The sequence below is a fragment of the Lissotriton vulgaris genome, chromosome 3_1 (genome assembly GCF_964263255.1).
Source record: "Lissotriton vulgaris chromosome 3_1, aLisVul1.2, whole genome shotgun sequence".
In the NCBI taxonomy this organism is placed as follows: domain Eukaryota; kingdom Metazoa; phylum Chordata; class Amphibia; order Caudata; family Salamandridae; genus Lissotriton; species Lissotriton vulgaris.
Genome location: NC_141689.1, coordinates 1,849,555,357 through 1,849,627,445, shown reverse-complemented (window position 1 = coordinate 1,849,627,445; position 72,089 = coordinate 1,849,555,357).

Below are 72,089 nucleotides of genomic sequence, written 5' to 3'. Positions count from 1 at the left end.
ATGTTAGAAAACCAACTACCTACAGAAGAGAGACCATCTGTTAGTCTCTTCCAGGCACTATCAACCTCCAGTGGTTTGAGTTCCTGTTCCAGATTAGTAATGTTTCTTACATATTTCTTAATTTCAACACTCTTATCAGGAATGTAAGTGCATCAATGTTGCACTTTCAACATCCTGCAGACTCTGCCCTCTTTTGCCAAAAAGGTATCAAGAGCAAGTCGATTTTGTAAAACCATTGATCTGATCGCAACCATTTCAGTATTGACCAGCAGGAATCCAGCAGCAGTGTCAGCTGATAACCGATCCACTACTGTAGACAATTTGCAAATTCGGTGAGTATTCAGAACCACTCCCACTCCAGGTATAGGTGCACTAAATATATCACCTATAATTTCTCCTACACTTTCTCGTCTACTACGTACTAAACCATTAGTATTTTCATTGCTTCCAGCGGCGTTATTCACATGGTATATTTTCGGGAAGACAATGCCAAAATAGCAGCTTCCATACCAGTGATCCGGCAATTTGAAATAAGCCTTGTTTCCACATATATAATAAATTCCGGGAAACACAGGTTCTGACCCATTTTTGAAACCCCAACCTCCAATTACCTTGTAATTGTGTTCGCATTCACTGGAACCGATGAATACATTGTTATAATAACTAGTCTTTTCTCTATGAAGACAGAGTTTCCCTTTCCGTTCGAAGTCCAGCAACAGTGCAGGATTAGCTTCACCATTTGAGGTGCTTTCCATGTTTTCAGCCCATTTAGGGGTTTTCTGTCTCTTATCATCTGCCTTTCTCTGGAAACTCTCCCTTCTCTTTTCTGCCATTTTTAAGAACATTTTCTCTTGTTCATGTAATGAACAAGTCAAATTACATCTGCGTGCTTCATTTAAATCTATGTCACCTATAGTCAGAAAATATTCTCCCATATAACGAGTCACGTCACTTCTAATATGTACAATGTTCAGGTTTCCCCGAATAGGAAGTTCAGAAAAAACTACGTCAGAGTTTGAATAGTAGTACTGTAAGGTGCTTCTATAAAATAAGCTTGCTAATATACTACAGGAAATTCCATAGGTCAGGGGTAGATGGTGATAGGTCAAACCTTCAGCTACGGAAGTAGGTAGCTTCATGCAGACATAACAGTCTTCTATTTACATGGCTTCTACCTAGTGTACTAAAAGATTTGCAAATACATTTAAATGTGTTCTGTTTTTGATTCTGTGATAATGTAGTCCTCCCTCATCTGATGCATCTATGTCCATCTTTGCCAGTCTAAGGCTATGAGTCTTCTCATGTCTTTCTACACTTCGTGGTGTTTCTTCGGTTTGTAGAGCTTCTGTATCGGGTGTCACTTGTTTAGTAGGGTACAGGTTAGTATCTTTACTTATCATAAAAGGTATTAAGACTGTTAGTCCTATCCATAATATTATTACTATGGCTACACTATATAAACATACTTTGCAGCATGTTTTACAACAGTTTTCTCTAAGTCTTCCATTCACATTTGAATCAGACATTTTGGCTCACAAGAAGCTTTCCAACCCCTCTTTGTAACTTTACACAAGAGGCTTACGCAGTTTCACTTTCAGGTTGGGTCTTCTTCTTCGGAACCCTGATCAGTAATTGATTCTTTGTCGCTTTTGTCGCTTATTTCGAGAGATCTACAATTTCTTCCAACACCAAGTAAGTCCATTCAGGACTCCGATAATTTCTGTTTTGTCTTTTTATTCTGGTACTTCCTCTGTTTGGCTGAGCTCCTGTTTTCTGTCTTTCACTGGCAGCCCTTTTTCGGTCTTCTAATTTTTCTTCTACTGTCTTTAATCTTAGTTTCAGTCTTTTTATATATCTGGGTTCACTTTTCTTCTTGAGTCTTTTAGCTGTCACTGTAGTTTGGCTCTCCTCACGAGCCCTTTTATGTTCGTTCAGTTGTGGCACTGTTATTTCGACTGTATCTTTTTCCCTTCCTGTCTGACTAGTCCCAGGTCTTTCTTCAGTTTCTTCCGCCTGGTTTCTAAGCTGGCCTTGTTCAGGTATATTTTGGATTTGTCTTTGACTTTCAACTGTTTCAGACTCTGTCTCCTGAACACGTTTGTCTATCTCTATCTGTTCCTGTTCATGCACTTCGAACCCTTGATTTTCTTCCGCATGAACTTCAGCCCTAATTACTATCTGTCCCTTTTCAGTTTATGGAGTCTTTGGAGGAGTGTCGATGACTTGGTCTGTCCCTCCTTGACCTATTTCCTGATAAGGTCTGATGTGATTCTCGATAACCTGATTTTCTCCGTCTATTCCTGTCTCGTCCTCACTATCCCACTCTCTATCTAGGTTGGAATACTTTCTGGTTCTTATTGGATCAAGAATCAGATCGTCTGCTGGGAACCATTCGTCTTGACTGGTACTCGGTAGTTCGACATCAGCTAGTTCCGGACCCTCATCTGGAGACTCCTCAGCTGCACCACCTTCAGCCTCAGTCGCTTCTTCTCCGGTCACCCGCTTAGTATGACTGGCATGGATCCACTTTGGTACGCCTGCACACTTCACTGCAGTTGTGGTGACAAGAATCACCTGTCTTGGTTTTCCCCACCTCGGTCCCAGGCAACTCTTCCGGGTGTGTTTCTTTAACACAACCCAATCACAAGGTTTCAGTTTATGAACTGGAGTTGTTGGCCGGCGACGGTGTCCTCCCCAATCTGGTGAGAGATAGAACGCCCTTGGTCACCCAGCTGCTTGCAGTATTCTAGTACCAAATCATCAGAAATATTTAGCAGTTTGTGTCCAGGTACCCATGCCTGTCGCATCACTCTTCCCATTAGTATCCCATGGGGACTCAGGCCTGTCTTTCGGTCTGGAATGCTTCTCAATCCCATCAGGACAAGGGGCAAAGTGTCTATCCAGTTCAATCCAGTAGAGTTACACATTTTTGCCAATCTTGACTTTATAGTGCCATTCACCTGTTCGACAACTCCAGAAGCCTCTGGATGATGTGCACAGTGCAGTTTTGGGGTAATTTTGAAGGCTTTATAAAGATCTTCTAATATTTCGTTGGCAAAATGCCCACCTCTGTCTGATTCAATTGTCTCTGGAAAACCGTACCTAGGTATCAGTTCCCTTAGTAATAATTTGGCTACAGTAATGGCATTATTTTTCTTTGCTGGGTAGGCCTCCACCCATCTTGAAAACAGGCAGACTATAACTAGAACGTATCTATATCCTTTGCACATGGGTAATTGAATAAAGTCAGCCTGCAGTCAGACAAAGGGACCTTCTGCCTTTCCAATCGTACTTTGCTCCACTACTGTTCTTTTTCCCGGGTTAAATTGCTGACAAGTCAAACACCTCTGGCAAAGTGCCTCTGCAATGTTCCTGAACTTCGAATTGTACCACACTTCTTGAAAAACACGCCACATCGCATCCCTTCCTATGTGTGAGTCTCCGTGTATTAGTCGGGCATTGGGAGCAACCATACTGTCTGGCAACACAGGCATACCCTTCCCACAAACAATAACACCATCCCTATCCCTAGGTTGACATCCATATTTTTCCCATCTCTCCTTTTCATCTTGTTCTGCTGCTTGTTGCAACTCTTTCAGTTCCCTCCAAGTAGATACATTCTCAAACATCATAAGTTGGCAGATGCTTCCGCCTCCCCATAATTTGATTTTTAGTGACATTTTGTATCGGGCACAATATTGGGCAATTTGGTCAGCATATCGATTTCCGGCTGTCACATCGTCGTTGTCAGATTTGTGAGCAGCACACTTGACCACCGCCAATTCTTTGGGTAACTGGATTGCTTCCAGTAGGTTCTGTACCACTTTTCCATTTCTGATAGGGGTACCTGAGGAAGTCATGAATTCTCTTTGCAACCACAACTGGCAGAAGTCATGCACAACCCCGTAACCATATTGGCTGTCAGTGTATATGGTTACTCTCTTGTTTTTCCCCTGTTTACAAGCTCTTGCTAATGCAATTAATTCAGCTACTTGGGCAGATTTTATTTCACTTAAGTAAGATGCTTCTAGGGTCGTTTCTAGGGTGACTACCGCATAGACAGCACTCAGACCTCCATCCTCATGTCTTAAACAGGAGCCATCCACAAACATCACAAGATCTTCTACAAGTAAGGCTGTTTCTTTTATATCAGGACGTGGTTTAGTGCTAAATTCAGTTAGGTCAATGCAGTTATGTTCCATTTCACCCCCAATTTCTGCACTTTGGGTGTTTGGTAACAAGGTTGCTGGATTTAGTATGCTAGATCGGGAAATTATCACATTTTCTGCACCTATAAGAATTCTCTCATACTTAGTCAGCCGACTGGGTGTGAGATACTGAGTCTTGGTTCTGGTCAGCAGAATTACAACTGAATGTGGAACATATACAGTTACAGAATGTCCCATAACAATGTTTTCACTTTGTTCTAGACTGGTTCAAGTTGCAGCTACTGCTTTCAGGCATCCAGGTAATCCAGCAGCCACCGGATCTAAAGTAGCCGAAAAATAGGCCACCGGACGTCTGGTCAGACCATGTTCTTGTGTTAGGACTGAGAGTGCACAATTGTCTTGTGTATCACAAAACAATTCAAAGTTCTTGGAATAGTCAGGCATTCCCAATGCAGGAGCTGAACACAGACAGTTCCGTAATTTTATTCAGGCGGTAATACTTTCATCATCCCACTCAACTGGATCTTGTACTCCTTTCTTGGTCATTTTTATCAATGGTTTGGCTAGAACAGCAAATCCCACAATCCACTGTCTGCAGTACCCTACAACTCCTAGGAACATTCTGACTTCTTTCTGGGTTCTAGGTAACTCCATATCTCAAAATATTCTAATTCTTTCTGAAGTGACCTTTCGGATACCTTTTTCTATCTGGTGCCCCAGATATTTCACTGAGTTCTTACAGAACTGCAATTTGTCAGGTGATACTTTATGTCCTCCCCTGCCTAGATGATTCAACAAGGAAATGGTATCAGTAACACAGTCGTTCCGACTTTTAGACGCCACTAGAAGGTCGTCTATGTACTGGACCAAAACTGATTCTCTAGGCAGGATTAGTGATTCAAGGCATCTTTTTAAAATCTGATTGAAAATCGAAGGACTTTCTGTGTACATCTGGGGGACATGATTCCAGACATAGACATGACTGTCGAATTCAAATGAGAAAAGAAATTTGCTGTCTGATGTAATGGGATGGAAAAGAATGCGTGACATAAGTCAATAATGGTAAACCATTCCGCATTCCATGGAATTTGGTACAAGATTACTGCAGGGTTCGGCACAATAGGACAGCAAGGTACAACAATCTGGTTTACCTTTCGCAGGTCCTGCACTACCCTGTACTTTCCGCTAGGCTTTTTAATTCCAATTATGGGTGAATTACAAGGACTGCTTATTACTTCCTGTATTATGTTGCCTCTAGCAACCTCTTTACTTCAATAGCAACTCCAGCTTTTACTTCTGCACTCATTTTATACTGTCTGGTTTTTGGGTAAAAAGCATTGGTCTTAATGGCTATTTTAACTGGGTCCACATTGGCCCTTAATCCCACATCTCTCCCAGTGAAATCCCACACATCTGGTATCACTTTTTGTTGGAGCTCTTCAGGTAAGTCCTGTATTGTCAGTGTCTTAATTTCAGTGTCAGGCCTCAGTAACATCAATTTGTACAGTCCATCTTCATCTGGGATCTGAATTTCGACGCCCTTTGGTGTGCAAAAGATGGTACAGTTCATTTTGCACAACAAATCACGTCCCAGTAAATTCACAGGACTAGAGTCACAGACAACAAATCTGTGCATTTCTTTAAAGTTCCCTATAGAAATCTCCATTGGTTCAGTTACTGGAGTACTTATTATTTGATTTGACACACCCACTACTTGGATGGCTTCTCCCGAGAGGGGTAGGTTTGGAACGTCTACTGTTCTCACAGTAGAACGGGTAGCACCAGTGTCCAACAGAAAGGTGACGTCATTTCCTTCAACCTTTCCTTCAATGTATGGCCCTGTCTGGTCTACCGGTAAGGAGGCTCCAAGTACACACTCCTCGTCCTCCCCCCTCAGGCCCCGTCAGTATGGTTCATCACAGAGGAATGTATCATTTAACAGGAATTGCGAAGTTGCTGCATTTCTCTCATCCCCTCCTTCCCATACCTCGACCCCCTCATTCTGCTGAGCTTGGTTCTTATAGTTAGGTCTAGGAGCTCGAGGCAACTGATTCTGTTTTACCTGTTGCTGGTTCTTTCTTGGCCCCTCTTTCTGCACCTGTGGATTTAAACCATTTATGGGGGCATTACCAGCCTGCAAATGTGGACACTCGTCTCTCCAGTGCCCTATCTGCCCGCACCCGTGACAGGGAAACTTTTTATTAGCTTCCTCTCTACTCATTTTTACTCGGGGCTTCCCCCCTCCCCCAGAAGTAGGGTTTTGTGCATTATTATTCCATTTACTTAACTGTTTCTCTTGTTGTTCAGCCAATTTTACTTGTGCCCACATCACTTTCTCCTTCAGGGCTTTTTTCTTGTTCTCCAACTCATCCTCACAGTACTTGAGGACATCATCTATGGGTTTTCCCTGCCAACAGATTTTATTATCCCTGATCCACTGGGATATTTCAGGCATCAACCCCAACACGAATCGGTAAATGAAATGGGTCATATCCTTCATTTCAATATTATCGATTCCACTGTAGGTTTTGAATACCTGTAGTAGTCGTTCATAGTAGGAGTGCACTGTTTCATCACGATTTTGGGTAGTTCTATCTATTCGGGTCCAATCAGTCTCCTTTGCTGGCACTTTCTCTTTTAGGTATTGTATGACTTTATCATACTTTCTCATTACCTCTGTCGAGGGAGCTCTGGTTCTAGAGTCTCTCTCATATTCTTCACTGGGCCAATCAACTGCAATTTTGCATTCTGTCCACAAATCTACAGGAACTACAATGTCAAAGAACCCATCCAGGTCCTTCAGGAGACATTTTTGGACCTTCACGAATCGCTCAACCTGCCGATACCATTCTACAGGTTTCTCTCTTAATTTTGGGAAGTCATTGGTAAATATCCTGTCGGGACCATGGGACATGTACATATTTCCCACCTGGTACTTCTCTCATGGATACAGATTTTCTGCCTTGTCTACATCCTTTAGAACATATTCAGAAGTCTTTGGTTTGGCCTTACTGTCTTCCTTTTTCTTTGCCCACCTGGCTTTCCACTTGTCTAGATCTCCCCATTTCTGCATTATGTTCAGCAATTCTTTTATCTGTATCTTCTTTCCTGACACATTCATATTTTCTAAATCTTTGTCGGAAAATTCTGCTCTGTAGGGTTTCTGTAGTACCTTGGATCGACTAACATCTATTCCCATATTTGCGGTTGTGTCCATTAATTTTTCATGGAACACTCTAGTGTTCCGGGTAGGGCTTTTGCATAGGAACAACAACTCTTCTTCATCAAAGGTATTTAACCTGTCTAATCCCACATTCCTAGCCGTCTGTTCCTCCAGCTCTATTCTTAGTTTGTATATATCTAATGGTTTCGGCTGAGGGGTTTCTTTTTCCATTTCTCGGGACCATCATTCTATTTCTTCCGGAGTCACTACAGTGGCACTCCGGGTACCTGAAGCTGTTTCTATCAGGACTTCCTTTGCCTTAGTCTGGTTTCCTGACCGTGGTACACTGGTTCCTGGTTCCCTTATGGGCAGATCCATCAGGGAGATCACAGACTCACATTCGCTTGCCTGATCATCAACTATGAGCGGCTCTTTTCTAGGTGGTGCTACAATTGGCGTAATAACTGGAGTTCTTGGACTAGCTTGTCTATCTCCATAAAGAGGAACAACTGGACCAATAGTGACTGGAATTGTCAAGGCTTCAGGACTGGGATTTATCTGAGCTATAGTCTGAATAAGTTCATTTCGCTGTTTAAACAATGCTTCCTTTTCTCGTTCATGTAAAACCCTTTCCATAGAGTTGTCATGCAATACTTGGGGTACTAGTGGAGGGTATATACTCGGGGCAGTTGGGATTGCCAAACCTGGTCGCTCATCATCAAAGGGTCGGTAATTTGGGATCGCTGTGCCAGGCCTACAAAATCCATCATTACCCCTGAGTTTACTACCATTACCAGCTACATCTGTCTCACTGGCCCTTCTACTTCTAGGATGTCGGAAAAATTGATTTTTCGAGCTTAGGGGCCCAGACTCTTCAACATAAGGAGGTGGATTTTTCATTAATAAATCCTCCAGGTATTCATCCTCTGAATCCCCCATAGCCATTAAATGTCGGGTTTTCTCTGTCTTTTTTCCTCCCTCTAGTTCCTTTGCTCCAAAAACCGGGAACAGTCCCTCGACCATCATATTCTGTCTCCACTGTTTCATCTTTTTCTCCTTTGTTTCCCGCTGCAATTTTGGATACCATTTGCTCACTCCCTTATCCATTCGGGGTCTGTCTCGCTCTAGAGCCTCAATCTCCCATTCCTCTAAAGCTTCATATTGCGTTAATCTGGGTCGGGGGTGTAGTTCATTTATTCGGGTCCTCAAGTTAAACAGGATTCTACCATTAAAGGTACCATCGAGGGGAAATGCTAAGACTCCGTCATCTTCAGTATACTTTACCCAATTCTCCAACCATACACAGGTATGATACCCTTTGTCAAACATCATAAATGATGCGGCAGTATTAGGTGGTGGAATGATTACACCCTCTCTAGTTCTGATGGGCTTGTCTTTCTTGAAATAGTTCTTAATCTTTTCGGCAAATGACATTTTTCTCTTACTTACGTACATATTGTAAGGTCTACCTCTTAGCATCTGCTCCTTATGAAAACCGAGATTTTTCTGATCAGGTAAGAATTCGGGATACCACATACACCTCTCCAAACTGTCTTCAAGCTCAGATTGATTAATTTTGTTTACTAATGTGCTTCCAATGCTAGCGCGTCTTTCAATTCACAGCAACCAATCAACACAGAGGTTGCAAATACTCTCAATCAATGGGTGCGCGGCCCCTTCGCGAGACACGGTCTCAAGCTTCGGCACTCACCCCTCCCTCACAATTCCAGCTTCGCTATACACCCTCTGGCTCAACCAATACCAGCGCGGCACGGAGTGACGTCAGTGCAGCCTTGCGACCGACTCCCTCCTTCACAAGGTAACGGAAACTTTGAATTTTTCTTAAAGTGCAAGTGCTCAATTTAGTTAACAACGTATAACTTTTGCCACTGTGCTCGAGGGTTTTAAAAAGGAAAAACGTTTTTCTCTCGCTGCAAGTAAACCACTTCTGTCTACTTTTCATTCACTACGGATAGATTTTTCTGCCTATCCTCTCACACGAGCATTAGAGAACCTGCTACTTCTTTGACTCATCCACTCCTTTCCGGGATATATACTAAGTCATAAGCTTCACCAGCGGACTCCTTTGCTATCACTCAAGCTCCGAAGAACCTATTACTCCTTCCGCATGTGACCCTTACTAGGTGATATCACAACGGGAGTTTCAACAATGGACTCGTAGCTATCATTTATTCAATAATTCATTCAGAAAAATCCTAATTAGCGCTTCCAGTTCTGCCTAACCATGCACTAATCTCCCTCCCAGCCAGTGACCTCACAGCCAAGTGGATTCTACTCACCACTTGCTCTATTCTATTTCCCCGGGGATTCCACACAACATAAAACGTTCACTCACAATTTTGTTAATCACATGTAATAATATAGCAGCATTTCATAAAATCTTATTTTAAAACATCTCATAACATTTTTAAAGCAATAATAGAAAAACTTATTTTAGCAGCAATAAAATTTTAGCAGCACATTTTATTTTTCACAGTTCATCAGAAACTATCTTATCTACCTATCTTAACTAGTCCTAACCATCCTCTGCTACCAGAAAATTACTGATAGAGCGCGCAGGTCGCCCGACTCTTTATTTCACCAGATTGCACGCACTTGGGCCCATGACGTGTTTATGACTGTATTTTTGTGAATCGGGCGATTTTACACGACACCATCAGTAATTCTATGTGTTTTTCTTACCACTATTACCAGAGTACCTGACTTACCACCTTGACACAGGTACCTATGTTCCCGACGAATCAGGAGCTAGCAGTGGATAAGAGATAAGACTAACAAAAATACCTTATACATTTGAATAACACTTTATACCTTTTGTAATAACCACAGACACCTGAAGGGTTTTCAAGACTTTATATAGCAAATTTTAAAATCCATACGCCATGAGAATAAAATTGATACAGATTAAAATATCAATAACTAGAATTATAACTATAATATAACTGTGAATGAGAGCAAGCACCATTGAGTGCGAGTGAAAACTACAGGGTAAGGGTGACAGGGAACATGCTATTCAGTTTTCAGGCTTACACTAAGGCAGATAAAAGTGGGCAAAAACATACTATTTAGTAGAGTGCTAGTTTGCTACATATGATTTAAACAGACCTTATTCTGACTATTATTTTAAGCATAAGTTCTAAACGAGAGTAAATTGATCACACTAAGTAAATAAACAGTTCAATAATATCCTACAGGTAAAGGGAAAAATGGGACATAGCTAATAAACAGTTTGCATGTAAGTCTTTTGGAAAAGACAGGGAGAATAACATAGGCAAGGATGCTTTATTAAAAGGAAGAGAAGAAGAGAGAATAGATAGACGGACACCCACAATTATATTTACCTAGGACAGGAATGAGGACTAACCCAGGCCACGGGTCAGTTTGGGAAAGGCGAGGACAAGGACCCTCAAGGACTTAGGATGCCAGTAGGCGAGCAGGTACAGCTCATAGACAGTCAGGACAGGATACCCCTCAGGATTTGGATCAGGACTGGGCTCATCAAAGGGCACGACCAACACCTGCAGCTTCGAATGCAACGCCTGCGCTACTCCCTCTCTGCACGGAATCCGCCAGTAACCCCGATTGGGTTCTCGAATCTCCCAGCAAAGTGCTACGCCAGCACTTAAGACTATTCCACCCCTTGGAGTTTGTGGAAATTACGGACAGAGTGCTCCGCAGCTCTCTGTATCAATCACCTATAGAGTTCGTAGGGTCGGTGACAGGTCAGCTACTCGGACAAGTCGGACAATTTCTCTATCAAAAACTAGACCAGTTATTCTGTTTTCGTGTCCCTGGACCACCCACAAATGTTGCAAGTGACAGGATCCCCAACTTTGGATTGGACAAGAGAGGTGGTTAGGTCATTGTCACCACATAAAATTTAGTGTTCCCTCAATGAATTTTTAATTTTCGTACCCACCCCTTACATTTCAGTTCCCATGGCATACGTGTAGAAGAGAACAATGGGGCACACAAACATTATCACATAATTTGATACATTTCAGGTACATGTCAAAGTCTTCTCCTAGGACAGAGAGCAGGTTCCAAGGAGCATCTCAGTTTCTGCAGCCAGCTGGCTGAGTTCCACTGTTGCAAGACTTCGTTTCTCCTGTCACGTGACGAGTCCCTTTTAGACTTCTAAGATGGAGAGGCTCCCCACTCCCAGGCCCACAGATACGCGGTACATGAAAAGTAAGCAAAAACAAATTAGAACCACCGAAAAAATGAATACACTGTATACCGGGATTAGCTTCACTGCACCCCTTACTTTATAATATCTATAGCATTAGAGGTTTAAGCAGAAATAGACAGCTGAGCAAAAGCGGCAGTAGCAAGCAGAGAGCATGTTAAAAACAAAACGGCCATTTTAGCAGTAATGCGCAAGTGCGAAAAATCCCTCCAGAACTACGAGTGCCTCACATCACATGGGTATGACCGATGCATGCGCAGACTAGATTTCTGCAAAGCAGCGATCCTGTAGTATGCAAGCTTCATTAGGATTAATAGACACATAGGCAAGCATCTCTGGAACACCCGCGTGTTGTGTGAAAGTGCATTATTAATGACAAAACAGGTTGATTAATGACATTATTGATTATGCGAGGTTCTTGAATGTGAGCAAGGCGCTTTAAGTGCGAATCCTTGCTCCATCATTACTACTTCTTGAAATGTATCGATAGCATCATATGAAGTCCTCGGAATAAACTTTGATTTGGCTTTCAATTGGCTATTGCATCCTTTTTGTATAATTCCTGTCTGTTCCAATATTTGGGTTGGATTTATGTCTTGGTTTCTGTGATGATCAGATTCATCAGCCAAGTCATGCAGTGTTAGGATCGCTTTTAGTTGAGCTCCAGGTAATTCATAAAAGTTTTCTGTGTCCTCTGTGGATTTACTGGCTTTGTCCTTTGGATGTAAGATGTATACTTTCATGAGTTTAATTTTGCGAATAAATTTGTATAGGTCTATACACATTTGTGTATAATCAAATGCCGGTGTAGGACAAAACGTGAGACCTAGTTCTAATACTTTCAGTTCAATGTAAGATAGTTCTCTGTTTGACAGATTGGTCACTGTTTTCTTTGATTCAATCTTATTTAGTTCTATAGTGCACCCCGTTTGCTCGGAGTTACCATTGGGGTTTTACGTTGCTTTTCTGCCTTTCTTGTCCTTCTTTGTCATCCTTTTCTTTCCTCTGGAGGGTGTGTGCGTTGGGCAGGTCTTTGTCTCAGGCCTCGCATTATTTCGTACTCCTGAAAAAAGAAGAGGACGTGGATGCGTTTTCTTCTCCACCTTCTTTATCACTATGAGCTTGTTTGTCCTCTGAGATTTCCACTTCTGATTCTGAGGTACTCAGTTGTATTATAGATTTAGATTTCTCAGATTTCAGTACTTTACGGGGAGCATCATATTTTTTGGTAAACGTTAAGATTTGGCCATTTGCATAATCCCACTCATCCCGTAAGAATTTGGTTTGTTTTCTTGCTTTGATTGTTGCCTCATAGTCAATCAGGCGTTTTTTCATCGATTGTAGTTGTTCATCGCTTTTCTTGGTGTCTTTTTCTCCACTTACCTTCTTCTAAATTTCTTTGATTTCCTCCTGGAATTTTATTCTATCACTCCATGCATGTTTGATTAGTCTCTTGAGCATTCCTTTGGTAACATCTGTCATGTATTCTGCCCATTCTTGTAGGAGTGCAGTGTTGGGATTCTCATAGGATGGAACTATGTAGATCGGTAGACCTCGTTGGACACGACCCACATCTAAGTATTTTTGTAGACTGGTAGCCTCCTACCACTTCCTTATCTCTTTCTGATATGTTTCTTCCAGAATCACATATAGACTTTTTAAAGTGGTTGGGGTTGTCTTGTCTTCCTGTTGATTTCTTTTGTTTTGTGGTCTCCCTTTGCTAGTAAACAAACTCTCAGCTGCTTCTTCCCTCTATATATCTGAGAACATGATACACTGCAACTCGCTTAGTCTGTGTCAGGCAAAGGACTTTCGTATTAGCTCTATGCGACGTGGCGATAATATAATAGGCCATATGCACTTACCGCCTCATCGCTTCCCGGGTCCTCAGGACAGACCCAGGTTTTGGTCGGCATCTTCCGCGGTGTATGTGCGTCCGCTTTTGTCCTTGTTTGCCATGCTTCTTCTTAAAGGCTTAAGCAAATATGCAACATCTGTAAAATATGGCGTACAGGTAAGGGGCTTCTTGCTAGGACAAGTAGCATCTCCAGTTAAGTGTCCCAACTTCTTACAGTTGAAACACCAGGTCTTCAGGGGATCAAAGTTTTCCCCTTTGTATCTATTATTGGACTGGGAAGAGTTTTGGGACCCAGGTTTTGGGGTCTCTTTAGAAGACTCTGGCTTTTTTCTTTGGGGTTCTCACCCTCTTTTCCCTGGTGAGGTTTTATATCCCCTTTCTTTTGGTCACCCCCAGTGGCTGCTTTTATTTCCCTAGTCTGGACCCAGTGGTCTGGCTTCTTTCCTAATTCTTGGGGAGAAAATAGGCCCAGGTCTATCAAATGTTGGTGTAATTGTTTATTAGTGCAATTACTCAAAATGTGTTCTTTCATAAAAAGATTGTTATGTTCATTGAAATCATGCACATTATCACCAGTTAACCATCAATCTAGTGTCTGAGTAGTCAACAAAGTCAATCCAGGATTGTTTTGGGGTTTTGTGAGACCCCTGAATCTAATTCTATATTTCTCAGTTGTGAATCTAAAGCCTCCAATCAGAGTATTCATCATGAGGTTATAAGACCCAGCATCTTCCATTTTAGGGTCAGGGGTCTGTCACTGTAGTTACCAGTGAACAGTTACCAAAGGCGTGCCCTCCAGTGTGACTTGTTCACTTTTCTCATTTCACAAGCTCTCTCAAAAGCTGTGAACCATTTGGTGATGTCATCACCTTCCTCATATTTGGGTACCATCCCTTTACAGATTTTGGGGTCATATGATTGCTCTCTGTCTCAATTTGGCATATTACTGCCATTACTGATGGGAGCTAAGTTAAGTCCATCTCTGCTCTCTCTTTTTCTAGGGCCAAGAGTCTGGTCTCTAGGGTGCACAGTCAAAATATCGAGTTTTTTTATTTCTATATACAGAAATACTGAGTTGACAATATCGACAGTGGCAAATATTGATGTTCTGTATATCGATGTAAAACATATCGAATTGATATCTTTAGTGAAATATCGATGTAAGTAATATCGAAAGGAAAAAATATTGACATGTAAAAATATCGTTTTTGTATGTTTTTAGAAATATTTTATAGATTGTGTTTAAAATGTGTATACTAATGTTTTTTTTAAATATTGTTTTAGGAGCGGAATGTTGGGTTTATAGGGGATAAGGGTGGGGAAGGTTTAAAAACATTTAAATAACATTTTTTAAATTTAATTATGAAATTAATTTTTTGAATTTCGATTTTCAAATTACATTGTAGGAGCGGGATGTTGGGTTTATAGGGGATAAGTGTGGGAAGTGTTTTTATATTTCGAATTTCTAATTTAATTTTATGAATGGGATTTTGGGTTTATAGGGATAAGGATGTTGACTGTATTAAAAAACCATTTATATATATTTTCTTCAGAGTAAAAAAATATTAAATTAAAAATATTTTCTTTCAAATTCTTTATACATTTTAAATATTTAGGTTCAGTGTCCAGAACATACCCCAATTAAATTTAGATTGGAGTGGGAGTAGTAAATTATTAGGCTCAGTGCCCAGCACCTACCCCAATTTAATTTAGACTGGAGTTGGAATGGTAAATTAATTAGGCTCAGTGCCCAGCACCTATCCCAATTTAATTTAGTCTGGAGTGGGAATAGTAAATTAATTAGGCTCAATGTCCAGCACCTACCCCAAATACATTTATATTGGAGTGGTAATAGTAAATTAATTAGGCTCAGTGTCCAGCAACTACCCCAATTAAATTTAGACTGGAGTGGGAGTAGTAAATTATTAGGCTCAGTGTCTAGCACCTACCCCAATTAAATCTAAACAGGAGTTGGAACAGTAAATTAATTGAAGTCAGTGTCCAGCACCTACCACAAATAAATTTACACTGGAGTGAGAATAGTAAATTAATTAGGCTCAGTGTCCAGCACCTACCCCAATTTAATTCAGACTGGAGTGGGAATAGTAAATTAATTTGGCTCAGTGTCCAGCACCTACCCCAATTTAATTTAGACTTGAGTTGGAATAGTAAATTAATTTAAGTCAGTGTCCACTACCTATCCCAAATAAATTTATATAGGAAAGGGAATAGTAAATTGATTAGGCTCAGTGTCCAGCACCTACCCCAATTTAATTTAGACTGGAGTTGGAATAGTAAATTAATTAGGCTCAGTGTCCAGCACCTACCCCAATTTAATTTAGACTGGAGTGGGAATTGTAAATTAATTAATCTCAGTGTGCAGCACCTACCCCAATTTAGTTTAGACTGGAGTGGGAACAGTAATTTAATTAGGCTCAGTGTCCAGTACCTACCCCAATTTAATTTAGACTTGAGTTGGAATAGTGAATTAATTAGGCTCAGTGTCCAGCACCTACCCCAATTTAATTTAGACTGGAGTGGGAATAGTAATTTAATTAGGTTCGGTGTCCAGCGCCTACCCCAATTTAATTTAGACTGGAGTGGGAAAAGTAAATTAATTAGGCTCAGTGTCCAGCACCTACCCCAATTTAATTTATACTGGAGTTGGAATGGTAAATTGATTAGGCTCAGTGCCCAGCACCTATCCAAATTTAATTTAGTCTGGAGTGGGAATAGTAAATTAATTAGGCTCAGTGTCCAGCACCTACCCCAAATACATTTATATTGGAGTGGTAATAGTAAATTAATTAGGCTCAGTGTCCAGCACCTACCCCAATTTAATTTAGACTGCAGTGGGAATAGTAAATTTATTAGGCTCAGTGTCCAGCACCTACCCCAAATAAATATATATTGGAGTGGGAATAGTAAATTAATTAGGCTCAGTGTCCAGCACCTACCCCAATTTAATTTAGACTGGAGTTGGAATAGTAAATGAATTAGGCTCAGTTTCCAGCACTTACTCCAAATAAATTTATATTGGTGTGGGAATAGTAAATTAATTAGGTTCAGTGTTGAGCACTTACCCCAATTTAATTTCGACTGGAGTGGGAATAGTACAATAATTAGGCTCAGTGTCAAGCACCTACCCCAATTTAATTTAGACTGGAGTAGAAATAGTAAATAATTAGGCTCAGTGTCCAGCATCAACCCCAATTTCATTTAGACTAGAGTTTGAATAGTAAATTAATTGTGCTCAGTGTCCAGCACCTACCCCAATTTAAGTTAGACTGGACTGGGAATAGTAAATTAATTAGGCTCAGTGTCCAGAACCTACCCCAATTTATTTTAGACGGGAGTGGGAATACAACATTTTATTACATTCAGTGTATATCACCTACCCCAATTTAATTTAGACTGGAGTGGGAATAGGAATTTAATTAGGTTCAGTGTCCAGCACCTACCCCAATTTAATTTAGACTAGAGTTAGAATAATACATTAGTTAGGCTCAGTGTCCAGCACCTACCCCAATTTAATTTAGACTGGAGTTGGAATAGTAAATTAATTAGGCTTAGTGTGCAGCATCTACCCCAATTAAATTTAGATTGGAGTTGGAATAATAAATTACTTTAAGTCAGTGTACAGCAACTACCCCAAATAAATATATATTGGAGTGGGAATAGTACATTAATTAGGCTCAGTGTCCAGCACCTACTGCAATTTAATTTTGACTGGAGTTGGAATAGTAAATTAATTAGGCTCAGTGTCCATCACGTACCCCAATTTAATTTAGACTGGAGTGGGAATAGTAAATTAATTAATCTCAGTGTACAGCACCTACCCAAATTTAATTTAGACTGGAGTGGGAATAGTAATTTAATTAGGTTCAGGGTATAGGACCTACCCCAAATTAATTTAGACTGGAGTGTGAATAGTAAACTAATTAGGCTCAGTGTCCAGTACCCACCCCAATTTAATTTAGACTGGCGTTGGAATAGTGAATTAATTAGGCTTAGTGTCCAGCACCTACCCCAATTTAATTTAGACTGGAGTGGGAATAGTAATTTAATTAGGTCGGTGTCCAGCACCTACCACAATTTAATTTAGACTGGAGTGGGAATAGTAAATTAATTAGGCTCATTGTCCAGCACCTACCCCAATTTAAGTTAGACTGGATTGGGAATAGTAAATTAATTAGGTTCAGTGTCCAGCACCTACCCCAATTTAATTTAGACGGAAGTGGGAATAAATCATTTAATTAAGTTCAGTGTATAGCACCTACCCCAATTTAATTTAGACTGGACTGGGAATAGTAATTTAATTAAGTTCAGTGTCCAGCACCTACCCCAATTTTATTTAGACTGGAGCTGGAATAGTAAATTAATTAGGCTCAGTGTGCAGCACCTACCCCAATTAAATTTAGATTGGAGTTGGAATAGTAAAATAATTTAAGTCAGTGTCCAGTACCTACCTCAATATAATTTAGACTGGAGTTGGAATAGTAAATTAATCAGGGTCTGTGTCCAGCATCTATTATAATTAAATACAGAGGGACCGTTTCCGATCTTGGTCGGAAAGGCACCGAATTCGGAGGCCGAATTTCCGTCCGAGTCGTACTCGTTTCCGGACAGCGAAATACAATGCGAACAAGCGAGAAATCTCCATCCAAATAGTTTCCGGCTCCGAACCGCTCCGTACGACTCAGGCACAAGCAAACCGTGGCGCGCAATGGGGACGTTTCACGACCGAGCTAGTACGATGCTCAACTCGGACAGCCAAATTGAGTCAGAGTGTCGGGCTTGCAATATGTCCAAGAGTTAGACTTCGGGGGACCGCGTCCGACCCCCTGTTATGCGCAGCCTTACGACTCGGACACAGGGGGAGACCCATGGTCTCCCCAACACAGGCATGTATGTTGCGGGTGGCACCCATCCATACCCACTGTAGGGGACGCACTTGTCCACGACTTACCCATTCAGGCATTGGGAGCCCATGTACGCTTCATACGACCGGCTCCCATTGACTTCTATGGGAGTCCGACAGAACGGAATCCGACAGCATACGGCTGCATCGTACTCGCTTGGTCGGGCTGCAGGAATCCGGATCGGTCGGAAAACACCCCGGATCCGGCTTGGTCAGAGTGCTTTCCGACCCAGATCGGAATCGGCCCCAGAGTGTAAATAAAAAATGGCATTTCGTGTTTATGTTGAGTTGAGTTGTAAGGTCAATATAGATGAGTGATTTTCAAATATAGGGTCTAATTAGGATGGCAGACGGACATGCGTCTGTCCGCCACCCCTGAGGTGGAGGGACCGTCCGCAAGGGCAGCGGCAGTCCCTCCATGCCAATTAGGATGTTACCGCCACCCTGCGGTAACATCCTGAATCCTTAACATTGCGGCGGGCGCTGCTTCAAGCAACACCCAGCCGCAATGTTAAAAATGCATGCATTGCATTTGCATGCACAAAGCGGCAGGCACCGTGCGGTGCCTGACGCTTTTTGCATGCAAATGCAGGGGGTACCATAGGTTACCTCCCATGTGCACACCCACCCCCCTTCACCCTTGGGGTCTGCAAGGGCCCCCCAGAAGCAAAGGTCAACATGCTTTTCCACGGCGGAAAAACCGCTGCGGAAAAGCATGTTTACACATGCTTACTAATTTTGCTGACGGTGTCTTGCAGACACCGCCACCAAATAGCCCTCCAAAACCCACGGATCAGCGGTGGACGGACCTGCTGTCCACCACTGGTCCCACCGCAATCCCACCGCCATCCTAATCTGGCGGTGGGTGTTTTCTGTGGCCGCAGCAGTGAATCCGCATCCTACGGGCCGGCGGTGGCTACCGCCGGCCCGAAGGATGCAGATTCACCGCCATCCTAATGAGGCCCATAGTGTAATAATATTTTTTATGGTAAATATATTTGAAATATATTTCTTTATATGTCCTACAAGAATATATTTTTTATATATATTTTTTTTAATTGAAATGATATATTTTAAATATATTAATTATAGGGAAACCCATTTTTAAATACATTTAAAGTCATAGCAATGCAAAGGTAGTTAAGAAAAATTGAGATATTTTTTATTTAAAAATATATTATATAAAAAATAGAGGTGATAAGTAGATTCAAAATGTTCTTTTGTAATAAACAGTAGGAAACAATTCACAAAATATAAGTATTTGCAGGAGAATGCATTTATTACAAAGAATTTTGTTGTCAGTATGTATATTGTAACAAGTACATTATTGAAAAAAAAATCATAACATGAACAAAATTATATTTTACAATTGGACATATTTTACAAATATAGCATGATGCATTTTTATTTTTTTAATTGACATTTTGTAAATTGATACATATTTTTAAATAAGTACAACATATTGTTTTTCAGTTTTATTGTTGTTACAAATGTTTATAAAAATTGGTAAGTATTGATTGACATAATATACTGTAAATATTTTACACTAAAGTTCACAAAACGATAACAAAGTTCAATTTTATTATACAAAGTAAATGTATTTGTGTTATTAATATTAATAATAACATATTAATATTAATAATTATTACACATAACGTGTTTATTTTATTTACATTTTGCACAATTAGGTATCAATAAAACATTTTAATACAATGATTTAGTAATTGTTGTGTAACATATATATTTATAATTATAATATTAAATATTAATATGTCATAATATTTATTATTTTAATTGTACAATAGATAAAAACATATAATACTTTTTAAAATAAAAGGTATATTTTTGAATATTTTATTCCAATGCAATCGTACTTTTTAAATCCTTATTTAATGTTAAATTAATTGTTTAGTCAATTATTTAAAATTTTTATAGTTGACATTTTTATTTGGGCCTTTAATTTAGTAACCGCTCGTTGTCTTTTGGGGTTATTTGGGAAGAAAGAAGCTCGCGGTTGGGAGCTGCTTCACGTCTGAGAAGGTAAGAGTAATTTTCTTTTATATTTAACTGTTTTAAGTGTGTTTTGAAGGTAGTAGTGTTGTGATAAGGGTGTATGGAGTTATGTTTTGGAAGTTATGGCATTTGTAGTTGTTTATTTCGGTATTAATTGTTAACGTTGTGTTTTGGAATTGCGGCCTTATAAGAATGTTATGTTATGTTATATTAGGATGTCTTACATAGAGTGACAGCTGCTCTAGCAAAAGGGCGTCCCGGCGCTGAAAGAAAGACTGACACATTTTTTTTCAGGTGAGGATAGAGATGTTGAATTGAATATATAAAAAGAAATGTATAATATATGTTTAACATCTTGAATATGTTGATAATATTTGTTTGTAAATGTTATTATTTGTGTAGTTGTTATGTTATTGTTAATTTATGTTGTTTTTATTTTCTGATATGTGTATTTATGTCATTTATTATATTTATAGTGTTGATGGTAGCAGTTATAATATATATTAGAGTTGTCAATATTTTGTTCAAACCGATAATATTGATGTCTATATTTTACTTTCCGATATTTTGGACATGTTTTATATTTATTTATAACCGTCGATATTTTGTATTACGATATTTATGTGTGCGATATTTGTGTTGTCAATATATGTTCATTACAATAATGTTGTTTCGATATTAGTGTATTTTTATAAATAAGTACACAATATTGATATTTTAGATGTCGATATATTTGCCTCAAAATATTTGCATTTCGATTTTGTGACTATCGATATTATGTCAGTGATTCTGTCTCTAGATCTAATCTTTTTGTCAACCTTAATAAAAGGTTAGTCTGCTCATTTAGGCTATCCTCAATGGGCTAAGAAGTACCTGACCAACCTGTGTGGGATCTAGGTACTGTGAGTAGTATTCTTGGATAAAGGGGCACTGGGACTCTTCTCTACCTATCAAGTGGGGTGGTTGGAAGTTATCCTCATCTGCTCCATCTTCATTCTCTGAGAGGTCTCCACCATTCTCAGAGGGATGGTCCTTAGCGTTCCCTGCCAACAGCTCATGGAGCTTTTGTTTGGAGGAATGGGACCCCATGTTAATATTTTTAAGTTTACAGAGATACCTTAACTCCCTGAATTCCAAGTGGAGATAAGGGGTGAGGTCGAGCTCCTAAAACTGGTTCTCTATGTCATTGTTGTTATCTTAGCTAACAGCTGGGTTCCGGTTAATAGACAGTCTAACAAAAATTCTAGTTTTTTATCCTTAACTAAAGTGCGCTTTTATTTTTCTAAAATTCTAAAGGGACTTAACAAAGGCCCTGACAAGACTTTTAGTAATTTGGACAATTATGTCAATTCAAAAATTCAGAAGTTTTAAAGACAAATTAGGAGTTCTATTGTGTGATCAGGTGTTGACCAAGTCAGTCCAACAAATGCAAACTTGTAAATCTAACGGCTGATCCACCAATGTAGGAAGCTGGCTCTGCATATACTATACTAAAATGAGGTATAGTGGACACAGAGTCCAGTGGAACCCTAAAAGTAGGCAGAGGTAAAAGCAGATGCACCTTACTCTCTATTTGTGGTAGTGTATGGGGCGAGCAGTAAGGTTTTATCAGAGGGTAGTGTTAAGCATTTGTTGTACACACTCAGAACTGGTGGGGGCTAGTGCTGGAAGCAGCAAATTACTGGGGTAACTCACAAAGGCAGCAAACCTTTGAAGCTTCCCCTTCGTGGACCCTGCCCATCCTGGGGGAAGAGGCTTGGCACTTCTTCCCAAGATGTGCATTGTTTCAGATCCCCGAGAGCAGCAGGCTCTCAACATGGGGTTTCAGAAACATGTCTGGTCGTGGCAGCTGACGAGCAGCCACTCAGCCAGGACACTAGAGTTAGGTCTTTTTTCAGGGGGTATTTCTAAAATGCCTTCTGAGTGCAATTTTCATTAAATCGAACACAGGCATCAGTGTGGGTTTAATGTGCTGAGAATTTTGATACCAAACTTCCCAGTTTTCAGTAAAGCCATTATGGTGCTGTGGAGTTCGTAATGACAAACTCCCAGCAACATGTACTCTTAATGGCATAAATGAACTTACAATGTCAAGGAAATGGGTTAGACACTGTAGGGGTATAGGGCTCATGCACCTGTACCCTTACCACTGGTATAGTGCACTTAGCTAGAGGGGTAGCAGACCTATGCCAGGGCAGTGGATTACAGGCATGGCACACAGGGATGTGTGCCAGGTCGATTCTTCACTTTATTCTGCACCAAAACACGCAGCCTGCAATGGAAGTGTGTGTGTGTGTGTGTGTGTGTGTAAAGGTACAGGGCATCTAACAGTGCCACAACAAGTGATGCAGCCCATAGAGGCCTTCCCTGGCCAGGGTGCCCTTGGTACCTATGGTACCATTTGCATGGGACTGACATGTGGCCAAAGAGTGCCAATTGGTTTTTGTATCAATGCAATTTAGAGAAAGAACATAGGCCCTGGGTTTGCAGAAACCCAGGGCATACTCAGTCAAAGTACATCAACAGTTTAGCAAAAGGTGGGGGCAACCATGCAAAAAGAGGGCACTTGCTTATAGGACCAATGAGGGGGCTCAGCTCTTGTGGTGATCAGAGACGTGGGACACCTTTCGTCCTCTTCTCAAGGGGCCAGAGATGACAGGCACATAGGTGTCATTAGGTGTTTGATTTTTGTCAACAAGAGCATAAACCATTTGTTTGTGGGTGTTATGGGGTGGTGAACTTGTAAATCACTCCACATTCAGATCACATGTGTTTCAGGTAGCCAGGCATGAAGTTAGTACCTCTGTCTGAAACCATTTCCTTAGAGAAACCCACCCTGGAAAAGATACCAATGGGGGCCGGAGTCACTGCAGGAGCAGTATTAGTCATGAGGGGCATTGCTCCAGGGTATCTGGTGTCGTGATCCACCAAAATAAATGTGTTTCCTGATGCTGTTGGAGGGTCTAGGGGGCCAACAATGTCAACACCGGCCCTTTCAAAGGGAACCCCAACCACTGGAAGTGGGATTAAAGGGACCTTGGAAAGCCACCTGTTTTGCTACTGGCTTGGCAGGTGGCACAGGAGCTGCAAAATTCCTTTGCCTTCTGGGTCATACCTGGCCAGTAGAAGTGGGTAACTAATCTACTCCATGTTTTGGCTTGGCCAAAATGCCGAGTTAAGTGAATGTTATGAGTCAAATTGAGTAAGAACTCTCTATACATCTGAGGCACTACCACTCTCCAAGTGGCACCAGGTTTGAGGTCTCTAGCATCTGTGTAGAAGAGCCCCTCCTCCCAATAGAACTGTTAGCAGTCACTAACATCTACTGTTTCCTGATCAGCCGCTTGCTGTAAGAGTGGTACAGGTCCTCTGTCCCCACTACAGTTCTTACCTAGAGCCAGCCGCGGCCCGTGGAGGGAGTTGCGGTAGGGCAGAGAGGCGGGCGGGGGAGGGGCAGGGTGGGGGGGTGCTAAAAACCGGCATATGGATAATTGGAGGTAAGTAAACAATTTAATTAATAAAACAAATTTCGTAGCGTGCCCTGCATAGCAAGCAAGCGCTACGAAATTTGTTTTATTGTGCGCATGTATTACTCAATATGACACTGGCATCTGCATGGGTTTATTAATGTTAGATTTTTGATACCAAACATCTGTTTCTCTGGCGTGGCTTAGCAGCGTAGCAGAATGGTCTCATAGTTTGCGAGATCTGCCACAGAGCACAAAATCCTTATCAACTACCTGCTTTAAGAGGCCATCCGGCGATGACGCGGAGCGCCATTGCCTCGGCTCGTAGGCCGTAGCTGCCTGACCAGGAGAAAGGTGCCCGCGCGAGCTTGGGAGTGCACATGAGCTGCGTGAGCTGTTGGCGGCCTAGGAGTACTGCCGAGCTCTGTCGAAGATCCGGGCACGGCGGCGCACTGGAGCTCCTGCTGCAGAATCCCTTCCCCTATAAGTTCTATCCTGTCTTGATTTTCCTATCAGCACAATATGACGGTGACCTGATGAAGGCGATAACGCTGAAACGCGCGTAGAATTTTCTACCACCCTGCCTCTATCAACCTGTCAAAGTTTGTGCTGTACTGCTCTTTATGAAGTGTTGTGTGATGTATATATTATTGAATATTTGATTGGCAAATCAAAAGAAAATAGTGAAAACAAGTATAATTATTAAATAAAAGAATTTATCTTTTTTTAACACTAAGTTTTGTTGAATATTTGGCTATTTAACTTAACTTAAGTTGATTTGTGCTGTATATGAGATGACATATTTATTTTGACTTTAACCTGTTACTGTTTCTTGTCAAATATGTGACTGACTGAGCTATATTTTTCCTTTCTGCGTTCGCTCCCTATGTATAGCAAGTCTATTTATAAATATAGGGGGTCCCCTTTTTCTAAACCAGCAGAATCCCTTCAGTGCCATAGCCATGCCAACGACGTCCAGGGCTGGCGTTCCAATGGGCGCAGATCCGATGATCATTTCCCCACAGCTGGTGGCAGACAGAACTCAGAAGCCCAGACGAGAGTTGTGGCAACGGAAGTCCAGCTCCCTGGCAGCTGGAGTGTGAGCACTACTCAAGCCTCTACATGAGAGGGCGCATCGTGGGGAAGCTTCAGCCGTGGAGGCATCCTGAAGGGACAGGACTCTGGCCAGAGCACAATGACACGACCACATGCACTCCCCAGGCAGGTGAGGGGGCAGGGTGGACTAGATCGCGGCCACCTGGTGGACACCCCGTAGCCTCTTTCCTGATCCTAGATCTGAAGGTGGCCTATAGATATACAGTGGGGAGCGTAAACAAAACGGCTGCCACTCAGGGGGTGTGCACCCGCTTTCTGCCCATTTCCCACGCAGCCTGAGTGATCTACAAGGGACAGAGAGTCGCGATGATAACAGCGCTGTAGCTAGCGCATTAATGGACTGAAGGCAGGGCTACTGGTGCCCACCCAGCTCACTCCTGTTTTTTTCTTCCTCCACTCGCCACCACAGATATTGCTGGACAAGCAAGAGGGTGTCATTGCCATTGCCCATGCCACAACTAGAATCTTGTGAGATTGGAGGCAATCCACGGGCGGACATCTTGGCAATATCAACAGCTGGCTGGTGCACATCAGGCCCTCTCATCCCTGACTGTCACCAGGAACATACCAGGGGGGAACCGGACATCCAGTGCGCAAATGAAAGAGGCCGGTGGGGTCATTGACCACCGTGTTTTGGACACGCACTAGCAGGCATTGCCGCCTCGGCTGAAGGATAACGCGCACTACGCCAGCTTTCATCCCGCTCTTGCCCCCCTCCCCGTGACAACCACACTCCCATAACATGGGGAAGCCAGAAGGACGCCAGTCGAAGCGTCCCTCTGAGAAAAAAAGTACCACTAAACAGACGGAAGCTGAGCAGGAGGCGGAGACCATCTCCCAATCTCCAGGGGAGCCCGGTGGCCAAGACCAGGACCGCAAAGAGATTATGCTGGAAGTCTCCTCTGGCCTAAAAAACATTGATGCTACGTTGTACCTCCTCAGGGCACACCTAGACAAGGTGAAGACAAGGGTGGAGGCACATGACTCTCACCTGGATCATTTGGAAACAAGAGTGAGTGAGTCAGATGATGCTCAAGCCATCACGTCTGAACATCTCCTGCACATGGATAAAGTCCTGGAACTCATAAAACAAAAAAATTAGGACATTAAAGCTCACTCAAGATGAAACACCCTTCACATTATTGGACTGCTGGAATTCACTGCCATTTCGCGCATGGAAGACTTTGTCGAAACGCTACTACGTGACCTCTTTGGTGCAGAGCTGTCCCCAGTTTTTATCGTTGAGAGAGCCCATAGGGCACTGGGCCCACGTCCCCCGCCAGGAGCACTGCCTCGGCCAATAGTGGCACGGCTATTGAACTACGGGGACTGAGACACAGTTCTCCACTTGGCCAGGGAAAAGGGTCCAATCCAACATAAGGGCGACCGTATATCCTTTTTCCATGATTTTACCATATAAGTGCAGACTGCCAGATGCGAGTTCCAACCGGGCAAACAATTGCTCCAACAGACAAACCTGAAATATGCCATGCTGTATGCTGCTAAACTGCGTATAGCGCAAGGGGGGAAAACACACAACTTCACAGATCTGAAGCAGGCTCTTAAGTTCGCCAAGAAACAGGTACAGTCAAAACCAGAACAGTCGGTGACCTCGCACGCTGAGACCGAAGCCCGGCTGAGTGACAATGATTAATAAAGTATGCCACCTATTGAACTCCCGTTATGCATATGTAGACACTGCCCGGCTCGGGCAGACACAAACACCTTAAATGGCTGCCTAGTATTGGCTCTAGTTTATAAAGAGTTGAACCACTGATTACTTCCAGGTTAACTTGAGGGCTCCCATAGCTTGCTGTACTCGATTCTTTTATGATTTGGGCTCCCTCCCTCGTATATCTATACTCGACCACCATGCCTTCATTGGCGGGTTAGTTTTATGTGGCAACCCAACGACCCCCAGGGATGATTCCTATATGTTTCAGAGATGGGGGGTGGGAGGGTTTTTCTTAATCTGATTGGGGGTTGATGTAGGAGGGGGCATGAGATGTTTACTGTTGTCGTTTTTGAAGTTGTGTTGGCAAATTTTGATATGGTTGATGCGGCACTTTGTACTGACACCTTCTATCCCATACACTGTGTATACACACACATCGGTAGGGATAATCTATACTCCGAATGCCATACACCTTTTAAGGGTACCATGTACTTTAAATGCATGCATGAGTAGTTCGGCCTCATAAAGCTAAAAAAGTGGAATGTCAGGGGCCTTAATGACATCAGAAAAGCCCGCCTGGTACACACCTATCTTTATAGGCACCAGATTGACATTTGCTGTCTTCAGGAGACCCACTTGTCCGGCCTTGCTCTCCCCCATTGCTCACAAGGAGATGAGGCACCACGTCCTCAGCCACCTATATAAATAATTATTTTTTATTTATTTAAAAGAAGAAAAAAAAACATCAGTTTCTCAGTGAAGCCATCATGTAGCTGGGGAACTCGTTTCTACCAGTGTCCAGTACATGCTTGTAAAATGACCAGCACAGGGGCATAACTGCTTGTATGTTGATCCCATCCCATGTAATATAGTGCACCCTGCCTCAGGGCTATAAAGCCTGATGTAGGGGCGACTTAGCTATACTCCAGTGTTGGTATGCATGGCACACAGGCTGTGTGCCATGTCTTGTTTTCACTTTCGTCTGAACAAAGACACGAAGCCTGCAGTGTCAGTTTTTATGAGCTCAGTGCGTGGGCATTTAGGGTGGCACAGTTCGTGCTGCCGCCCTTAGAGACCTTCTTTAGTACCTCAGGCCCTAGGTATCAGGGGTACCATTTACTAAGGGCTTCAGAGGGTACCCAATGTATTGCCAATTGGGGGAAACAACTGTATAGTTTTGGAAAAGAGATCTGGCCCTGGGGACCTGGTTAACAGGAACCCAGTGCCGTTTCAGTCAAAATCACTTCAAATACCATGAAAAATGTGGGGGTAATCATGTCGAAAAGGCACTTTCCTACAGTGTCTTTATTGGTGCCAGTGGTGAAAATGAACCTGCCCCACAGTGCCAGTTGCTCTGATTTTGAACTAAACCATTGGCAGCTGAAGATGGGATTGGGGTGAGCATCCACAGAGAGAGAGTGCCCCGGGGCATTGACTGGCAAACACACAATCAAAAGCATTACTCCTTTTACTACCTTTTCATCATTCCATTTATTCTAATAGTTGTAACATAAATATAATCACAAGTGCACCCGTAGATTCCTATGCATTTTTTAGGATGGGTGTGGCAGTAGTTTATGCATTTCTTGCTTCTTGCTTAGTGAATGGGTGGGCACAAGCCAGTGTCTCAAGTTCCATTTGAGATATGTGTGTACTGGTGATTGAATTCATGCTCTAATTATTTTAATAAATGAATAATGGAAAACGTCCAAATAGAGTAAGACTTTTGACTAAGCGGTTCACTGATAGAATTTTGATTCCCAAAATATCCCAATACACACATATTGATGCAAAAATATCAATGTCAAAAATATTGACATCCTATACATCTATATATATCCTATATTTCGAAACAAAAAGTATTGAAGTAAAAATATAGATGTACAAAATATCGATTTTTTAATGTAAATAAAAATTAATGTTAAATATATAAAATAATAAAATAAACTTTTAAAAAATGATTTAGATTTAATATACCTTTTAACAAATATAATAACATTTAAAAATATTTAAACATACATATTTAAAATGATATTCGAACACTATTCAACTCCGTTTTGGATTGAAAAAACGGCAAGCACACAGGAATCCGTTTTCCGAACTTTTATTACAAACCCCTCACCCCTGACAGACGCGTTTCGCTATGGAGCTTCGTCAGTGTCAGTTTGTGTACACGAAGTGACGCCATTTAAAGCCACAGTTTGTTATCGTTCCAACAACATAGATGATGGTGCCTAATGCCTAGATTACATTCGCGTTGGCCATCTCAAGTGTATTACTCCTAATACATTTCATGTGGTTTTTTATAGGCGTATTTCAAATAAAGTGCTCAAGTGCTAATATTCCTCTTCCGCTGAGCAGTTACGCTTCAGGCGTAAGAGTTCGCCACAGGGAACACTCTGTATCAGACTCTTTGGGTGGTGGCTCGCTGCGTGTTGGCTTTCTATAGAGTCTTGTTTGCATCTTATCGTTCTCTATGTAGACCTCCAAGTCTAAGTAGCAACACTGATATCACTGATTGTGCTTGTGAATCTCAGATTCCAGTCATTGTTGTTCAGCGCGGAGATGTAGTCCTCGGCTGAGGCCCTATCTCCCCGCCAAACAACAAAGAGGTCATCTATATACCACATCAACAGAAGTATTTTCTCAGTCCAGTGGTCATAGGCCTCACCCCACGCCTCGTGCCTCTCCCACCAGCCCACAAACAAGTTTGCGTAACTGGGGGAGAAGCACAAGCCCATTGAGGTGCCCCTCATTTGTTTGTATAGTTGCCCTGAGAAAAGAAAAATATTGTTATATAAACAAAATTTCATCATGCCCAGCAGCAGGCAGTTGTGTTGGCGATACTTTTCTGGTTTCCTGTCAAGAAACCATTTTGTTGTTGCTAAGCCGTTCTCATGGGCAATACAAGTGTAAAGATTTACAAGGTCTAGAGTGATCAGGAGCATGTTAGGTTCCCAGTTGATATTGTCAATTTGTCTTAAAAAGTCCTGCGTGTCCCTCACATAAGAGGGTAAGTCTTTTACAATTGGTGCAAGAAAGTAGTCAATGAAGCGTGATGTGTTTCTAGCAAACTTCCGATAGACAACACAATCGGCCGCCCTGGTGGTCTTTTGGCGTTTTTGTGGACCTTTGGCAGGTGATAGAAAGTGGGCAAGACTGGTGCCTCACATTGCAAAAACAGGAACTCATCCATATTAAGCATTCCTTTTTTTTCTTTTTTTTTTTTTATTTGGAGTCAAAAATACATCACAGAAAAGAAAAGGTTTTTTAAAAGTACATATTTTGATCATTCAGGGCACAGGCTTAACAATTAATTCTCATATTCTTTAAATACAAAAGACAAATACTCAATCCAAACATGCATTAGATAAATAGTTAAGACTTCTAAAATGGAAAAGCTCATATAAAATCATCAGAATATAAATCGGAGGGGGAGGCAAGGTACATAATTATATTTCCAATATTAATAGACAACCAAGTATGCGGATTAACAATTTATACATCTTTTACATAAGTCTGCCTCCAATTAGTTATCGGGGCCAGAACCTTCTTCCGAAGTCTCGTACTTTCCCTCTCTTATACTCATATAGGCAAGTCTCAATATTATGTATACCAAGGAATCTAGATAACCACATATGAAAGGATGGTGCGACAGTGTCCTTCCACCCCGCAGAAATCAAGATCCTAAGATCCTAAGAACGGCAACAGAGATAAATACCAATGCTTCTTCTTCCTTGCCCAAATTTAAATTCGAATCTGTGCCCAGAATCATCAGGGTAGGGGATAGATCGATCTTATGACCTAGCAGCCCCTCCCATAGCTTTTCAATCTCTTTTTTCACTGGAGTCAAGAGAGTGCAAGAGAAGAACATATGCAGTAGGTCTGCTTGACCCCCCCCACATCTTGGGCAATTATCGTCTGCTCTAGCCCCCCATGTGTGTAGTTTTGCCGGGGTATGGTATAGGTTAAATACCGTTTTATAATGTTGAGCTCTTAGGTTAGTAGCTCTGAATATTCTTTTATTCAATGCTATAGCTTGGTCAACATCTACATTCGGGTTCCCTAATTTGTTAGACCATGCAACCTCTGTTTATCAACATCGTCCTTGATCTCAGCCCGGAGGATGTTGTATAAAGGCTTGATTTTACTGCATCCTTTGGACAATGCTTCCAAGAGGGGGCTATTTTCAGGGGGAGGTGGTTTTGGTTTAATGGACTTCAGGGAACGGTCAACCTGGGTATAGGCGAACCAGTGATTATCTAGGAAACCGTGTCTCCTTTGTAATGCCTCAAAACTCATGAATCCTTCTACCTCCATTATGTCTCGAAGTGTATTAATGCCCAGTTCCCTCCAATTTTTTAAAACCCTTCCAATCCCAAGCCTTGAAAAGAGGCTGAATCTGTAGATGTGGATATAAGCATTAATTTTGGGGATATTACACAGTTTTCTACTGGCCTTCCATACCCTCCAAGCGCTATCAATAATCTTGTATCTTGCTTTTTTATAAAATCTTCGATCTACTTCACATAACATGATACCAGTGGCCTTTCTTCCCAATAATAATTCATAAATGGATGGGGGTTGATATGCTTCTGGTCTAACATTATCAAAGTTAACATCTAATTGAAATAGTATCTTCATTTGTACTAGAAGACAGGTCCAATGGTATAGCCTTAGGTTTGGGAGATCCAAGCCCCCCCTTTCCCGCTGGAGAGATAACAGACTTGTTGACCTTCTTACTTTACCATATTGCCAAATAAATTTGATGAAGACCGATTCCATTTTTGACATTATTTTTTCCTCTATAAATAGTGGTATGGCTCTAAAGAGATATAAAAGCTTCTGGAACATAGTCATCTTGACTGCATTTATCCTGCCAATCAAAGAGAGGTGTAGTCCATCCCATCTTTTTAGGTCAGTCTCTATTGATTTTATCAGTGGTAAATAATTACCCTCCACTATCTTCTCTACAGAAGCATTAATTGTGACCCCCAGGTATACTGCTGCATCCACATATCTGGAGTCTGCCTTTACCACATTCCCTGTGCAGATTATCTGGGTCTTTGCTTCGTTTAATAGGTAACCTGACTTGGAACCAAATTGTTTTGTCAGATCGACTAACGTTGACATTGCTTGTTGGGGTTCTTTAGTAAAGACAGCCAAATCATCGGCATAGGCTAATATTTTATTTTCGAATCCATTTATTACCACCGGTTTTAACCTAGGGCACCCCAGTATTGCCTGAATAAGTGGGTCAATATATAGGGAGAAAAGAATAGGGGAACACGGGCAAGATGGCGGCTGCTTGAACGGCCGGTGCAGTTCAGCAGTGAGGATACAGACGGGAAACCCGCCCGGGACCAAGCAACATGCATGGGGAATCCGCACTCTGATGTAGCGTGCTATCAGATGTGAAGAACAGCGGCTGAATAATACTCGCGGAGAAAATATTTACCGGCTTTCGGAGGGCTGGATGGGATGCTGACTCTCACCTGTGCCGCGGTGGCGAAGCTGATCCTGCGGGCGGTTCGGCTGACCCTGAGGTCTCTACCTGCTACCTTCGCCTTCCGCATTGCTGAGAGGCGGAGTCAATTGCGAAGTCAGCTGCGGAGCCAAGCACGGAGTCAGCCGTGGAAGAGAGCCCTGACACTGAGCAACGGAGGCGGCTGGGGAAGTGCTGCTCTACACCAGCAGCCAGAACAGAAACAAGCGCGACCGAGGGGTCGCTGTGGCAGAAGCAGGAGCAGGGGGAAAAAGGAAAAAAAAAGCGAAGCAGCGCCCAGTGATTGCAGCCAAGCCTGTCAACCAGTGAAGCACTTCAGGCAGAGTATTCTGTCTGTAATGGCGCCCAAAGTTAATCAGGGGCTTAAAACAACGCAGAGAAAGAAAATGCAAAAAGAAGAAGCTGGTAATGCTGGTAATGCAGCCCCCGACAACCCTTGCGGCGATGAGACCACCACCTTACCCGATGCGCAACAAAAAAAACGTCAGCAGGGGGCCCCCAAGACCCGGTTGGCGACTGCATCAGTTTTGGACCTCCTGGTAAAAGCGGGTAAGGAGAAGGGGGGCAAAGATATTGCTGAGAGTAAAATGCCCGAGATTATAAATGACTTGAACCAGCCATGTTCCCCCAAGACCCAAATGCCAACCCCATTATCAACAGCAGGAACATTAATGGAGATCGAGACTGTTGAGATAAATGAAGCCGTGTATGAAGTGGAGAATGTAACTAAGGCAGCGGGTTTTAATTCAGCCCCTATATTAAACAAAAACGGTGATGCTATAATTGAGGCACAGGAGCTGGACATAGGCACCCAGTCTACTAGGGGAGACACTAGTAATATAGATGGAGCATTATCTGAACCCTTAATCCCCCTTACTGCTAAAGATGAAATGATACTAAATGGCGCTTTAGGAGGGGGCGGCGGCGGCAAGGAAAACGACCCCAGTGAGGCATTCTTTTCAGTCTCCGATGGAGGAGAATGGTCTGATGAGGATGAGGAACGTAGCTCCTGTGTGGAGACGGATACTGATTTGGAGGATAATATCCCGACCACAGCCTTGAGGAAAAAAAAAGCTGACTGGAGTCAAGAGATGGAATACCAGGAACATCAGGAGCATCAGGAGCTCACCTGGGATCATTCCTCCACACAACTGCTACCAGGAAGCCCTCATCTGGAACAAGCTCAAATGTCACTACTTGAGACAATCCATCAGGAGATACTAGCACACCGCGAGGAGACACGCCAGGACAGCAAAAAATCACAGGCTGCCTTGAGGAAAATGCAGGGGGTAGTGAGAAAGCTCTCCAAGGCTTGCGCCACCACTGGGGACAGAGTGTCAAATCTAGAGGAGAGGGTGGTCGCTACAGAGACTGAGATGGCAGCTGCTACGGCAAAAGTCGAGGCTCAATGCTCCCAAGTTACAGACATACAATGGAAGCTGGAGGAGATGGAAAATCGTCTCCGAAGGAATAACCTTAGAGTCCTAGGAATTCCGGAGGGAAGAGAAGGGTCAGACATCCGAGCATATATCGTGAAACTTTTCCAACAGGCTTTCCCTGAATTGCCCGGATGGGATTGGACCAAAGAGATACAGAGAGTCCACCGTATTCCCTTTAAAATAGGAAAAAACACTAAAGAAGGAGATAAACCCAGGGCAGTGCTGATTTTTCTGGGGAACTTTGTACTCAGACAGGCAATCTCGGAAAGGGCAAGACCAGATGCAAAGAAGAACTGCGATGGTGTTTCTTTCTTTGTCCGCCCTGATTTTTGCCATGTGACAGTGGAAAGACGTTGGCGGTTAAGAGGGCTAATAAAGCCTTTTCAAGATAAGAAACTTCAGGCCTTTCTAATAAATCCAGCCCAGCTCAAGGTTATTAATGAAGGGAAGACTTTATATTTCTCATCAGAGATTAAGGCCAAAGAATATCTGGATAGCCTAGACAAATAATAGTAAATGGTCAGAATGAAAATAGGGAATGTAATGCGTGGATTCCTCATGTGTGGTCAGCTTGGTTAGGAGGTGTTTAAGCTGGTTTTGCCATAATTATGGTAGTTATTCTTCTTTTTTCCCGGGTGTAATTTTATTGTAACTAAGTATGGTACTTTGGTATCCTCATTTGCAAACTGCATGACCATCACACGCACAAACAAGTGTTGTGCGCCTCACAGTGTGGGTGGGTGTGCTGGGTGGACAGGGTGGGGGGTGGTGGGAGGAAGAGGGGGTTGGGTGTGCTGGGTGGGCCTAGGGGGGGGAGAAAAATTAAAAAAGATATAAAATGGAGTTCAGGATGCATCGCTATGGCCAAGGTCATATCAGGACACAGGAACCACCTAATTCAGTCGAAAGATAATACCAAATCTAAGAGGCAGAAGATGACAAAAGGTCAAATTAGAAATAAAGATGTCAGACATTAAAATATGTACATTGAATATCGGAGGGCTAAATGACTGGAGGAAAAGACAAAGGCTGAATCATTTTGTCAAATTTAATAAAATTGATGTGTTATGCCTCCAAGAAACGCACCTCCCATGGGCAAAACGAAACCTCATGTCAATAAATGGATTTGACCTGGCTGCGTGCTCACTGCAAACCTCAATGGTCAGAGGGGTAGCTATTTTGATAAAGAAAACCTTGGGGGGGGGGGTTAAGAAGGTTAAAGCTGATAGCTATGGCAGATGGGTGATTGCTGAGCTGGAATTAGGATTTACCATTTGTGTAATTTATGGATCGAATTGCGATGAACCAGAAATTTTTGATTTTTTAGAGATTGAACTTGCAGGTTGGGTCGTACCTGTAGTAATATGTGGGGATCTAAATATCTCTGCTAGCTGGGAGAATACCGTAAAATATAATGGCCGAAAATCATATTAAGCATTCCTCTTGTTTCCATTCTTCCAACATTTGTTGAAAGTCCATAGTGCTTTTGACATATTCTGCTCTTTTGATGACAGTATAGCACTCTGGGTCCCTTAGTTGTCTTAGGGCTTCCTGCTTGTAATATTCCTTTGTAAAAATCACGATATTTCCTCATTTGTCGGAGGGTTTTATTTCTATGGAAGTATCGTTCTTGAGGGATTTGATGGCTTCCCATTCTTTTCTGGTGATGTTAGAAAAATTATATATATATATATATTTCCTTCAAGACAAATAATAAACTATTCATTTTAATTTATTTTATAATTGTCTAAATATATAAACATTTACAAATAAATATATATATTTACATACACTTATAACATCAAATCTAATAAAAAGCATTATATTACATTAAAACATTAAAATATTATATAGCCTTCAAAATTTAATTTTGCATTCCATTGAGTGCAACAGTAGGGTAAGTGTTGGATAGCGGAGGGGTAAAACTTAATATTCCCACTCCAGTATTGTTAGAATTGGGGGTCTCTAGTTGGCACAGGTGGGTTCTTGTGACAAATAGGGACCCTCTCCTCTAGTCAGGATAAGGATATTACACTCCAAAAATAAGCCCTGCTCACCCCCTTGGTAGTTTGGCACGAGCAGCAAGGCTTTATCTCAGAGGTGTTGTAAGTTAAGCATTTGTGACCACGCACAGTAACTCAGTGACAACACTACAAATGGATACCACACAAGGTTTTTATATCAAAAATAAGTATATTTTATATAGCGTTACCACAAGACCAATAACAACACAAATAATCCACAGTACTACAAGATTTCAAGAGTTCTGTTTGAAAAGGCTTAAATCAAGGTTCTATGCGAGTCGGTAGCCTGGTCTGGCTACAGCGTTGTTGAAATAACACAGCGTCTGACAAATCCAGCAGACCACGTCGGTACGGGCCCACTCAAATGTCGACAGACTCAGTCACAGTACCTTTTACTTGAGGCGGCCAGCACAGATGTGCGAGCCGGTTCCTGTGTTTGTCGCAGTGCAGAAAATAAAGCGCTTCACGACTCGTTGTCCCTCGATGCGATGCAGGCAGCGGCCAGTTGACAGAGTCGGTGGATCCAAGGCGTGCGTTGCAGGGGGAGACAGTGCTTCGATGCAGGTGCTTGTAGCTTGCGGTGCGGCAACAGAGCCGGAGTCCGGGAGCTGGCGTTGATCAGTCCGGACAGCGGTGCAAGTTGGGCGGTGTGTCGCGAAGCGTGCGAGGCGGTGCCCAACTCTGGTGCGTTTACAGGACATGAAGTCAGCATCAGTGACCGCGTCGGTCAGACCTGTACGAGTCGGTGTAGCGAGGCATTGCACGTCGCGCTGTCCACCAGTCGCGGTGCAGGCAACGGCTTGGTGACGGTGTCCGGTCGGAGTCGGTGAGCTAAGAGCTTGCGTTGTTCGAAGAGGACGTTGCTTGATGCGGTGCCTACAGGACAGAGGGCCGGTCATTGAGATTCAGTCACAGCTCCCTGCTTCTATAGCCACTGAAACAGCGTTTCCAGCAGCAATCCACAAAGGCTAGTGAAGTCTACTGATCCTGAGACTGCGGTCAAGGGGCAAGCTCTCTTCCAAGCCCTTGGAGATCTTTTCACAAGTTGAAAGTAAAGTACACAAATTTCTTTCTCCTTTCTTTGGCAGTCAGGCAACCACTGCAGGCCAATCCCCCAAGCAGCACTTTAGCTTGGGAATAGTCTCTCCTCAGTTTTCTCAGGTTCCTCTCCTCAGCAGAGGTTTCGTCTTGTAAGTCCAGAAGTGATCTAATTTCATGGGATCAGGGTCCGAATATTTATACCCCAAAATCCTTTGTTCTCTGAGGGGAGAGGGGCATTTACCCAGTCCAAACCAGTTTTCCAGTTTTGAAGCACTCTGTTTACCAGATTTCTCCTTTCCTTTCACAGTGCAGGGCAGGAAAATCAGACGCCACACAGGAGGTGGAGCCAGCATTGTGGAAGGCAAGTACAGCCCGGGAACACTTTGTTGACAGCATTCCTTCTCTTCTTTCAGTATGCAGGGCAGAGACATCAGATACACCACAGGGGGTGGAGCCAGCACGGTGGGGGGTTGGGCACAGTCCTATTCAGGTCCCAGGTGCAATTCCTCCCTCCCATCTAGATGCAGATCTCTCTATTCATCACCGGGCTGCCCCATTCTGTCTCCTGGAATCCCCCAGCCCTGTTACTCAAACTCCAGACAAAGGAATACACAACTTCGCAGAGGCAGGCTTGAAAGGTTAGGCAAGCAAATACCTACTTTCTAAAAGGGGTATTTGTAAACACAGAATATTAAAATAAACTTCACTAAAAAATGTATTTTTATTATTCTGAGTCCAGGCATACTAAACTCGAATTTCTACCATGTTCTCTGAGTCTGTTAGGATTATAAAAATGTAATAATCTAACAGCCCATTATGGCCTATGGAGAACAGGTAGCCTTACAATAGTGAAAAACGAAAATGGCTGTAATTCACTATTAGAATGTGCAACACACATGAGGGCTTGTTCTACCTTATACTTACAATGCACCCTGCCCTTGGGCCTACCATAGGGGTGTCCGATATGAAGACAAGGGAAGGTTCAGGGACTGACAAGTGGGTGCACTTGCCCAGTCAGCATGACAGTACCAGACTGCACGCAGGCTCTGCAATTGCAGACCTTAGACACGTTTTACAAGGCCGCTTCTGTGGGTGGCACAACAGGTGCTGCAAGCACACTCGCGGCATTTGGATTTACACGCCCTGGGCACACTCTATCTGACAAGTAAACCAAATAGTTTATCATGGAATCACCAATTAATAGATTCATTTACAGTAGGGAGAGCATATGCACTTTAGCACTGGTCAGCAGTGGTAAAGTGCCCAGAGTCATAAAATAGCAGCCAACAACAGCTCAGAAATAAAAGAGGAAGGCAAAAAGTTCAGGGATGACCCTGCAAAAAGGGTCAAGTCCAACAAGTATGTACAACAGTAAAGAAATTGTTGGATAGTCGAGGGGTAAAAATTACTATTCCCACTCCACTGAGTGCAACAGTAGGGAAAATGTTGGATAGCGGAGGGGTAAACATTACTATTCCCACTCCAGTGGGTGCAACAGTAGGGAAAGAGTTGGATAGCGGAGAGGTACAAATTACTAGTCCCACTCCAGTGGGTGCAAAAGTAGGGAAAGTGTTGGATAGCGGATGGGTAAAAATTACTATTCCCACTCCAGTGTGTGCAACAGTAGGGAAAGTGTTGGATAGCGGAGAGGTAAAAATGACTATTCCCACTCCTGTGAGTGCAACAGTAGGGAAAGTGTTGATTAGCAGAGGGGTAAAAAATACTATTCCCACTCCAGTGGGTGCAACAGTAGGGAAAGTGTTGGATAGAGGAGGGGTGAAAATTACTAGTTCCACTCTAATATATGCTTTAGTAGGGAAAGTGTTGGATAGCAGAGGTATAAAACGTAATATTCCCACTCCAGTGGGTGCAACAGTAGGGAAAGTGTTGGATAGCGGAGAGGTAAAAATTACTATTCCCACTCCAGTAGGTGCAACAGTAGGGAAAGTGTTGGATAGCAGAAAGGTAAAAATTACTATTCCCACTCCAGTGAGTGCAACAGTAGAGAAAGTGTTGGATAGAGGAAAGGTAACAATTACTATTCCCACTCCAATATATGTATTAGTAGGGAAAGTGTTAGATAGCGGAGGGATAAAACTTAATATTCCCACTCCAGTAAGTACAATAGTAAACAAAATGTTGGATAGCTGAGGGGTAAAAATTACTATTCCCGCTCCAGTGAGTGCAACAGTAGGGAAAGTGTTCGATAGTGGAGGGGTAAAACTTAATATTCCCACTCCAATGGGTACAACAGTTGGGAAAATATTGGATAGCGGAGGGATAGAAAATTACTATTCCCACTCCAGTGAGTGCAACAATAGTAAAATTGTTGAATAGCGGAGAGGAAAAAATTACTATTTCCACTCCAGTGGTTACAACAATAGAAAAATTGTTGTATAGCGGAGGTTAAAACTTAATATTCCCACTCCACTAAGTGCAACGATAGGGAAACTGTTGGATAGCGCAGGGTAAAAATTACTATTCCCACTCCAGTGAGTGCAACAGTAGGGAAAGTGTTGGATGGCAGAGAGGTAAAAATTACTATTCCCACTCCAGTGGGTACAACAGTAGGGAAAGGGTTGGATAGCGGATGAGTAAAAATGACTATTTCCACTCCAGTGAGTGCAACAGTAGGGAAGCTGGAGTGGAGAGGTAAAAATTATTATTCCCACACCAGTGAGTGCAACAGTAGGGAAAGTGTTGGATAGCTGAAGGATAAAAATTACTATTCCCACTAAAGTGGGTGCAACAGTAGGGAAAGTCTTGGATAGAGCATGGATAAAAATTACTATTCCCACTCCAGTGGCTACAACAATAGTAAAATTGTTGTATAGCGGAGGAGTAAAACTTAATATTCCCACTCCACTAAGTGCAATGATAGGGAAACTGTTAGATAGCGCAGGGGTAAAAATTACTATTCCCACTCCAGTGAGTGCAACAGTAGGGAAAGTGTTGGATGGCAGAGAGGTAAAAATTACTATTCCCACTCCAGTGAGTGCAACAGTAGGGAAAGTGTTGGAAAGCGGATGAGTAAAAATGACTATTTCCACTCCAGTGAGTGCAACAGTAGGGAAGCGGAGAGGTAAAAATTATTATTCCCACTCCAGTGAGTGCAACAGTAGGGAAAGTGTTGGATAGCTGAAGGATAAAAATTACTATTCCCACTCCAGTGGGTGCAACAGTAGTGAAAGTCTTGGATAGAGGATGGGTAAAAATTACTATTCCCACTCCAGTGGGTGCAACAGTAGGGAAAGTGTTGGATAGCGGAGAAGTAAAAATTACTATTCCCACTCCAGTGAGTGCAACAGTAGAACAAGCATTTACAATGCAACGGTTTCGCCTTCGGAAAAGTTAGAGCTATTGGCATTGTAAATGACCAACTTTTTATTTATGTGTTGGTTTTGAAAACAGATAAATAAATGGCATTGTCATTTACAATGCCAATAGCTTACTCTGTCGCAAATGCGAGAAGTATTGCATTTGCACACCCACACACCCACACAAGAGCCCCACACACACACAAGAGCCCCCCACACACACACGAGGCCCACACACACACCACACAAGAGCTGATGAATAATACAGCAAGAAAGAAGAAACAATGGCAGTGCTTCCGGGTGGGGGTAAGCGGGGTGGCAAAGTAAACAAACCTGGACGACAAAAAAAATATACCCCGCCCACGGCCGTATATTGGAGGAGAGTGGGCGCTGCTTCTCTCCCACACTCTACTACAGCAGTCTTGCAGAGTGAGCAGTGCATGCGCGCTGGCGCTAGGCTCAAACTAAAAATTACCTACACGAACGAAGGAAATATTATCCTTTACCTGCGCATTACAGAAAATCTAACTGAATGAGCACGCCAGGATAGGAATGACATGCATGCAAGAATTCCTTATGTAGGAATAATCAGCACCTCTACAGGGTAATAAATTACCTGCACCGCAGGTGGAAATGAACTTCATCATTAAATTTGGTAGAAAAGGATTTGCACCAGCATTTAAGGAAGCATGATTAAATTCACCATCATGCTGGGATAAAATGATCAGCACTCTCCTTAAGAGAAGGAATGGCATGCAGTGTTATGCCTTTTAAACTCCTACACTGATAAGCAAGTCTCTAATACATGGTGGCATGAATTAAAAAAAAATACAGGAGGAGAACGGAAATAGAGTTGCGCATTTCAGCTTGGGAATCTGAGGCGTCTGTGTGGTCATGCACCCCCTTACTACTTCAGTGAAGGGACAAAGAAACGTATAAACTATACCAACAGGAATTTAGAGCAGTGCTTTGCAATCACTAACGTCTCTGAAGTTAGAGCAGTGGAAAAACAAAACTATTTTTTTCATTGCTACTATGTACGAATTTAGAGAAAAAATGCAAATGGCTTTCTTTGGAGGCGTACGAACTGGGCCAGCTTTAGCGCTGGTGGCGCCCTCTGCGACAATGTCTGTTAACCCCCCCAATGACCACCTCTGCCACGAATACCCTCACTAGTACCATTTAACAGTGCCCCTCAAGTCTTCATAACCACTGTCTCACAGATTCATTTAGTTTTATAGCACCACTCATACCAGCGTAAGGTGTTGCAGAACGTTACATCACACACTCATTGCATAGAGACAATGTGTGTAAGTCAGTGTCTAATAAATGTTACATCAGACAGGACTACAAGCTATAGTGTAGGAGTGACATGTCATTGATACCGGTAGGCAATATAGTTTAAGAGTCCTTATTCTGGAAAAGCACATATTCTGAATTTGAAATGTAACATAATTGTTAGGGGTTCCCGTTCATAGTAAGAATTGTTTTCAACCCAAATTTCACCCTTTTCACAAGATTAGGAAGATAAAAGACTGGGCAAAAATACATGTAGCTCTAATATATACCTTGCAGTTTACACAGAGCTCTTTGCTGTCAGTTAATAACTCAATGTTTTATATTAGGATTTTGACTTATAAATGACAAGTTACAAAAGGAAATCCCTTACAGAAGCAGTAACACACTGATCTATTTACATTATATGCGCTTTATCTGCATAATCTACGTTCTTAGCAGCAAGCATTTTAACCCTCTGCGCTACCTTGCTACCTTCGTATGAAGACAAACCTCCGGTCTCTTTCCAGAAAGATGGTTAATCACCAGAGTTCGCTTGCCATTTTAATTGATGCCTGATAATTGATTAACCTTGAACCAAAAACTACTGGGTTTGGGCTCCCAACAGCACAGCTTGCCACAAGCTAATAATAAACAACAGAAGATGCACGTGCTGCTAATCAATTACCTGCCTTCTTTTTGGCTAAACATCAGAGTTGAAACAAATGTTTATTTTGACCACAAAGTGTCGTTTATTTATTTTATTTTAATTGGACTCATTTAGTCATTTTTATCTCAAAGGAATTAAATTTTTACCAAGTTCATTTTTTAAGACCTTATGTACAAATAAACAACAAATAGCATATATTCAAATATATATTTTTACAAAATAGAAAAATTGGAAAAAATTAAACAAAACAAATCACACACCATCAGTCATACAACTTTCACACCACACGATATACACAATATATACAGACACATCAACAAGAAACAATGTGAATTATTTCAACAATATAACCAATTGGATTACAATAAAGCCAAAAACATTTGTATTTTGTAAGAACTGTTTGATATTTTTCACAGTTTTAGATTGTCTTTTTAGGCTTATAGAGTCTACGCGTTTCGAACTCAAAAGAAATAATGAGTTCTCATCAGGACCAAGGTCTGTGAAAGAAAAAGGGAAAAAACACTTATTGGTTTGCTATAAAACTCTGATGCTACACTGCCTTTTTCTACTGCCAGCTACTGCCTCTTACCTCTCAGTTTGGGTAGAGACCAGAAGACGTATAGGTATGTCCGGAAAGTCAACCATCTATCATAAGAAACAAATAAGACACCGTCAACTACTACAACGTGTCTCTTTTTCTCAAAAATTGTGCCAGCATACACCTCTCGATCACACTTACATGGTGAAGGTGACTGGATCCGACGAATGTGTGCGATGACTGCCTGGCGGGTGAAGTGAATCTGTGAAAACAATGGGGGCAGTGAGTGCTCACGGCGGTAGTGGGGCGTGGACAGGAGTGTAAACTCGGCGTATAATTGATTAAGGCCAGGAAAGGGGCAGCAGGTGCTTTTGAAATGAGAAACTACTTGCAAAACGGACGCCCCCGCCCCAAGTCCACGTCCGGTGCGGTGGCGCCGATCGCATCGCCCTAGAGCCGGTCAAGCGTACGAATTTCGAGAAAAAATACAAATGGCTTTTTTGGAGGCGATACACAAGGTGGTCGGTCTTCTCATGTATTAGCAAAGGTAACACTGACGGAATGTCGTCTCCAGGGTGTATGTCCCCCGATTTAAATGTTTATGCTGTAGTAATAGTACCACATTTTTGGGAAGTTTTTTAATCTGTGGCTAGACTCTACCACCAGAGCAATGAATCTCTATTTTCGCCATGGTTGGAGTCTCTCATCAGCAGCTAGAGTGATTTGCTGATAGGAATTCGGTCAGAGGTCTGAGTATTTCTATGCCCCCTCCACATCAGTCTTACACCTGTAAATTCCAAGTATTTTGAGCCGACTTTCCAGGCCGTTCGGAGCTTTCCAACACAATCCAGAGTGTTGTTTAGTTTATGCAGATATTTGATCAGCGGGCCAATACTAATAAATCTTATTAGGGGAATATGTTAGCCTTAAGGAACTGAAAGTTGAATGAATGATATAGATGCTGTTCCAGGTCACTTACAAGGTTGCTCTGTCAAGACGTATGCCGGAGGGCACTAGATGTGCTTAGTGAAACCTGTCTACGCAGCAGGGCTGTGATAGGTGTGTGTATTGTTCTGTCTCCTAGGAAGCACCTGAACTGAAATAGTGTAAGAATTGAAAAGACTTGTGTCTTACTTATCCAATTGATTTTTAAAGTGGGTGTTTCTCTGAAGCTGTGTATAGACTAGAGGCTGCAGTTAAGTGGCGTGATGTGATGGGTGATCTTCTTGAGCTTTCTGTCTTTAGTAGATCCCATTGGCGAGAAGTGGGAGGAAGAAGAAGGAGGATCCAATTATGCCATTGACCTTGTGAAGCATATCCGCTGCCATTCTAATAGTGTGGAACATTATCCTAGCACGCCCGTGCACAGAAGGCCCTTACACATTTCTGAACATTATCCTAGTAAGGTCCAATGCTCACACTGCAAAATATTCTCCAAGCGTGAACTGATACTCACATTGTAGCCTGGCCTGATATTCACAATGAAGACACGGGCAGCGGGAGGGGGAACGGGCTTGTTATGTATGTATTTTATCTTGTACTATAGGGATCACGGACAGCGGGAGGGGGGCGGACACACAGACAGCAGGAGGGGGGCGGGCGGGCACACAGACAGTGAGAGGGGGGCGGGAAGGCACGGAGAAAGGTCCAATGCTCACATTGAAAAATATTCTCCAAGCATGAACTGATACTCACATTGTAGCCTGGCCTGATATTCACAATGAAGACACGGACAGCGGGAGGGGGGACGGGCTTGTTATGTATGTATTTTATCTTGTACTATAGGGATCACGGACAGTGGGAGGGGGGCGGGCACACGGACAGCGGGAGGTGGGCGGGCAGGCAGGCACACGGACAGCGGGAGGGGGCGGGAACGGGCACACGGACAGCGGGAGGGGGCGGGAAGGCAAGGAAAAAGTTCCAATGCTCACACTGCAAGATATTCTCCAAGCGTGAACTGATACTCACATTGTAGCCTGGCCTGATATTCACAATGAAGACACGGACAGCAGGAGGGGGACGGGCTTGTTATGTATGTATTTAATCTTGTACTATAGGGATCACGGACAGCGGGAGGGGGGCGGGCGGGCAAACGGACAGCGGGAGGGGGCGGGAATGGGCACACGGACAGCGGGAGGGGGGCGGGAAGGCAAGGAAAAACAAGCACTCACCTGGGTTTCCTCCGGCAGAGGTCGGCCGCGGAATGGCCAAAACAAACCTGGACGACAAAAAATAAATAAACCCCGCCCACGGCCGCATGACGTTGCGGAGGGAAGAAATCGCTGGGATGCCCACGAATCTGGTCCGGCCATGACGGACAGATCTCTGTTCCAATGGCTAGCCTCCATTTATGGAGCTAGCCAATGGAACAGAGGGCGGATTCCCAAGCCACATAGTTATTCTCATTAGGTTTTCGCCTGCGCGAAAAGCTGCGCAGTGCGCAGCTTTCACTTAGGCGAAACCTAAAAAGTGTTTGATAGCGGAGGGGAAAAACTTCATGTTCCCACTCCAATGGGTAGGGAAAGTGGTGGATGGCAGAGAGGTAAAAATTACTATTCCCACTCCAGTGAGTGCAACAGAAGGGAAAGTGTTGTATAGCGGATGGGTAAAAATTACTATTCCAACTCCAGTGGGTGCAGCAGTAGGGAAAGTGTTGGATAGCAGAGAGGTACAAATAACTATTCTTACACCAGTGAGTGCAGCAGTAGGGAAAGTGTTGGATAGCAGAGGTGTAAAAAAGACTATTCCCACTCCAGTGAGTGCAACAGGAGGGAAAATGTTGGATGGCGGAGAGGTAAAAATTACTATTCCCACTCCAGTATGTATAATAGTAAAAAAAGCGGTGGGGTAAAAATTACTATTCCCACTCCACTGAGTGCAACAGTAGGGAAAATGTTGGATAGCGGAGGGGTAAAACGTAATATTCCCACTCCAATGGGTGCAACAGTAGGAAACATTTTGGATAAAGGAGAGGTAAAAATTACTATTCCCACTCCAGTGAGTGCAACAGAAACGGAAAGTGTTGGATAGTGGAGAGATAAAAATTACAATTCCCACTCCAGGGCTGCAACCGTAGGGAAAGTGTTGGATAGCGGATGAGTAAACATTACTATTCCCATTCCAGTGGGTGAAACAGTAGGTAAAGTGTTGGATATCGGAGAGGTAAAAATTACAATTCCCACACCAATGAGTGCAACAGTAGGGAAAGTGTTGGATAGCAGAGGGGTAAAACATACAATTCCCACTCCAGTGAGTGCAACAGTAGGTAAAATGTTGCATAGAGGAGGGGTGAAAATAACTATTCCCACTCCAATATATGAATTAGTAGGGATAGTGTTGGATAGCAGAGGGATTAAACTTAATATTTCCACTCCAGTAAGTGCAAAAGTAAACAAAATGTTGGATAGCAGAGGGGTACAAATTACTATTCCCACTCAAATGAAAGCAACAGTAGGGAAAGTGTTGGATGGCGGAGAGGTACAAATAACTATTCCCACTCCAGTTTGTGCATTAGTAGGGAAAGAGTTGGATAGCGGAAGAGTAAAAAATTATATTTCCACTGGACTCAGTTCAAAATTTAAAACAAACAAATTAACAAAAAACAACACAAAAGATTTTAAAAAACAAAAAAATAAAACATATATACAAGTTTTAAATATTACAAGAGATAGAAACACATTACAATGTTAAAAATATCACACAAATACCTAAAAAGATTATTTAAAAAAAAATCAACATTAATTTCAAAACGAAAAACTATTTTTTAATAGAAAATGTTTATAAACAAAAACAGTATTTATTACATAAAAGAAATTGAATGTACCTTCATAATTAACATAATTAATTATCAATTAAACAAATATAATTAAAAAATATTGAAAAATAAAAATGTATTTACTCCCCAAACGTCACCCCTATAAAAACAAAACACACACACAAAATAACAATAAACACTTACCATAAATGTTTATGACTTGATAAATTAACATTAATATTCAACTAATTATTAATTAATTAAACATAAATTACTTTCCACTCTCTACCCCAATAAACACAAGTCACACCTACAAATCATTACACAATTTCAATAACTCATTTTATATTAATACATTAATATCAATTAACAGCAACTTAATAATTAATTATTATAATTAATAATTAATCCCACCCTTTACCACTATAAACCCCACAACCTACATCAAAAATAAATTACACAATTGTCCATTTGCAATTTGAATACCCGTTCGATGGTGAAACATCAACTTGAGCTTTTTATCTCCTTGACACCGACAAGCCAGTTATACTCCTTTTATCTGAAACTTGGTTTACGGATGATTCTAGCCCTGACATACTGCCAGCAATCCCGGACAACTATTGTATCCTTCAGTCAAATAGACCAGATAACAGAGCTGGAGGGGGGGGTGGCAGCAGTCATATCGCAAAAGCATAAATGTACCTCCCTTGTCACAATCCCAATCCCACTAGTTGACTATCTCCTGTTTAAACTCGACTCTAATCATTTTTCCTTTGTTTGTGCCGTATTTTACAGGCCCCCTGTCCTTATGCCCACATTTCTGCAGTTGCTGAGTGGGGCTATTGCTGATTTGGCCTTAGATCATTCCAAAGTAGTGATTGTTGCCAATTTTAATTACTGGCCCAATAAGGCACGGGAAAGCCATCACTCAGCCGAATTTACTGATCTACTGACAGGCATGAATTATATCCGGCACATCTAAGGACCCACTCATATTAAGGGACATACCCTAGACCAGGTGTAGTCTGCCAACCTAGAGATAGCCGACCTGCTAACTTCCCATTGTTCATGGTCAGACCATTATTTTATCACCTTTTCTCTCCAGAGTACTTCTATCCCCAAAGCCTCCTCCGCAGGCACTTTCATGGCCAGGAACTGGAGCCGGGTTGATACTAAAGAATTTATCATCCTAATAGGTGCATCTAAACCTTCTGATTTGACGGTATCCCCTCACACCAAGGCAGAAAATATTAATGCTTGGTTGGAATCCGCCCCAGACATCATTGCCCCTCTGAAGATAACCAAAAACAAGAGGCCCCATGATGCACAACGTTGGTTTTCTGACAACTTGAAGGCAATGAAATTTGCTTTGCAGCAAACCGAACGGAAGTGGCGACAGGATTATTGCCCTCATAAAAAGTCCATCTTCATGATAGCACTCAAAGACTACAAAAGCGCCATTCACAGGACTAAATCTGAACATTTCTCTTCTAAAATCCTGGAGTCTAGTAATACGGCCAAGGACATTGTTACGATAGTAGATGAACTTGTTAAGCCTGATCGCGTTATAGCAAAGTCCACTCCATCTCACTTCTTATGTGACTCCCTTAATACCTATTTTACTGAAAAAATCGCAAACATCAAATCTAGCATTCCTCAGTCCTTGGCACCTTCAGATCCTCATGGCTCATAAATCCTTGCCATCTGGATGATTTTCCTCTTATTACCCAAGAGGTTTTTGTTTCCTTACTTAAGAAGGTTTGCTCTTGCTCCCCTACAGAAAACTGCCCCCCTCCATATCCTCTGGGAAGTTTTTCTTCAATGTCCTGAGCCCCCGATGTAACGTCTCAATAATTCCCTCACTAAGGGCATTGTCCCCAATCTGTTCAAGAGTGCAGAAGTTGTACCTATTTTTAAAAAACCTGGTTCTGACCCGTTAATACCGAGCAACGTTCTCCCTATTTCACTGTTGCCCTTCTTGGGGAAAATCTTGGAAGCCCTTGTGGCCAATTGCCTTAGCACATTTGTTGAGCAGTCAAATTATCTGGATCCTCATTTGGCTGGTTTTAGACCTGAACACTCTACGGAGTCTGTCATTTTAGCAGTCCTGGATGAATTATGTAGGGGGCCGACCACAGCTTTATGCAAGCTCTGGTACTCCTGGATCTTTTGGCTGCTTTCGACACGGTCGACCACTTTTTGGTGGTCGATTTGGTCGAAAGCACAGGGATCCGGGGCCTTCCACTGAAATGAGTAGCCTCCTTCCTCGGTGATCGCTTTCAAGCAGTTCATCTCTCTGGCTTCCTTGTTGAGAAAAGGAGGCTGATGTGCGGGGTTCCTCAGGGATCATCACTCTCTCCCCTACTTTTTAATTTGTATATTTTTCCCTTAATTTTGGCCCTCCAAAAAAGAGAGATGGTTATATTTAATTACGCTGACAATCTCCAGCTAGGGTTCAACATTGACTTCTCCCCTTCATCCATGGAAAGCTTCCAGTCTACCATGTTATACATTAGCAATTGGATGAATCTGAACCATCTGAAGCTAAACCCCAATAAAACCGAGATGATCCTCACTGTTGGCCCAGTGAATCCCTGGAACTCCAAATTTTGGCCACAGTGACTGGGGTGGCCTCCATCTCCTGTCAGCCCGGTTAAAAGTTTGGGAATTGTGATTAGCAATGACCTCACAATGAAGGCACCGATAAGCACTGTGTTTTTTGCTTGTTTCTTTCACCTTCGGAGAATCTGTAAAATAAGCAGATATTTAACCACCGAGGCCTGGACTCAAGTCATACTTGCGCTGGTTATGTCGTGTATTGATTACGCCAACTCTCTTTACACCGGCATTCCAGCCTACCAACTACGGTGGCTTCAATTAGTGCAGGATCAAGCCGCTAGGCTTGTCTATGGCCAACCTAAATCTCACCATGTGAAACCTCTGTTGAAAAAGCTACATTGGATTCCAGTTACCCAACGCTGATTTTTAAACTAGGCTGCACAATTTATAAAGCCCTCTCTGCCCGTGGCCCGGCCTTCATCGCGTCCAAAGTACGGCGCAATGTCCCTTCCCGTGATCTACGGTCAGCAAAAATGAACATGCTGATTCCTTGTCCATATAAACGCAAAAAACAAGGTTTTTGTCCTTGGAACCACAACTTTGGAACTCTCTTTCCCCGATCTGCGACTGTCCACTTCTTGCACTTAGTTTAGAAAGTCCCTCAAAACTTGGGTATTTGTTCAGGCCTACATGTGAAAGTTTATTTTCTGTCTCAGCAACTGATTGACTCCGCTTAGCGCCAAGAAACGGCTGGTGAACGTGCGCTTAATAAATAATTTTTAACATAACATAACAATTGCCATATTTTAATTTAATTAGCATTAATTAACAAACAATTATTAATTAATTATAAATATATCACTTCCCACCCTATCATCCTATAAACCCCACCACCCCACTCCTTAAAAAACTCAGACAACTAACATAATTAATTACAAATTAATGAATTAATAATACTTATCAGCCAATTGATAAATATTCAATAATAAAATAACACCCACCATAAACACTTTAAAATATAAATTAAATATATATTAATACATTAAAAATATTAATACATCTATTAGAATTAAATTACTTCCAACTCTGTTCCTCTATAAACCAACAACCCGCTCCTAAAAAAAAGACACAATTAACACAATTGCCAGTTGATTAATTAATAATAATTAACAGCCAATGAATTGATAATAATAAATTAATTCCCACAATTAACACTATAAAATCTAAATTAAATAATACTAATACATAAAAAAATATACTTAATTCATTATAATTAAATTGCTTCCTATTCCCCTATAAACCCACAACCCGCTCCTAGAAAATGACACAATTGACATAATTGCTAATTACAAATAATTAAGAACTAATTATTAAATATTTCATAATAAATTAATTCTCACAATTAACACTATAAAATCTAAATTAAATAAATACTGATACATAAAAAATAATCATTAATTTATTATATAAACCCACAACCCGCTACAGAACTTAAAAATGCAAAATTTAATTAAGATAAAATTAATAACTACTAAAAATGTAACACATATATTAAAAAACAAAACAAATTCATATACAAATAAATAGATCACATACTTTTAAAAAACATACTAAAATACATAACACTAATTAAAACATCGATATTTTAAACAACTATATTTTTGCAAACGATATTCACAACTTCGATAGTTCCAAAAACTATATTTTATTAACTGTCAGTTTATATTCTTGACCATGATTTTCTTCCTATCGATATTTCTGTATCACTATTTCCTAAAACTCGATATTTGTGTATGTCAACTTGTTATTCTGTCTGTGCAACGATTAAGCTACGGGACTAACTTTGTGTAATATGAAATGCAGGATAAAGGAGCACACAAAGCTGGGCAGCAGGAGACACAGGCCAACCTTGACATGTGCTTAAAAAGATGTACTTGTGATTGCAGGATGGATAAATCACATCCTGATTGCATGCATATTCAGAATTAGAATTCGAGTAACTACTGGATCCAAATGGGATATGAGGTCGAGAGGACAACCTTGAGCCGCACTTCTCCAGTCAATTTAGCCAAACTATTAATTTTACAGCAGGATTTGACAGAGTGCATTTGCTAAAAATAGGCTTTAAGAACAGTCCTTAAGAGAACTCGTGCACTATTTCAGTAAGATAATTGGTAAGCATGTGCTGTAAAAAAAACTGTATTTTATTAAATTACGTAAGTGTTTTCAAAGTACGAAGTGCTCAATTTACCTACCAGCCTCGGGTGAGTATGTAGGCCCCATATTATAGAAATTGCGGAAGATATTTGTGCAGGTCCTGAAATTCCAGTTGTGTGGATACAAGGTTTACTCTTTTTCAGAGGAACAGCGGATGTTACGTCATTTGCACGGGAGTGACATCCCATGCTAACGAGTGCAAATTAATGTGCTTGCTCGCCAGTGGCATATTACACATATAGGCGCGCAGGTGAAAAAAAATCCGGAGGAATGTGTTTATGTGTGTGTAAGACATAAGGGAGAGCACAATAAGCACTGACATCGGGGCAGAGGGCACCCTTCGGGAGAGTGTACAGTGAGACCTAGGGATCCTTCATGCACCCTCCCCACGGGTCTAGGTACTGTAGGCCCTCATACCCTTTGAAGAGCATGGTTTCTCTGTACTGGAGAGGTGTATGTCTCAAAAAGATATTGGTGCACTGTTCCTGTATGTTGGGCCTCTCCCTCTGGCACAGTTTCCAAGTGACTCACGCGCTCCATTTGTTCTGTGCACTGCTGAGGGAAAGCCCTGAGAAAAGGCAAGGAAGGGTCAATAAATGTCATCTTTTGCCATCTCCGGCTAGATAAGAGGAACATAAATCTGTCAGCCCGTAAACGGATAGCGATGCTGAAGTTGAAACCAGTTTGGAAAATCCCTTCCAGGCAAAATAGCTTCTCAAGGCCTTACACATATTTTAGAATCAAAGGAGGATTTACAGAGCCTTCGCATTTATGTTGACATCTGCTCAGTCGGGGCCGTCCAGTAGATAAAAGAAAAAGACTAAAAACACAGGAAAGGCAATACATGCAGTGCCTGTCATGGTTAGGAGTTGTGGGGGTTTATCTTCTAGCCTTCCTGTGATCTTAATATTTTTAGTAAACGGAATTGTTAAGTCGCGGGCTCGCAAGGCTAAAAAATACCGAATTCCACAAATCTTTTGTTCACCTATTTTTTGTGTCAATGGGGTACGACAGCTTTGGAATCACAGTAAAAGGCGGAGCCCCGCCCCTTTTAAAAACAGTCTGCCAGTGCAGTGGAAGGCTCGTGAGAAGATTAGCCAGGACTCGGGATCCTCCTTCACCTGGGGATGCAGCGTCAGCAGCATGCAGACGCACGCAGCCTACGTCCCCTGGTTCGAATCCCCGGGGAGTTGAGCCGGGCACATATTCTTCGAGGCCAGGGCTATGTAAAGGAATTTCAAGGCCGAAGGGACAGGGTTATTAACACCTTGGCTGCTAGAGGTTTTCCCCTCCTGTGCTGTACACTTATGTGGAGGCGTCAAAGTTTTACCAGAACTTCTGCGTGCTCTTCAGGGAAACAGATGTAGTGTAGGTAACCGTTATCCTTAAGAGGCACACCTCTGGGAGGCCTCCTGGTTTGGCAAAATAGGGCCTGCTGAACACAAGAAAGGATCCATTTCGGAGCATCCTCGTTATACCCGCCCCCCCCAGCGCTGTCCACATATGTGCCCCTGAGCGAAACAAAAATTCCATTGGTGCGATTTACGTCATTTTCTTCTGAATGATCAAGGGAATGCTCTATTACTTACCGGTAATCTTCATTACTCGGGATCCTGTTGCCCTCGTTCCATTCATTACAAAGTGGAGATTATCATCTCCTGACAGAAAAAAAGACCAGAGGAATGCTTGGACCCTAACCCCACCCCTTCCACTGGGAGTACATAAGCAGTACTTACCCAGCATTCCGCCTGAACTACCAAGCCCCCAACAGGAAGGCTGTCCTTTCGGGGGTGGGCGGGGCGTTTGAATGGGCCGAGGACAATGGGACCTGGAGTAATGTAGATTACCGGTAAGTAATAGAGCATTACCCCAGGTCCCTCCAGTCCTCGTCCCAGTCATTACAAAGTGGAGAATACCAAAGCAGAAACCTGGCCTTCCAAAACCCTGAAGCACACCCAGGAAACCACACCAAAGGCAGCAACCCAAGGTAAGCAAAAGGGAGAACTGCCGGAAACACCAGGCAGAGCACCCAGATAGGAGGGCGCCCCATCAAAGCAGGGATGCATGCATCAAAACAACGGGAGACCACCAAGACGAAGAGGCAGACAACCCGCAGAGGGCAACCAGAATACACCAAGAGCACCTCCCCCCCAGCAAACAAGGAAGAGAGAGAGCAAGCCCCCCAAAAAAGGGAAACAAGGCTGCCAACAACAAAGCACAGTGAGGAGGCCACCCAAAGAAGAAGACCCCCAGTGCCCCAATGAGCTAGCAATCCAGAACCAGCCAGCAGAGACACAACCAAGGACTGGAAGCGGAACCAAGGAAAACAGAAGGCGACAGCAAGGAAGCAGCCAACCAGAAAACAAGAAAAAGAGAATTCATGCCAACCAAAGGGAAAACCCACGCCGCCAGGTGAAGGGAAGCAAGCCCAAAAAGGTGACCAGTCCAAAAGGCGGAGACCACGCCAGCCAGAGACCACAGCGGGGCTAGAAGCCCCAAAACAGCAGAAAGAGCAGCAAGGCCACAGGCCCAAGAGACTCCCAACCAGGAAACAACCAGGCCCGGCCCTGGCAAACACCATAGGGCAGAGAAGAACAGCCGGCAGCAGAACCCCAGAGCCCCTGGACTACCCAGGCTGGCAAAAGCTGGCCACCAACCAGTCCCGACGCACCAAAAAACAAGCATTTACAATGCAATGGTCTCATCTTTGTTAAAGTTAGAGCTATTGGCATTGCAAATGGCATTTTTTCATATTTTTTTTAAACATAAATAAATGGTATTGTCATTTACAATGGCAATAGGTGAGCATTAGAGAGTAGTAGAGAGTATTAGCAAACACAAAGCCCCCCCCACACACACAGAGCCCAACACACACACACAGAGCCCCCCAAACACACACAGAGCCCCCCACACACAAACACAGAGCCACACACACACACACAGAGCCACACACACACACACATACAGAGCTACACACACACACAAACACACACACACACAGAGCCACACACACAGAGCTACACACACAGAGAGCCACGCACACACATAGAGCCACACACATACAGAGAGCCACACACACACACACAGTCACACACATACAGAGAGCCACACACAGAGAGCCACACACACACACAGAGCCACACACACACAGAGAGCCACACACACACACACAGAGCCTCACACACACACACACACACACACCCACACACACACACACACACAGCCACACACACACACAGAGCCACACACACACACAGAGCCACACACACTCAGAGAACCACACACACACATAGAGCCACACACACACACACAGAGCCACACACAGAGAGACACACACACACAGAGACACACACACACACACACAGAGAGCCACAAACACACATAGAGAGCCACACACACAGAGCCACACAGAGCCACACACACACACACAGAGCCACAGAGACACAGGTCAGCTGGCGTCCATGCCGTGGGCACCCACTGCCCCTCACCACATGGCCACCTCTGCCCAGTAACGCCCCAGGGAACAGTAGCAATAAAAACGATCACAAGTATGGAAATAGTATGTTCAATGCAGTCCTCTCAGATGGCTTGGCCTGGGTACAGGCAAAGGGACCACATCCACTTCTAGTACCCCAGAAATGTGAGCTACTGTACCAGCTAACTGGTTGGTACAGTTCTGCAAGCTTTACCATATAACCCCTGCATTGGCAAACGAAAACACAGACACACTTGGTAATGATACCAATAGGGTACAGCCTACCAACATGGTAAAAGTGCAGCAAACAGTAGAAGGCAGTAACTGCCACACGGTTCCAAGGTCTACCCATGAGCAATGGCTTGCTGGCGGGGGACTCTTAGGTCACATCTGTACAACAACGGATCTGATCAATACAGAGTTTAAAGATGGCTCCTATTGGTTTAATCAAGGGCACCTATATAGCTCTTTCGTAAGAGTTTCCAGAGTCGTGTGCATTTGTGACTTAATATCCGTGTACTCTGGGCCTTTGCTGTTTGACTCCTTACAAGTGACTTAATAGCCAGGTAATTGGACATTCATGTTGTCCGGGGTTTACGTTCAGAGTTGCGATTTAACGGCTGCTGTTGTAGAAGGTAATTGCCATTGTAATGCTCTGTTCAGGCCCACAGCATTCCTTTTACTGGTGCGTGCTGGGTGGGTGTTTACTCGGCCATTATGTGTGGAGTGATACATTGATTGTGAACAGTAGGGCGCGTGAGCTCGGTGAGGTTCAAGTATACAGTGCCACTGCAGTGAGTCGCAAGAGTGCAGTGCTGTTTAATGTGTTCCACTATCAATTATGACGAACTCTGTTACTATTATTTATGTCTGTCCTTCCGTAATATCCTTGGCATTGTCTGTCATATTATTGCTTCCAAACATCATTTGGATTTTTTGACTGGAATACGCGAGTTAAGTATTGCAGCACTCTCCCCATTTTATTTCTTTGTGGACAGCAATGTAAAATTAACCAGTTTAAAAATCAGAATGTGCATCCACGAAATATATTTGACGATCACATCTCGGCACACTTATCCAAAAAGCAAAACATTTTAAAAGGCCTCGGTTGTGGACATATAAATTAACCTAAAAGGCCTCGGTTGTGGACATATAAATGAACCTAAAAAAAAATCGTAATAAGTCTATCGTAACTCAAACATGCCAGCATCTTTGAAATGTTTCAATCTGTTAAGAAAATGATAAATGTCACCAGATGGACATAAAAAGTTTAGGTGTATGAAGGGAAGAGTTCAAGAAAGGGGACGTGGGGAAGAGTTCAGGAAAGAGGGGGTAGAAGTTGAAAGCGAATGAGCGGGGCCTGACAGTGAGAAGAAGGTGTAGTGTCGTCCTGACAAATGAGAGGCGGACACTATCTTCATTCGAAGAGCTTTATTCCTCATAACCATTCCCTAACATGCACCTACTCTAACTGCCCCTCGAGTCTGTCCTTGGCTCCTCCCGTTCCTGTTCCCCCCTTAACTCCACCTGCGGCTCCACCACCGACCACTAGACTGCTGCGCACAATATTACATCTTCCCCTTTCTTAACAAAATAAGATTAACTTCAAGCATGTTTATAGTTCCTCAATCAGCCGCACAGGTCTGCGGACAGTCTGTTTGGGCCGCAGGGATACGTCTCTATGTATGAGCTCAGATCCAGTCTGTTCTTCAAACATCAGTAGTGACGAATCAGTGGTGGGCATGTCTTTTGGTTGACCTTTCTGTTGTCTTGACAAGAGTATCCTTGACCGCGGGAGTGCACCTTTGAAAATGCGAGACATTGCGTGTGAACCTCTTATTCTCAGATTCTGCAGTTATCATGATTCCTTCTTGCTGCGTGACTGCTAATGTCTCAGCTCGGTAGTGGTAATCTGTCTTCCTGTGTGACACTTGTTTTTCCGAGCATCTGCTTGTAGTTTCACTTCTTTTGTCCTTTCGGTCAGGAGCAGTAATGTCCTTGTGTTCACAATCCTGCGTATCGGACAGTAAGGCATTGTCTGAACTAAGTGTCCTGGTTCAGTTCTGGGACTCATTTGCTGGCTCTGCTTGTCTTAGCCGCTCCCACTCGCGTTTGGGACTGTTGAACTCTTTGACCAAACGGGCATATGCAAATTCTGCTCTCATCTCCTTTTGTCTTCTTTATGATGATCTAACTTTATCAAGACTCTTTGCCTTCCTGACAGAGTGATGAGATAATCCTTTCCCAAACCAGTGGGTAACGTCCCATATGTTTGTTTTCCTTCTGCAAGCCCTTTGAGCCAACCTCGCAGACCCCATCAGAGGTGACGGTATACTACTCAGGTCTGGATATAACTGTAACTGACATGACATGTTGCCTGATGGGGTGATCGAATATTCTGAGTCATTGACATGAGATATGTTGTTTTGGACATAGGGACCGTTCTCTGATTCTTTTGTGCAGTCGGGTGATTGATGCCATGGGCATTTTCGTAACCTTGGTCCTGTTGACCCAAGTGATTGTACAGACCTGCCTTCTGAATCGGAGGAGTCTTTTGCTGATTTCCTTTGAGAACGGTCTTTGCTATCTTTGGGACATCCGGTGAGATACATCTCTCCGAGTGTCTTCTTTGTGATTGCAGTGGAGAAATTGTTTGATAACCACGCATTTGTTTCTTTTGTTTGATCCCAGGGCATTTTGTCTCTGCCTCTCTCATGTGATGGTAACTGTCTCCTCTCGGTTTCCTCGTTGTCACGGGTGTCTTGAATGTGTTTGCCTACCCCTTTCTGGTGTTTGAGTGAATCGCCCCATCTTGTGTGGTTTGTTTCTTCTTCTTGCATGTTGGATGCACTAGTGTCTGTGCCATGGGTGTGATGTATCCCACTGCTTGATGTTTCTTCGGACTCGTCTATGAAGATTGATGAACCGTGGGTTGCTCGGGTGTGTTTATGTACCGGTTTCCAGGGTCGACATGACTGGTCCGGTCTTCTGTAGTTTGTCTTGCCTTCATACTTGTTGAGCAGGCTGTCATCTGTTCCATTTGTGCGGTCTGTCCCACTTGACGCTTCTTCAGAGTAGTTTGTAACATTTGTTGAATGACTCCTTAAGGTTGAATAACTATCTGTGGTTATATCAGTGAGGCTGCCATAATCCTGGATCATCCCGGTCTTTCGCTTGCCATCCTCCACTGTCTTTTGTATTGTTGACTCAGGGTATTTCATGTCACTTTGTCTCTCCTGCTGTCTTATTTCTAGTCTGCCTTTGCCCTCCCTCTTTCTGGTTTTGTTTGTCTCTTGGGCTTTAGTCACAGACATGAAAGATATCTCCTTTCTTTTATCTTTGTTTCTTGCATTCGGGTGCAATTCTTTTGATACTTCACTTGCTTTGACCCGCCCTCCAACTTCTGCCTTCCTGATGATTTCCTTTAGAGAGAACTGCCCTTGAAGGATCTTGCGCTTTGTGTTAGGACTAGAACAGCCCTCGATTACCCGGAGTCGAATTGCTTCCTCATTTGTGAATGTGTTGAAATGGCAGCATTGTACCAGACTTTGCAACCTTGAAATGAAATTTGGTAATGATTCTCCTGGTTTCTGCCGTGCTGCATTGAAGACGATGCGTTCATGATCTACGTCTTCCTTTGTGTTTAAATGAGCGCGTAGCGTCTCTTTGAGTTTTCCATATGTTTCTGTGTCCTTTGCTGAAAATGTTCTGATTAGGCGTCGGCCTTCGTGACCCACCAGCTGAAGTAGTAGTAGTAGACATTTGCCATCTCTTCGCTCACCGGAGGTTGCAAGAAATTCATCCAGTGACTCCAGCCACCGGTTCCATTTGGGACCCAAGCTCTGGTTGCCGGTCGGTGTCACTGGGGGTGGTACTCCAATGCAGGGGTTAGATTTATGTGTTTCGTTTCTCACTGACATGATGGTGGAATATGCTGGTATGAAAGTGTCATAGGACCGTTCCCTATGCTTCCCGTATTATTTGCTGACCCTCTTCGATCGAGATCTTACGTATGGTTAGCTTCACCTTTTCCTTATAGGGCCGTTCCAGCTTTATGTCTGTCTCAGTAGGCTTCAGTGAGGTAGACTTGGATTGCCTGAGTACAACATGGTCGCCACTCAGCTGCAGGCGATTTATGCTCCTCAGCACTGGTACTTGGCAATGTCGATATCTTGTTCTTTTTCTCAAGGCTTATGCAGGTTACTAGTCACTATGGTTGATGAGAGAAAACTTCCTCGACATTTGTTTACTCATGTTTCTAGATCGTTTATTTTCTTTCTCCCTTTTGTTTCAGTTGCCTATTTTCTCCATTGTGCTGACAATTTATTTTGGGACTTTTATTTGTTTGTGCTTGTTGCATTCCGGACTTACATTTGCTCGTGTTTGTTACACTGAGGTTTGCATTTGCTCATGCTTGTTGCATTTGAGGTTTGTATTTGCTTGGGCTTGTTGCGTTTGAAGCTTGCACGTGCTGGGGCTTTTAGTATTCACGATTTGCGTTTACTTGTGTTTGTTGTACTCAGGACTTGCATTTGCTTGGGCTTGTCGCGTTTGAACTTGCATTTGCTTGTATTCACGACTTGCATTTACTTGTTCTTGTTGTATTCACGCCTTGCATTTGCTTGTGCTTGTTTACTTCAGAACTTGCATTTGCTTGTGTTTGTTTACCTTTGAAATCTGCATGTTCTTGTTTACGTTTAAAGCTTGTGCTTGTTTGTGTTTGAAGCTTGCATTTGCTTGCTACGTTTGAAGCTGGCATTTGCTTGTGTTTGTTTACTTCAGAACTTGCATTTGCTTGGGTTTGTTTACATTTGAAGCTTGCATTTACTTGTGCTTGTTTGCATTTGAAGCATGCATTGGCTTGTGCTTGTTTGCTTTTGACTCTTGCATTTGCTTGTGATTATTGCAGGACTCCAGTTGCCTGACTTCAAAATGGTCGATCAATATTTTTAACTGAGGATAGAAGGAGGCGCCTGACTCTAAGATGGCCGCCGTCCTTGAGATCTCGTTTTCAGCGAGATTTGGTTGCATTCACATTCGGGGCCTCAGTGTCTCCATGCAGGCACTCACCGGGCAATCAGTTTTCGGCAGTGTGCGGCGTCAGCTCAGGTGAGCTCGCAGTCTCAGCGATCACTTTTAGGCAGTGAGGCAAAATCGGACTTGGCTCCCGGCCGCAGTTTTCTCCGGTCACAAGGCTGGGGTGAACACCCAGACCTCAGCGCGCACCCGTGCTCGCAGGCACCATTCTTCCACAGCGCAACGTGGACTGGATCCGGGGCAATCAGTGCGCACTCGGCACGGTCTCTGCAACAGGGGTAGGCACCCAGACAACCACGCTTGCCGCACCACCGTACACGTGGCAGCACATAAACAGGTCAGCTCAATGGGGTACCACGCATCTGGGGTGAGCACCCAAGTTCAGCGCTCGACAGCGCTTTCACAATCTAGCTCCAAGTGGTTTCCAGCCACGGAGCTGCAGGGCATCTACGGCGAGACTGTCCGCTTTAGTTCCGGCGGCGGTCCTCGCTCTGGGCACGTTTGTCGCGACGGCGACCTTCAGCAGGTTTCTCACGGGACGGTCACGTAGCTCCTGGGGATCCGCGCAGTGGTACAGCGCGATGATCCCACCCTCGTTGCCAGCTGTAGTGTCGTCCTGACAAATGAGAGGCATTTATTCGAAGAGCTTTATTCCTCGTAACCATTCCCTAACATGCACCTACTCTAACTGCCCCTCGAGTCTGTCCTTGGCTCCTCCCATTCCTGTTCCCCCTTAACTCCACACGCGGCTCCACCCCCCCCCCCCCCCCCCCCCCGACCACTAGACTGCTGCGCACAATATTACAGAAGGAAAGTGAGTATTAAGTTATGGTGCCCGTTTCCATGATAAAAGCTGCATTCAAAGGAGGGGGAATGGGTGTCTGAAGGTCGTCTATGCCCACTTCCCACAATATCACAGTCAAACCTCTCGTGCAAACCTCTACTATAGTGATAAAATTACAAGAGTGCCAAGAACTGTAGACTGGGGATATAGGGAGCTGATTCGTTTCTTAGGGGGTTCTGTGCTTCTGGGCATATGGAAGACTGCACACTGCAGCCCACCAGAACCCAAAAGCGCTCAGGCCCAATAACAGCCCTTCACCCCCAGACTCACTGTAAATATTACTCAAAATTCAGGCAAACAAATAACATGGGCCAGCTGACCCTCATACAACTCCTCTGTGACGTGTACTGGGTGTACAGAACAGGGACTATGGTTCCTCTGTGCGGTTTCACTGTACGTGTTTCCGGGGAACAAGAAAAACAAGTTAGGCTGCGCCGCAAAAAGCTCCTACTGCTGTGCAAATCAGGGCCAGTGACGCACTTACGCACGCACAGTGCCTACGCCGTACGTATGCCCAGAGGCCAATTACAAACAACAAGAAAACCAGACAGGAGCCCTGACAAACACAGGTCTAGCCTCTCCCCACTCACTGTGCTTGCTTGCTGCCCTTCATCAGCTAGGCCCCAGTTACACACACACACCAACCTTCTTAGAGGCTATTCACCCTTGCAGACAAGGAGACTTGAGGAACCAAGGCCTTTCTCCCTGGTGACACCGAGAGCCCCCCCATCGTTAATTACAGCGTCAAACAAGATGAAAATATTTCACAAAAGTGCTCATTCAAATGTGGGCCCCACGCCAGTCGCAACAAGACAGCACATATCTTTCTTAAAACGCCCTTATAACTAACTGCAGCATTGCCCCTTTTACCTCTGCAATAAATCGGAGGAAAAATGCTGAAAGAAACGAGTTTAAAAAAGGCCAAATGATATCTAAACAGTCTGATTCAACCAATACGACACAGGAAGAGCCACCGCCCAACCTAGTTGTCTATTTATAGCAATATATTTCTTAACACACAGCGCTGGCCCCGGTATACAACATTGTTTTTTAAATGACCCACAGCGCCGCCTGTAAGTACGGTGCACCTCAAGGCGCATGTGTATTTAGCGAGTATTTGTCTACTTTTGGGCGCTGTACCAACATAGCATAAGAGAACTCAGCTGTCATTTGTCAACTGACTGTCTCAGGAGAGGGTTGGCACATCTAGGCCATCAGCAGTGAAACAGACAACAGATCCCTCCAGGGGAGGTTTGTCAGCTGTGGGGATGGACGTACCTTTACCGCGACACCAAATAAAGCAAGACACCCGATTGCACTCGTGACAATGGGGAGGTGTATGTTTTGGGGTGTTTACTAATGCCCAACAGGCAACAGACAACCCTGGTGTTATTTACATATGCTGTGAAAATGCACCACAAAAACAGACTATGAAAGTGCGTGCCCTTTCAATTTTGGAAGAGATATTACAAAATAATATTTTTTATCGGGATTGATGAAAGCAAACACAAATAATCTATGCTAATGCCACAAATTGGGGCTTATTAACGTTATCGGGAGAGAGAGAGAAAATACACACAAGTATACCTACAGGGTGGTTATACAATCGTATGATTACGCCTGTGACAGCACTGCAATCTCGGGGGATTTACGGTCTCGTGGATGGCAATACTTCTTAAATATTAGTTTTGTAAAATAAAGGGACGGATACAAATAATGTGAGCTGCTCTTAATCGCACGCATCGTGTCCTATAAGTTTCAGTTTGAGTTTAAAATATTTATAAAGCGCACGTTCACCTGGCGGTTTCATGGCGCTATGGAGTACTGAACCTCAGAGAACGGGAAGGTCGGGAGAGAAAGAGAGGTTATAGTGGGAAAGCTTGAAGAAAGAGAAAGGTTTTTAACGCCTTTCGGAAGTGAGAGTAATGAGTGGAAGATCTGAGGTGGGTCCGTAGAGAGTTCCAGAAGGTAGGGGCGAGTGTGGAGAATTTCGAGCCTCCCCATTTTTTTTCTCCTGAAGCGGGGAACTGTTAGCAGATGTTGGGAGGATGAGCGCAGTTCCCTGGCGGGGGCATAGGTTTTGATTTCCGAGGAGATAAAGGCAGGGGCGGATCCGACTCGAGCCTGAAAAGTGATACATCACATCTTGAACTGGGATCGTTCACGGATGGGGAGCCAGTGCAAAGCCTTGAGGAGCGGGGTATCGTGATGGAATTTGGCCAGGTTGTAGACTAGGCGGGCAGCCTGGTTATGGACCAGCTGTAGTCACCGCATACTGTATGCGGGCAGGCCACAGTAAAGGGCGTTGCCGTAGTCTAAGCGAGAAATAACCATTGCCAGGACAATAAGTTTAAGGGCAGAAAAAGAAAAGAAGCGCGAGACCCTATGGATTGTGCGGAGTGAAAGAAAAGAAGAGGACACCGCTGAACTAACCTGGGAGTGCAGGGTGAGTTGATCGTTGAGCTTGATCCCAAGCGTTTTCACAGAGGAAGATGGAGAGGGAGGGGGACCTAGGGAGGGGGGCCAAAAAAGGGGGGTCCAGGGACTGGAGCAACCACCTGTCAAAACCAGCTCGGTTTTGTCTGGGTTTAATTTCAGGTGGTTGTAGTTCATCCAGTTCCGGATGAAGATCACAATAGATTTAAACATTGCCATGGACATAGGGGATGATGATAAAGAAAAGATAAGCTGGAGGTCGTCCGCATAGTTATAGACGGAGACCTTCATTTGCTGAAGGGCGAAAATGAGGGGGGCAATGTACAGATTAAAAAGGAGTGGGGAAAGGGAGGAGCCCTGAGGGACCCCGCATTGTACCTTCCGTGGATCCGCCGAGAAGTCGCCCGGGCGCACTGCTTGGGTGCGGTCCCTGAGGAAGGAGGACAGCCAGACCAAGGCTGAACCTCCAACCCCGGCCGCCCTGACACGGGAGAGTAAGATGGAATGATCAACCGTGTCAAAGGCGGCAGAGAGGTCAAGGAGGACCAGGGCCTGGGGGAGGTTGGTGTCCAATACCTTCCCCAGAAAGGGCAGTGGAGAGATGGGGCGATAGTTGACAGGAGCGGATGGATCAGCGGCAAGTTTTTTGACGATGGGGACAGTGATGGCTGTTTTTAGAGATGGAGTAACAATGCCCTGAGACAGAGAACTGTTAAGAAAAGTAAGAGGCGGTTGCGCACAGATCGAGTAGATGTGCCTGAGGATGTGAGCAGGAAAAGGGTCTAAAGGGGAACCTAATTTGACCAAGGGAAGGAGGGAGAGGAAACTCTCTTCCGTCCGAAGGGGTAACGAGTCAAGGCGAGTCAAGAAAAGAAGGGGAGGGGGGGGGGAATATTGGCTTTGATATTTGAAATTTTGTCCAAGAAATAAGTATTAAGGAAGTCGCATAGATCCTGGGAGGGGGAGGGTTTGAGGGTAGCTCTATCGGAGTAGGCAAGATCGTGGACAATAGAGAAAATTTCTCTGGGCTGATTTTCGGCCCTTGTGTATTGGGATACACTAAATCATTGGACTACACAAACGTCTCCAATTCGATAGATATTCATACAAAATTGGAGTATGATTTACTTAAGTCGGACCACAGTATCCCTTTCTATTTTTTAACCAATGTGTTGTTTTGTTCCCACACTGTGATTATTACCTGCATGTATTATATTAGGCTATATTGTTTATTCCTTTTTACTGCAAAATTTTAATAGTACAATAAATTGTGTACTGTTTTATAATTTCTGACTATTTTTACATCATCTTTACTTTAGCTCAATTTGAAAGTATGAACTGACTAGTGTGGGTTATTGATGTAAGTTTGTCTGTCTGCTTATAATTTGTCCAAAGGGGACGTTATATTGTGACATACTGGTTTTCGGAAGCCAAGATTTTAGAAGAGAAATAGGCTGTTTTAGTGGTCAGGATAGCTTTTTTATATTGAGACAGAAAAGCGGTGAACTGAGCTTTAAGGTTGGGGCAGTAATCTCGTCTCCAGGCTCGCTCAGCATGACGGACTGTAAGTTTTGAGGCCTTCAATTAATCGTTGAACCAGCGGTTGGCATCGTTCGCTCGTGTGGATAATAATAATAATAACGTCCTGCCCATGACGAGGCACCAGCGTGGAAGAGAGCACCGAACAAGGCTTCCCTCGAGCAGTGAGGCCTCTTTCTACCAGTGACTCCTCACTCGAGCAGGAATGTATGTATTGGCATTTATATAGCGCACTACTTACCCGTAGGGTCCCAAGGCGCTTCGACCGCTGCGAAACCCTTCCTGGCTTCCCTGAGAGATGGTCCCTTAATGGGTATCTCCAGGGTGAGACCAGGCATCCCCGGCGGTCTGGTGGGGCCGTTAGTGAAGATGAGGCAAGCTAATGCCCAGAGTTGACGAGTGTGATCGCTGATCAGAGTGGGCACCGAGGCGAGAGAATTATCGAGTCCGCTGACCCTGGTCCAGAAACCTGCCGCGCCGGGAATCGAACCCTGGTCCTGGGCCGTCCTCTGCTCTCGGGTCTGCCGCCTCTAACCAGTGAGCCACACTACTTCACCAGGAAGGCCTCGCTGTTGCTTTTCAAGGCCCAGAGATTCTCTCGGCCTCGCTCGCCCCCACCCAACCGGCTCGCCGGTTGTCTGCGTGTAATCTCCCTTTCCCTCTGCCCCCAAACCACCCACCCAGGCACCCAGCAACCCGGACACACTGCTGGCAACACAACTGACCTGCTTCTGGGAGTCTTTCATGTAAGTGTGCTACTAGGCCGCATTGACTCCAGTAACTGCTGCTCGGATTTCACATGCGTGCAAGAAAATAAATGTCCGCGTGAGGAACCGTGTCCGAGCAGCCCCGGAAGGCAGTGAGCCGCTCCATCGTGCCCCATGGCTTTTAGGGCCCCGTGGGGGTAGAGAGAGCCCTGGGGAGGGCCCTGAAGGCACGAGAGGAGCGCTCCATACCACCATGTTACTCCGAGGTCAAGCAGAAATGCCTCTGAGAAACGCACCGTCATTTTCCGACTGGGGGGGGGCGTGTTTTTCTCTTTCTCCTCTTCCCATTGGCTGGAATGTAAAATTCCAGCCAATGGGAAGAGGAGAGAAAGAACATGAAAAAACACCCCCCCGAATCCGAAAAAGACGGGGCTCAAACGGACAGACGCCCCTCTTCTCCAATGGCTGGCCTCCATTTAGGAAGCCAGCCAATGGAGAAGAGGGGCTGGTTTAAGCCCCTACTCGAGAAATATAAAATCTCCGCAGCGAGACTGCGCAAGCGCAGCCTTTGCAGGCTGAGACCTAAAAAGTTAGAGACCAGGGCCAGCAGGGAACCCTGCCAGAGGCAGGGAGGGCCCAACGAAGAAAAAAACACACCAAAGGCACCACCCCAGGAGGAACAAATACCACAGCCCGTGGCAACCCCAGGTGGACACGAAAACAGGGAAGGACCAGATCCAACCCAGCACAACCCCCAAGAGCAGGATACCAACAGGGCGCAGAGGCACAACCTCACAACCCCCGTAATCCCAGGCAGGCACCCACCCAGGGACCCACCGGGCCAGAACAAATGGAGGGCTGACGCCCCCAAGGAGGAAAGACCTAAACCAGGGCAAAGGGTGCAAACAAGAGGAAATGTGGCACATGAGCACCAAGGAATGCGACCAGGTGAGGAACCCGGACAAACAGGAGGATGAGCCAGGTACCCAAATCGACATCTCCAAAATCAACACATAAGATGCCAACTGCCACAGCACCCGTCTGACCCAAGAGGATACCGACCCAGGACTGATGCAGCCAGGAAAAAGAACTCCTGGCAATGAAGCAGAGGAGGACAACCCCACCCAGCACCAGAGAAAAAAACATCTTAAACTGCCCGCGACATGTACCCGGAGGAGGTAGACCTGCAGACACAGAACATGGCCCCTTTACCCTCCCTAGACCCACAAAGAGGCCAACAGTACGCAGAAGGGGCATAGCGCAACATGAGAGGCATAACAGGGGAGTGTAGCAGCCAGCACAGGGAGCAAACCATCCAAAGGTGGAAACAGCCACTGCATTATGAAACACACGACGGTGGGACCTGGGAAAAGGAACAAGGCCCTCCCTCACTAGGCGGCCCAAGGCACACCACCAGGACCCACAGCAGGTCGGGAAGACAACATATTGGCCCAAAGCACCCAGACAACCAGTGGAAGAGGGGGGCCAACAAGCAACCAACAGAAGGAGAAGCAAAGTGTGGCGAAATGGAGCCCATAAAGCACCACCCGTTCTAGGGACCTGAACGTGGGGGAGGAGTACTAGCACAGAGATGCAGCCAGCAGACAGCACATGAAGAAAAGCACACCGAGGAGGGACCAGGAGACAGGAATAAGGCCCACCCTCAGCCACCCAATGCACACCACCCTGATCCACGCCAGGGCAGGAGAAAGCAGCTATACCTTCACAAGGTAAAAACATAGCATGGAGCAATAAAGAGTGCAACTGTGAGTTCAACAAACAACAGACCTTGTCCGTAGCAGCCAATGAATAATAAAACATCCACTGAATCCACAGTGCCAAGAGAGAAACTCATGACCTTCAGGTCACCATAGAGTATCGCTACTGCACACTGAAGTCACTGCACCATCCTGCTGACTGGAAGGAGGAGGAAGAAAATAGAGACCGTAACCTGGCACTCACACGAAGAGGAATGCTGTGGGACACCTGCATGCTTGGGGACACCCACAGGAACCATACCAGGGCAGGAAGGAAGCAGCCACAGGAGTGCAGCAAGGAGCACCAAAGTGTATGGAAAGAAAGAGACACCGGGGGGTCGGGGGACAGGAACACCCCCCCCCCCCCACCCACCGCCGGCAGCCAGCCCAAGGCACCTGACCAACATGTCTATTAGACACCGCCACAATATTAAACGTTTTCTGCCCCGGTCACAAGGCGACCGGGGCGGAAAAGCGGCGGACGGTCTTTTCGTCCGCCTCGGTCCCCCCCGCCATCCTAATATGGCGGGGGGAATTTAGGTGCGGATGGCGGGCGGATTTCCCCCGCCAGGCTGGCGGTGGCTACCACCAGCCTGGCGGGGGCAATCTGCCCGCCATCATAATGGGCCCCTTAGAGTCTGATAATGATTGTTCTCGTAAATTGAGACCCCTATCTAAATGCCTGGTCAGGCAAGAAAGGGAATTTTAAGTGGTGCAATGTTTATCGTACCCAGTTTTTACTTGATTAAGTCTTCACCCCCTCGTCAAACATGCAGGGTAAATATACTGGAATCTTGGGGCATAATTATGAAAAGTTTGCCTAGTGCTGCACAGCAAGTCAACTTGCGGCGCTGCCCTGCGTCACAGAGAAAGGGCAGGAATGCACCTTATTTAAGGCATACAGCAAATTCCTGTCATTTCCCCCTGAGCTATCATCAGTGCAAATATCAATGCAACTGTGTCCGGCTGGTCACCAACAAAAAGTCATCTTGTTACCGGCGTAACATATCTAATCCGCATCCATTTGGACCTTGCATCCGAGGGCAAGGGCATCTTTACAATTCAACTTTGAATGAAGTTCAGTAATCAAAATTCGGTTAATTTGTAAGCTGTTGTGCATCACGGACACAACTCTATGTTGGCACACGGAAGGTAGGAGACTTAGCAGCGGCCTTTCCTCGGGATACATGCAAAAAACACACCAAAGGCACCACCCCAGGAGGAACAAATACCACAGCCCGTGGCAACCCCAGGTGGACACGAAAACAGGGAAGGACCAGATCCAACCCAGCACAACCCCCAAGAGCAGGATACCAACAGGGCGCAGAGGCACAACCTCACAACCCCCGTAATCCCAGGCAGGCACCCACCCAGGGACCCACCGGGCCAGAACAAATGGAGGGCTGGCGCCCCCAAGGAGGAAAGACCTAAACCAGGGCAAAGGGTGCAAACAAGAGGAAATGTGGCACATGAGCACCAAGGAATGCGACCAGGTGAGGAACCTGGACAAACAGGAGGATGAGCCAGGTACCCAAATCGACATCTCCAAAATCAACACATAAGATGCCAACTGCCACAGCACCCGTCTGACCCAAGAGGATACCGACCCAGGACTGATGCAGCCAGGAAAAAGAACTCCTGGCAATGAAGCAGAGGAGGACAACCCCACCCAGCACCAGAGAAAAAAACATCTTAAACTGCCCGTGACATGTACCCGGAGGAGGTAGACCTGCAGACACAGAACATGGCCCCCTTACCCTCCCCGACCCACAAAGAGGCCAACAGTACGCAGAAGGGGCATAGCGCAACATGAGAGGCATAACAGGGGAGTGTAGCAGCCAGCACAAGGAGCAAACCATCCAAAGGTGGAAACAGCCACTGCATTATGAAACACACGACGGTGGGACCTGGGAAAAGGAACAAGGCCCTCCCTCACTAGGCTGCCCAAGGCACACCACCAGGACCCACAGCAGGTCGGGAAGACAACATATTGGCCCAAAGCACCCAGACAACCAGTGGAAGAGGGGGGCCAACAAGCAACCAACAGAAGGAGAAGCAAAGTGTGGCGAAATGGAGCCCATAAAGCACCACCCGTTCTAGGGACCTGAACGTGGGGGAGGAGTACTAGCACAGAGATGCAGCCAGCAGACAGCACATGAAGAAAAGCACACCGAGGAAGGACCAGGAGACAGGAATAAGGCCCACCCTCAGCCACCCAATGCACACCACCCGGATCCACTCCAGGGCAGGAGAAAGCAGCTATACCTTCACAAGGTAAAAACATAGCATGGAGCAATAAAGAGTGCAACTGTGAGTTCAACAAACAACAGACCTTGTCCGTAGCAGCCAATGAATAATAAAACATCCACTGAATCCACAGTGCCAAGAGACAAACTCATGACCTTCAGGTCACCATAGAGTATCGCTACTGCACACTGAAGTCACTGCACCATCCTGCTGACTGGAAGGAGGAGGAAGAAAATAGAGACCGTAACCTGGCACTCACACGAAGAGGAATGCTGTGGGACACCTGCATGCTTGGGGACACCCACAGGAACCATACCAGGGCAGGAAGGAAGCAGCCACAGGAGTGCAGCAAGGAGCACCAAAGTGTATGGAAAGAAAGAGACACCGCTACGCGGTACACACCGGGGGCTCGGGGGACAGGAACACCCCCTCCCCCCCCCCACCGCCGGCAGCCAGCCCAAGGCACCTGACCAACATCCACGCGAGGGCAGGTAAAGCAGGAAGGCAGGAGAATCAGCAATCTCGGTGGGTCTTCCACCCGTCCAGGCCACAAGAAGACACGCCCAGCAACGTGGATGACCTGGTTGTGGTTAAGATGCATGGTTCAGGCATGTGTTGTTGAGGCATGCGTTGTTCCATCACACAACCCATTAATAAACCAAAGTTTGATGCTTTTCCAGGACAAAAACACCACATCCCAAAGTTACTAAGGCTTTGCATCGGTTTTGTGTCACTAGTGTATCGTGCAGCACACATACAAAGTGGGAAAAGCAATCATGCATACTTTTTGTACTGATAGGGATTCCGTCCAGTACAAAACCTATGCTTCAGAAAATGTACACACCCTTGCATGATGGCACAAGCCAGGGTGTGTGCATTCGCGGATGGCTGCCAAAAGTACACCAGCGCTGGGGAATGAGAAAAACTTCACCATATCTTAGTAGGCATGGCACGTTTTTATCTCTTTCCGTTTGACGCAATGCAGTGCTGCAACTTTGGTGCAGAGTTGCCTTTAGTAAAAAATACTAAATCTGGGCCTTTGACTAGAGTGCTGTTCATTTGCCCTCTGGCTGCCTGAGCCTCGGTCAGACCCATCACCAGTGGACGATGGGAAACTGGAGCCTTCTGTGCCACCACTTTCAGCTTGCCTGAAGTCAGAGTCTAGACTGTGATGCTCCTCAGGATCTGTCCATCCACTGGTGTGCCTGCACACCTTCATGGAATAGGGGGTACCACACAGCCGTGGGGCTAATTTCAATTGAAATGGATGAAATGCCATGATGCTGGCATACTGTTTACAACCATCCATGTTCTTGATGGGAGCAGAGGTTCCATGAGGAGGAGAGCTATGAGAGATGTTTTTGGTCCGCACAGAGTGTTTACGATCATTGAGGGTAGGGGATTCAGTAAGCTATGAAGTTTGAAAAGGAAAACACTAGGGGGCCTATTGGGATGAGGGGTGGACTTTGTCCGCCCGTCATCCTACCGGGGTTTGGGACCGCCCGCCATAAGGGCTGGGGTCCCGTGGGGGGTATTAGGATGTGCCCGCCACAATGGCGGGCACATCCTGCATTTTTAGCATTGTGGCGGGCGGTGCTCTCAGCACCGCCCACCACAATGCTAAAAATGCATTAATGCATTTGCATAGACAAAGCAGCAGGCACCGCGCGGTGCCTGCTGCTTTGTTTATGCAAATGCAGGGGGTACCACAGGTACCCCCCGTGTGCACTCCCCACTTCTCCTTCACTCTGGAAGCCCCCAGAGTGAAGACAGCATGCCGCCACGGAAAGGCATCTAAACAACCCGTTATAATATGGCTGGCGGTGTCTATTAGACACCGCCACCATATTAAACGTTTTCTGCCCCGGTCACAAGGCGACGGGGGCGGAAAAGCGGCGGACGGTCTTTTCGTCCGCCTCGGTCCCCCCCGCCATCCTAATATGGCGGGGGGAATTTAGGTGCGGATGGTGGGCGGATTTCCCCCGCCAGGCTGGCGGTGGCTACCACCAGCCTGGCGGGGGCAATCTGCCCGCCATCATAATGGGCCCCTTAGAGTCTGATAATGATTGTTCTCGTAAATTGAGACCCCTATCTAAATGCCTGGTCAGGCAAGAAAGGGAATTTTAAGTGGTGCAATGTTTATCGTACCCAGTATTTACTTGATTAAGTCTTCACCCCCTCGTCAAACATGCAGGGTAAATATACTGGAATCTTGGGGCATAATTATGAAAAGTTTGCCTAGTGCTGCACAGCAAGTCAACTTGCGGCGCTGCCCTGCGTCACAGAGAAAGGGCAGGAATGCACCTTATTTAAGGCATACAGCAAATTCCTGTCATTTCCCCCTGAGCTATCATCAGTGCAAATATCAATGCAACTGTGTCCGGCTGGTCACCAACAAAAAGTCATCTTGTTACCGGCGTAACATATCTAATCCGCATCCATTTGGACCTTGCATCCGAGGGCAAGGGCATCTTTACAATTCAACTTTGAATGAAGTTCAGTAATCAAAATTCGGTTAATTTGTAAGCTGTTGTGCATCACGGACACAACTCTATGTTGGCACACGGAAGGTAGGAGACTTAGCAGCGGCCTTTCCTCGGGATACATGCATGTATGATAGAACTTGTTGCTGAACTTTGAGCATGAACTTTAGATCATGGAAACCCTGTCCCAAACAAGCACAAATATGATCAAATGGATGAATACTTTCACAACTGTCGTACAAAAAGCTTAACAAACAAAGGGGGAAGATATAGGACACATATATAAAGAATAACTGAAAATATTGCATTGGACACACTTCATAATTCAGGATGTAATGATGGATACACAGTACTGTACACGGATGCGTGCAGTTCTGTTTCTATTGTGATATTCCTGAGTAGTGTTAATAATGCATGTTAGTATGCATTTCATAAAGTACAAGGGCCAACATGTTATGGCTACCACATGGGAAACATCCTTTGCCTCGCAGTTAGAATAAAAACTTGCCTTTTCAACAAAATCACTACCCCAACTGTGTCATTAACACACGTTCCTTTACCCTGCAAGTCATTACAATGACTTGCTTTAACCCCTTCGATGCGGATGACAAAGCCAGCTCGTCATGGGCGTT